At 56.5% G+C, this 69,157-nt stretch overlaps 2 protein-coding genes across 2 annotated transcripts; both read right to left on the bottom strand.

Moving 5' to 3' along the window:
* Positions 1-15,983: 15,983 nt before the first annotated feature.
* On the bottom strand, positions 15,984-23,215 carry LOC146358682 (uncharacterized). The gene is made up of 6 exons (XM_084807185.1): positions 22,542-23,215; positions 21,797-21,932; positions 20,819-21,063; positions 20,136-20,288; positions 19,922-20,018; positions 15,984-18,721 (listed from the first exon to the last, which is right to left on the bottom strand). Exons 1-6 carry the CDS (start codon positions 22,950-22,952, stop codon positions 18,687-18,689), a joined length of 1,077 nt encoding a protein of 358 aa, XP_084663311.1. The 5' UTR covers positions 22,953-23,215; the 3' UTR covers positions 15,984-18,686.
* Positions 23,216-37,792: 14,577 nt separating this feature from the next.
* Positions 37,793-42,817, bottom strand: LOC146358681 (uncharacterized). Its single transcript, XM_084807073.1, has 6 exons — positions 42,144-42,817; positions 41,399-41,534; positions 40,421-40,665; positions 39,738-39,890; positions 39,524-39,620; positions 37,793-38,327 (listed from the first exon to the last, which is right to left on the bottom strand). Exons 1-6 carry the CDS (start codon positions 42,552-42,554, stop codon positions 38,293-38,295), a joined length of 1,077 nt encoding a protein of 358 aa, XP_084663199.1. The 5' UTR covers positions 42,555-42,817; the 3' UTR covers positions 37,793-38,292.
* Positions 42,818-69,157: the final 26,340 nt, after the last annotated feature.

Below are 69,157 nucleotides of genomic sequence, written 5' to 3'. Positions count from 1 at the left end.
CTGATTTCCCAGAGAGGCGTTCAGAAAATTCCTTCGAGCTCAGTATTGGATTGTCCAGGCTGGATGCCTAGGCCCTCAAAGAAGGATGAGAAGGGGGCTGGGAGGGCTGCAGCAGGGTCTGTGCCCCCCGGATGCTGCCACACATCCACGGGGTGCCCAACAAGGCTGCCAACCCTGGGAACGTATCTCCCATGGTTCCCAGGTTTCCCAGATGTGCTGCAGATGAGGGTGGGGTCAGGAAGGCACTGATCAGACGCATGAACTTGCAAAAGGTTTTCAGAACAATTGCAACACAATCACTCGGCAACAGGGATCACCTTTGCGAGCGGAGAGGCTTTGGACCATGATAGGCAATTCTCCGCAGATCCGAAATTTGTGCAGCTGGTGCCAGACTTTTTCTTGCACTTCCTTTGCCTGGATGGGTGAAAAAATCCCGCAAACATCAGAAGCCTTTTTTTTAAATCCCAGAAAAGGAGGACGCTTCAAAGTACAACCCCTCCCCGCCCTGGCAAGGGTGACCCGGTAGCTCACCTCCTTCGCCATTAGTTCTGGGCCATTCCCGAGAAGGGAATAAGTGAGGAGGATGCCAGCTTCGCTCATTCTTAGGAGGGGGTCGTAAATGGCCAGCAAAGCTGTTTGCAGGAAGGACCTCCTTTGGTGCTCGTTGAAGAGCTCCCCAAACACCTAAGAATGAACCGACAAGAATCCTCTCGGAGTCCTCTTCCCCAACAAAATAATGCCCCAGGCTGCGTAAGCGGGCCGGCAGACGTTCCTCCCATCATTCCCGCTTCCCCCATTCCTCCTCTCCCTTCCATCTCTCCCTTCCGTCTTGTGCTGGCACAGTTCAGAGCGTAAGTTCCTTGGGGCAGGGACTTGTCCCTTCTGCCCCTATTACTCTGTGAAGGGCATGCACACTGATAATACGACGTCAAGCGTGGCAATTGAGATCATCATCATCACCACCACAAGCTGCCACGCTGCTTAAGTAGCGGGAAGTGGCGTTTGCACAACCTGCCTTGCACTGCAGTTACCTCTCCCCACAGATCTGATCACAAGACTGTGCAAACACTTCTGAAGTGAATGCTTCCCAAATGGAAAGAAATGCCTCTCCGTCCCATCCCTCGCTTCCCTCCTGGAGCAGGAAATCTACTGGAGAAATTTGGTGGGCAGTGGGGCGTCTGGCACCCCAGGGTGCCACCGAGGGACATGCTTACCTCTCCAACTCTCAGGGTGTTGCGATAAGAGAGCACCTTCTGCTCCAGTTGGTATTCCCTGCACCACAGGTCTCTGGCAACGCTCCCGCGTACTCCTGAGAGGGAGACACCAGATGTTGCAGCTTCCAGTCCCAGAGGACCCCAAGCGGCCCACTGCTCCTCTTTCAGGGGGCTGCCAGGGCCCCCTCCAGATTTCCCTCTAAGAGCATTTCCCGGAGGCCTCTGCGGTCTAATCGTAGGCAAGACTAAAGAAAGCAAGGCTCACGTTAGCCTCTCAGCAGGGAACCTCAAATGCGCTTGCAGGCTTCTTTCCTAGCCCTGTGAGTGGTCCTGGGGCAGGCCTACGTACCGCACAAGTATTGCACGAGGCAGAGGCCATGACAAAAGCAATATCACATCAGAACATACAACTAACCGGAAAGCAACAAAGGAAGACGCAAAACATAAGTGCCCTGCAGTGTGGGCCCTAGGCCTCAGGACCCTCCACGCTACCCGCAAAGTTTGCTCTGATTTTCTCTGCTGAGTGCAAACATCGCTATTCTATCGGTAGCTGCTGCGACAGCCCTTTGCAGACCACGTCAGTTCCTACACCTGAAGCAAACTCATGAGTTCCACGGTCATCAGCCAGGCATGCAAGTCCGTGCAACAGGGGCCATTTCAAAAGGTGGGGCTACTGGAGGAAGGGCAGGGCCGGCCCTCCCATTAGGCAGAGCAAGGCGGTTGAGGCTCAGGTGGCCTCAGTGGTACGGAGCGCCTTCTACCAGCTTTGGCTCGTGGTCCAGACATGCCCCTATCTGGACAGGGATAACCTGGCTTCAGTCGTCTATGCAACAGTGAGTTAGATTACTGCAACATGCTGTATGTGGGGCTCCCCTCCAAGACAGTTTGGAAGCTGCAGGATGTGAAAAATAGGGCAGCGGATTGGCCGGCCCTGGCTGCGGCAAAGAGCTCCTCTTGCGTCTGCTCCCACTGACGTACCTTGCTGGCGCAGGAGTAACTGGTAGAGCCGGAAAAGGCCCTCCCTGGCATGCCGACTAGTCAGCACCTTGGGGTCCGTGATGCATATGGAGAGCTCCGCAACATGGCGCCCCACGTGCGGGATTTCACTGGTGTTCTGCAGGGAAAGAGAACAAGGGGACTGTCACCTCCACGGAGCGCCTCAGGGGCCCCCTGTACTCTGATCCATTCCCACTCCAAATACAAAATAGTTCCACACCATGTCTGTGGAAACTTCCAAAACATATCAGAGCCTTCCAAAAAATCCGTAGAGACCATGACCAAAACAGGTGATGCGTAAACAGCCCACCGTATGCTGAAAGCCGGGTTCTCCGCCTGTTGTGGTCAGGGGGAACATCTGGCTTCCCGCTCTGAACACAGCTACCACGGTGGCACGGCTGATCCCAAAGCACATGTTCCCCAGCAGCAAACTGGGTTGACTAAAAGAAAAGCAGCATGAACCTGACCACGAGGCAGAGGCGGGGTCCGAGCTCCGAAACAGAACGGTCCTCTGTGGGACCCAAACGTGGCGCTGAAGGGCAGCACTCTGTGTGGCAGCGTGCCAGCCGTCCGGCAAGGGATAGCGCAGCAAAACGTGTCTGCGGGCAGGTTGGTGCCGCACTAGAGCCCCAGAGGCTGGGAACGAGCAGTGGCAGCCTGGGCCCGCCCCCTGGCCGGAGCCCTGCAGCCCTCCGGAGCCAACCCCACCAGCTTGTGGCCGACTCACATCCAGCTCCGGCATGCCCACAGCAGAGCGCAGCAGGGCGGCGCTGCACCTGGCGGCCCGGACTCTCTCCACGGAGGCCTTGGAGGGGAGCCAGAAGTGGACGTGCTGTAAGGGGAAGCGGCACCTTGGAAACGTGGCACTGCACACCGCCCCCCTGAGCGTGGCCCCCGGCGATCCTGCTCCTCGGCTGAGGGGACGGACCCGTCTGCCCTCCAAGGAGCCCCCCGCAGCTCTGCTCTTGGTGGGCGACGGCTGCTGCCCCCAGGGGTGCTGCCATCCAGCCGGGCAGGCTGCTCCTGGCCCCCCACGCCCGGAGGCCGGCAGGGCGGGGCCCTGCTTCCGCGCACTCACGTGGAGGATCCTGGACAGATGCCGAGGCGTCGGGTCCCCCGCCAGCAGCGCCCTCAGCATGGCGTCGAGGGCTGCTGAGGAGGCCCTGCACAGCGCCTGGGCAAAAGGGAAGCCACGTCAGGTGTGCCGGACGCTCCTGGGACAGGCCAGCCAGACTCCCTGCGGAGGTGGCTGTGTGGATGCCGGACACGGAGGCCGAGCTGCTGCACTCTGCCAGGAGCCTCCCCTTCCCTCTCCCCGCTTGCGCGGGCCTGCCCACCGCCCCCAGGCCAGGAAGTGCCCACTCAGGCCAGGCCGCAAGTCCCGCGGGCTCTGGAGGCGCCTCTGCCCTGAGCTGAAAGGGATCTACCTGCTGGGCGACGCTGTGGCTCCCGACATCCATGCTGAGCACCTCGTGCAGGCTGAGGCGCAGGACGCAGGACTCCAGCTCTTCTTCAAGGGGAGGCTTGATTTTGCTGCCAGGGTGGAGAGGGAAGTCTGGGACGCTGCCCCCAGGGAGGGGCGTCATCCAGGGGGTCCCCATCACAAGTTAATTGATGTACCCCCAATCGGCTGCCTTGACCATGCAACCCCCCCGCAGGGAGGCCCCCCTTGGCCTGGAGAAGAACCAGCCCTCACGCCCCGGGCACCGAGAAGAGCGTATGCCAGGAGCGAGGGAATGCCCCACGCAGGCTGGCGGGGGAGAGGGCTGGACCCTCAGGCTCAGAGGCCGTCTTTCCCAAGGGAACATCAGGCAAATGCCCCCCAGACGTGTGGGCACTCGGGAGGGGAGTCAAAGTTCCTCCTGAGTCCTCCCAGGTCATTGCTCACATCCTTTTCCCTTCTTTCATAGCGCTGAAGGCTGTGGGGACAACCTCTTCTTTATCGTCAGGGATCCGCTGTTCTGACCCCCCGCCCAGTGCCTTTCTCCTTTCTGTTTTCCCCATTTTGTTTCCTGTCGTGTTTCGTTGGCTTTCCTGAAAATCTGAGCTTTCCTGCTGCTTATGTATCATTGCACCTCCCGATCCCAGATCGCCGGGAAGAAATATCGTGCCCTGCCCCCCAAACGCACCTCAATTTGTGGACGGCGTCCATGGCGCCAGTCAGGACCGACGTGGGCGCTGGTGTCGTTGGAAGCCTCTCCATCACCTCCTAGGGGAGCCCAAGGGGCAAGGCAGGTGAGGGCCGATGCCCGTGGACCCCGGAGGGCCGCCGCAGCCCCCGTCCGACGCTTCCCTCCCAAGCTCACCATCGAACGGGCGCGGCCTGAGCTCCCGCTCACTTCTGAGCCCTTCTCCTCTCCCTGGGAACGGGGATGGCAACTCCATCCCATCGTGGGCGTGTGCAGGTGCATTTGGCGATCCCGTCCCCAGGGCTGCAGAGTCCTCCTTTCTTGCACACCCACAGCACAGAACCACCCCCGGACCCTACCCCGGGTTTCCCACCCTCCGCTCAGCCGCTGAGAAGCCGTGAAGCGCCAGCCGCCTTAAAAGCACGCGGCACGCGGGCAAACGCGAGGGGAAGGGGCCGCTCCACGGGCCTCCTGGGGTTGCATCCACTCACCACTATCGCCTCCGCCAGCTCCGCCTTGGTGAGCGGGCGGATCCGGTGCAGGAGGTCGTCCTCGCAGGCCCTGCAGATGGCGGCGAGGAACCTCGCATCCTGCTTCCCCTGGAAATTGCAAGGGAGTCGGGCTGTCGGTCGGGGGGGAAGCGCCCTGGGATCTCTGGCTGCCTCCCCCAGAAGGGGCCATAAGTAACAGGGAGAAGCGAACTAGTGAGGAGGAATCATATCCAGTATGGCTGAGGACGTCACTCACTGCAGCCTGTGCAGGTGGAGTTACAGTGCCAGGCTGTTTGGACAGGATTCAGCTGCCCCCCTTTACTTATCCCTCTTGTTTCGTTGCTTCTTGCTTGTTTGGATGTGGATCCATTTCCTGCTCGCTCTGGTTGGCTTTCCCACTAGCCATTTAGCCTGGATTGGGCATCGTTCGTCCGCTCTGGTTTTGACGGGGAATCCAGACGTCACAGCCAACCAGTGAAAGAAGGCATGTCGTCCGTTTTCTTATTTGCCCCTTCCTTTTAAAGTTTCTCAGCAGGTGCCCCTTCAGTTCACTTCTCTCCTGTTCACTCTTATACCTCTAAAATGGTCATTTATTTATTCATTTATTTATTTCATTTCTGTACCGCCCAATAGCCGAAGCTCTCTTGTTTATGTTCCCTTCTCAGCTTATGTTCCCTGCAACATGCGGCTTTTATTACCAGTTTTCTCTTTGCAGTCAAAGCAGATGTTCAGTATTATTTTTCTGTTTTTATTCTCAGAATTCACAATTGTGATTATACAGAAAAAACAGTGAAGGAGGGATTCCATTGGCTGCAAATAGACAAGCATTAATTAAACAATTACTTCACTTCTGGGACACACGAGTGACCGGGAAGCACGTAATTGAAGCGTCAGAAGCCACCCAGCAGAGGCCACTTTTAAAAACAGAAAGAAGTCAAGAGGCCGTTGCTGAATGGGAGTTCCTACTGAGTAAACAGCGAGTAGGCTTTTATCCGTGGGGACAGGCCTTGCTGGATTTTTATGGGGAGTACCATGGTGTGATCATTGGCCCTGTCTTAATTTCACTAATTTGCCTCTGATGGTGAAAAGCAATGGCTCAGCAACTCTGAAGGCCCCTAATGTAGAAGCAAGATGTGAGGGAAGCGTCTGTGCTGAGGGTGGCTGTTGTTCTTTTACCTTCTCTCCGTCCATGTAGCGTCGTATGATGCTGGTGGGGTCCTCAGATTGGTCCACGCCCGATGCATCTGAGTGCCGTGAACAGGTGGAGGCCTCCGAGCTGGATCTTGAGTCTGGAGGTGGGGAGGCACACAGACCATGTTGGGAGAGGAATATCCCCTTCCTTCTCAGAGACAAACCCGGGGTCTTCTCAATGGCTCTCTTGGCTGTGTTGCACTGCGCTGGCTGCCCGTCTCTCTCTGCATGCAGCGCATGGTGTGGGGCGAACGTACAAAGCCCTGAAGAGCTTGGGGCCACCTCCTCCTTCCTTTTCGATGGCCTTGTGTGTGTCCCACCATCAAGAGAGGCTAGGTGGGTGGGACCACGGGATAGGGCGATTCTCTCTTAGTTTACAAGCTGACTGGCATCCAGGGAGTCCCCAAACGAGTAGAAATGGGTCCCTTCTTGGCGCATGGCCCTGTTTCACTTGTTTGCTCACCAAAGAAGCCCCCAAATCATGGAGTGCATTCAGGATTCCACCCACACAATTCCATGTCCTCTACCCTGGGTTTTCCACTTCTCCCCAACACTGACTGGAGTCCCTCAGGGTTTTCTCCCTACAGACTTGCTTTTGGACTTCTGCAAGCCACAGAATTCCCCCCAGCCTGGGAACTCCCTTCCGCGCATGCGCGATGCCATTTTGGCCACCGAACCCCTGGCACTCTCCCCCTCCCCTCGGAGATCGGCGTGAGATGAGGACGATTCCCGGACCTCCTCCTCCAACCTGGGCATCTCCTCACCTGCACAGCGGTATCTGGATGTCTCCCCATTCCGATTTCCCAGGTCCCCAATGAGTTCCCATGTGGAGACTCTCTGAGGAGAGGTGGTCCTGCTCCTCGCCTCTTCCTGGTGCGCAGATGCCGGAAGGGCATCTCCCCTGGGACACTGCTGACGCTGAACTTTCCCCACAACTGCCTTCTCCTCCACGGGGGCAGAGGTTTTTCCCCTGCAGAGGTGGTACCATTTCACCTCTCCCGGAAGAGGGAAGATCTTGTTTCGGGAAAAGAACTTGCGCAGGCAGCAGCACCTTTGGTGGCCCCCTGAAGCGCCTTCCGCTTTTACGGTGGCTTTCCTTTTCGGAAAGATGCTCCGCAGCTTTGACAGCCTAGGAGAAGATGAGAAGAGTGTCTTGCAGGGTTCTCCTCAGCCTAACCTCAGTGCCTGGACTGTGCAGAAGCCATTTCTCTTTTGAGGCTCTGGATGTGTTCCTTCCTGGGAATTTTCAAGCAGCCCAGAGTGTCACCTTTTAAAGGGAACCCTGCCTGGGCTGGGGAGGAAGGGACCCCCTCAGGCCCCAACGCAGAACAGGTTGAGACGTTCTACTCACATCCTTTCCCTCCCTCTCCTCTCCCTCAATAACAACGGAATGCAGAAACTGCTAAGAAAACGCGAGAGAGAAGCGTTCAGCTCCTTCTCTCGCTGAGCACTTCTGCCCATCTGCCCCCTGAACCAGCTGTGACGCGCATCACAGAGGAGGGCCTGTCACCATGACCTTAGCAACGGAGCAGCCCTGGGCACTGCTGCTCTTCAGTGGCGCGGTCCTTGGTGTGGCCTTGAACCCACGCCAAGCCTTTTCCTTCACATCTGCGTGTGCTTTCGATTCAGGCCGGATTTGCTCATGTGCTGGATCTGCTCATGTCACGTCCGTTTTGAAATACAATTGCTGTCCTCGTCACGCTCCACAGGATGGCACATTTCCTGTCACTTTGCCCACCGCTCCGAGAATCAGTGCATCTCAGCGCAGCCCCAATAGACCTCTCACTGCTCTCCCTAATGTTCTCCCTCATAACACAGAAACACGCACACACGTGTATCTATTAGGTTCAAAACATCTGACATCTCATCTCAGTAGGAACTTCATATAGTCCACCTTGGCAGACGTTATTTTTCACAGTCCTAACATGCCAAGAGACAGTCTCTCCGAATCCTCCTCCCGCAGAGCAGTGAAGTGTGAATCACGAAGACGACACGTGCCCCTTCTCACGATTCCGACGCGCCGACCAGTCCAACAGGCCCTCACGGCTTCGCCTCCCTCAGTGCCGAACTCAGTCCGGCCCCTCGTCTCCCCTGCTGCCCGGCGGGCTGCCCTCGAAGGGCCCCTCCCTGGCGGAAGGCGCACGCTACCCCCATCGTCGGATCTCCGGGCCTCTGGGAGCAGCAGCGGAGGCGGGGCAGGAAGACATCCCCGGTGGGGCTCTGGAGGGCCCAGCGCCCACTGCTCCCCCTTCCCTGCCACGGGGGTCCGTCTGTGGCCTTTGAGGGGAGGGGGAGCAGTGGCGGAGGTGGGGCTTGATGGGAGCCTTCGCGAGCAACGCCGCCGTGGAGCAGAGCGCTCGGGAAGGGTAGCGGGCTCAGAGCGCTGCAGCCAGACGCCCGAACGGGGCCTGCTATGAGGCACACGTGGTACCCTGGACACAGGAAGGCTGCAGTTCTCTAAGGAGGCTTTCTTCAGGAGGGCTTTCACCAGCCTGGCTGCCATGCTTGGGCCTGAGCCAGCAGGACTCTACAGGGCCCTAGGAGGGACAAACCAGAGAGCTGCAAAGCAGAAACTCCCCCGGCGAATGCTTCTACCCATGGCAACGCCCCTCCCGCCCCCCGCCCCCCACGTGAATGTTCACTAAAGCCCTGGGATCCTACGAGCCGACAGTCGCACTTTTTTCCTACTCAAAATTTTCTAATTAAACCTAAGTCGTTATTTTCTGTAGACATCTATGTACCAGATTTAATGTGTATACCTCACAATATGTTTTTCTCCTTAACTGATAAGCGAGATCATTACATTCCTCTCTCACAGAATCCTTTTCATCTCTGGTGAGGAGTCATAATTCGGCTTCTCTCATTGGTCATTATCCAAACCGCTTTGCCAATTACTTCTTGAAAAGAAGTACCTAAGGTCCATAGTGGAACTCAGTTTGGATCGGCCCTATTGGTACCAGGTAGCTTATTATGTATTTAATTCTTTGTCATCCTACTGACCTTCTGTGCAACACACCTCACTGCCTGGGGCTTGCAGCTCCGAGACACGGCAGCTTTTGCGTATGCGTGCGTGTGTGTGTGTGTGTCGGGGGACTAGTCCCTCTCTCAGCAGCCATCTTCAGCACACTGAGAACTGTGCCACCAACCTTCCGTGGCAGATCCGTGACGCTACACAGCAGGAGGCAGCAGGGACAGAATTGGGCAACGGCCCTTTCAGAAGCCAGCGGCTCCCCTGAGGGGGCGGGGCTGACTGCAGGCCTGGATCTGAAAGGTCTGAAAGGCCCTGCCTGAGCGCGCCCTGCCTTGGCCCCGGCCAGCCGAGCCGAGCCAGACTTGGCCAGGCCTGATCGACTCAGCTTGACCTGAGCAGCCAAGACGTGACTGCCGTTCCTCGCCTCTGCTTCCTCGCGCTCACCCTGCCTCATGGGCTTCGGCACCTTTGGTGCCTTGAGCTGAGCCGGACAGGACAGGACAGGACAGGACAGGGAGCGTCTTCGGAACGGAAAGTGGCTCGCGGGCTGAAAGAGGCTCCCCAGGCTTGCTCTGGGGCGAGGCTGCCCACGCCAGGGACATCCGCACGGACTGAGGACGGGACAAAGCCATCCACACTGGAGGTGCCTGACTGGTAGAAGAGGACGTGACGTCAGATGAAGAGGGTACGACGCTATCCGCGGCTGAGGCGTCTCCACGGGATGACAAGGAGACACCCTCCGTGTTGCTCGATCTTGGATCGGGGTGGGGCGCATCCAGACCATGGCGACAGAGGGATATCCCCTTCCTTCTTAAAAGACCTATTAGAGCACTTCTCAATTCAACTATTCCCATTAGTCTTCCTTTCCTGTCTTTTCTAGATTATGTATTTAAAAAAACCCCCAAACATAAAAAGTGCTGTCCTTGCCTTGTTCTTTGGCTCCCCCCTTTCTGAATTCCCGTATTCCTTCCCTTCCCATTTCAACTCTCATCTTTCTCTCTCTCTCTCTCTCTCTCTCTGTCTCTCTGTCTGTCTGAGCCAGGCAGGGCTCCTCCAAAGCCCTCTGCCCCTCAGAAGGCCAGGTCTTCAAGGGGCCGGCGGTCCCACAGATGCCCCTTCTGTTCACCACACCTTCATTGGAGAGAGCAGGGTCCAAATCCTCCTTAGCCGGGAAAACACACCAGGCAGCCTTCGGAAGCCGCTCTGACGCAGCCCAAGCTACAGCATGGGGTCCTCAGGCACGTCCAGTGAGCCCCATTCATGTTGCTCACGCGCACCGCTCTGACGTCCCTGGAAAGCACTGGGATGTATTACAAAGGCAACTCCTACTTGAGTTCATCTCGCAGGAATTCTTTCCGCCTCCTCCCAGGGCACAATCCTATGCATGTTTAAGCAGAAAGCAGGCCTACAACTGCCAGCATGACCCAGCCAGCCTGTTTTCTGTCTCGACCTGCCTAGGATGGTGCCTTTCCCAGTTAGGGTGGGAGAGCGCAGTCTGAGTCGTCTCCGCTGGGGTGTGCAGCTGGCCCTACCATTGGGCAGAGTGAGGAGGACCCTGGTGTGTCTTGTCATTTCCGTGTGTCAGCCTGAGGGCAGGGCACGCCTCACTCCCTTCCTGTTCTTGAGGGCAGCCCTTTTGGGAAACGATAATCGCCTAACATTCGGGATAAAAACCCTGTCAACGAATGCATACTTCGGAGAGGGACAGGGACAGAACTGACCGTGTGGATTTGATCTCCGCCGGACTCCAGGAACGGGGGTTGTATCCTGTGTCCTGCTGAGAGATGTCAGTGCGCAACATTCTTTTGCAGCTTGACATACTGTCCTCGCCAACATGGGGCCCTTGGTTCAAATATGAAAAGGGCATTATGTTCAGGGAGGTTTCTGTCCTGCCCCCTCTTCCAACGAGCTTGTACCGGGATCTCCCCGCCACCACCCATGACACTGGGACCCCGGGAAGGGAGCCCTCAGATAGGGGAATCTCCCTGTCGGGTTGCAGAAGCATCTTGGCCCCAGTGCACAGGCGTGGCGACGGCTGCACATGCACGCGAAGGCATCCCGCCCCTCAGAGGGGACCCACCTCACGTGCTGGCTGCTCCGGGGGGGCTGTGAACCCATCGGGGGAGATCTGCACTTTCTGTGGGAGATCTGCATCTTCAGCCAGCAGAGCCAACCCCTCCTTAGACACTGAGCTGAACGCACTCCTTAGACATGTGTGACGCTGTACAATTGTGCGGATGGTGGTTTAAATGCAAACTGCAGGGGCCCGGTCAAGGTCAGGGTACTGGCATGGGCGGCAGGCAGGCTTGAACTATTTCCCCCCCCCAAGTCCGAATCCCCTCCTGAGAAGGCCCTCTCCCGGGCTCCCACCAAACGTGCCTGTGCCAATGGTGGGACTGAGAGAAGGGCCTCCCTAGAGGCGCTCAGGACATGGGTGGGTTCATAAGGGAGAATACGGTTTTGCAGATAATACGGTTTTGCAGAGGAGGGATGGCGAGCTCCTGCTGCGCTTTCCGGGTGGGAGAAGAGGGTTTCCCCCCTCCAGCAGCCCTGGTGCTTCTTAGCTGGGTGCAGAGGAGAGACGCCACACTCCTCCCTCCCCCACAGCCTGCTCACGCGCCTGCATGGCCCCCCCGTCCTCTACGGCCATCCGGCCGTGCCGAAATCCAAGGCTCAGCTCACGGCATCTGAGGACGAATGCCAACGAAGCCTTGCTTGTCAGAGTCTTCCTCGCTGTCTCCCCCGCGTGACTGTGGCCTTCTTACGTGCAGCAGCACAAAGGGGGGTCCGGGCATGTGGCTGCCCTGCCCCCCCCGTTGCGCAGTGCCATTCAGAAGAGCAGTGCCACGCGCTGTTCCGGAGGAGAGGGCGATCAGGTGGCTGCTGCACAGGTTTCCCCTTCTTAGGCAGCAGCCCTGAGGGAATCGCAATTCCCTGCCCCGTGCAGAGTTACAGAGGAGCAACACAGGGGATGAAGGAGGGAGGAAGTGATCCTCTGATCACTTCCCCGCAACTGGAAGTAGGGCCCACGGGACAGGGAGGGTGGAAGGCGCGTGAAAGCAACAGTTTTACAACCTGTGGAGTAGGCCATCTTCCAGATCATTTGCTTGGGCTAGAAGAAAGAAGTCTGATAGAACAGCCACTAAAACGTGTCATTCAGCAATCCAGCAGTTCAGCCTCCCGCTACCTGCGGTCCGAAACACCTGGAGGACGCCCACTCCCAGCATTCCCGACCAGGGGCCGTGCTGGCTGGGGCTGATAAGAACCGAAGTCCAAAACATCCGGAGGCTCCAGGTTGAGGAAGGCCGCACTAGTTCCCCTGTCCCCCATTTTCATGATATTGAGTTGATAGCACCGGTCCCCAGCACGGGTTTGTGTAAGCGCTTCACACGCTCCCAAACGCTAAGTACACACACACACACACACACACACACACAGTTTATCAAGTTCTTCTCGTACCTTCTCTTGGAGAGAGACCGCCACACATACGTCCCAAATAGTCTGGAAATATCGTGCTACTAAAGCTGGATCCAGGCCAGCCTGATCCCCCAACTATCGATGGGACATCGAACCCATCGCCTTGTGCAGCCCGATCCTATGCATCTTTCCTCGGAAGTCAGCCCTCCTGAATTCAACGGGGATGTCTTCCAAGTATGGGTGGATACTCTTGCGATCTTCAAGTTGATACTACGCTATAAGGAAGATTTGTTTAAAAAGAACGCATTATTTCCCCCCCCCCCATCACTAGCTAGCATTTTTTTGCAGGCTTCATCTTGCCCCTACAGGGAAAAGGGGCGATCCGACCTCCCCTGCCCCCAACTAAGGACTCTTCTCTGTGCAATCCTATATGTGTCTGCTGAAGAATAAATCCCATTGATTCCAATGAGGAGTGCTCCCAGGGAAGTGTGTATAGATTTCCTCAACCAGCTGCTCTCCAGATGTTTTGAACTTTACCTCCCATCAGCCCAAGCCAACATGCCCAATGGACAGGAGTGTTGGGAGCTGTAGCTTGAAACCTCTGAAGGAGACCAGGTTGGGGAAAGCTGGTGTAGAACGCTCCCCCAAATCCTCAAAATCGTGCTGGGGAGGCAGGAAGGAGGACATAGTTCAGGGAGCATGCGGGGTTACAGGGGGGCTGCAGATGCATAGTCCCTCCTGGCACACCCATGGAACGCCCCCAATCCAGCCCCCTATTCCCTTCTCCTGATGTCAGTGCTCTGAAGTCATGAGGTCAGGACTGCTGAGGTTTCCTTGGTGACGGGAGGGGCCATCCCAAGTTGGATACGTGTGTGAATTACAACCACAAACTGCTGTGCCATCCCCCCCCCCCAATCCAGCAGATGCGCATGCTTGGCGGGGGAGTGTGAAATGTCCTGTGTCCCTGGGATGCCCACCCAGGGACCACGGGATTATGGAGCCTAAACAATTCATTGAGAAAACCTAATTGGGCTGCTGAAATTGAGATAGTTGCGGGGGAAAGAGGAACGGCTTTGGGAGGGACCGGCTTCTCAGTTCTGCTACTCAAAAGAAATTCCTGGGCGGAGCGTGCGTTCAGAGGCAGCCTGCGCTTGCCCCAGATCTGGCTGGTGGATCACGTAAGCCTGACGTCTCCCCACTGCTGCTCTGGAGCCTCCCCCAGAGCCCCTTGCAACATGCCGCAATTCCATGGAGCCAATTTGGGGTCGGGACACCTCCAGGAGGCCCGAGCACCACTGCTCTCGGCCCCTGCGTGGAAATGGACGCACAAGGACACACGACCACGGAACGCCAGTGTGCTGCGCCCCGTCCCTCCTTCCTAATCACGCTTTTGGGTGGCAAACGTACCCCAGTGATCCGATGTTCTTAATGAAAAGACCAACTGTGGCGTTTCCTGGACAAACACGCCTGCTTTGGAAGCGAGCGCGGGCAGACCGATATGGCTGAGCCCACGAGCCAGGAGACGGCACGTGGATAACGGGGCTCAGCAAGTGTGTGGCCCGGCGCTCCTGTTCCTCGGCACGCAGCCGCTCTCTTCAAGGGAGCGATCAGCATCACAAGGGTCCGAATAGCCGCCCCTGGAAACCGCCGTTTTGGTCCTGAGAGTGCCGATGGCTTTGTTTGTTTCTCTGTCACCTTCGTATCCGGCCTTGTCCTCCAGGAGCCCGAAGTGGCCCCCATGGCCCCCCTCCTCTCCATGTTATCCTCACAACAGTCCCGTGGGTAGCGCAGGCCGAGAGTCAGTGGCTGGCCTGAAGTTCCCCAGGGAGCTTCGTGGCCACCTGGGGATTTGAACCCGGGTCTCTCCAGTCCTAGTCGAACACTCTAACCCAGGGGCCCCCAACCCCCGGTTTGCAGACCGGTCCCGGTCCATGGCCTGTTAGGGATCGGGCCGCAGTAGGGGTGTGGGAACCCCCCCTTACCTTGGGTCTGCGGGGGGGGGGAGGTGATCTGTCCCTCCCCCCCCGCCCCGGAATCCTCGCTAGCCCTGGCCAGCTCTGCTCCGTGTCGAGTCCGCGGAGCTGCCGGCCAGCTCTGGTCCCGTTCTTTGCAGTAATAGCCTATTACTGCAAAATACAGGGATTTAAATGGCGTCCGCTATGCGGAGCGGAGCTGGCGAGGATTGGGGGAGGGGGGAGGGACGGATCGCCCCCCTGTGGACCTAGGGTAAGGGGGGTTCCCACACCCCTAGTGAGGCCCAGTCCCATCCCCCCCTCGTTCCATGGAAAAATTGTCTTCCATGGACAGGTCCCTGGTCCCAAAAAGGTTCGGGACCGCTGCTCTAACCGCAACATGCACTCATGTGGCCCGGGGATTTGGGGCAGGGGTGTGGGGGTTCACGGGATGCGTGAGTTTCAAGAACATTCGTCTTCCCTGAATTAGGGGCTGCCTGAGGGCATGTGTCTCCCCCCCCCCGCTTTGAAGCTATGAAAGAAGCCTTGGGCAGTGCCCCCGCTTAGCAGAACACATCGCCGGCACATCGCGGCTCCGGGGGAAACCATGGAAACGAAGGGACGACGCTCACGTCCGGAAGGGGGCAGTTTGGCAGAGGCATTCCGCAGTACAGCATAGCAGTCTGCAGCCTGCCCCTCTTGCGGCTTCGAGGGGAGCTCGGTGGCTGGAGTGATGCTCCTGGGACGGGCCGTCCGGGGGAACAATGACCCAGAGAGCGTTTTGATCCTGGAATGCGGCCAGAGCCACCACGCCACCATGTGAAGCAGCGAGGCGGCTCCTGTTGTTAAAAACCAAAGGGCGGAGGAGAGCGGGGAGAAAGCAGCACCAGCTACCACGTCCTGAAGGTAAGAAGGAAATTCCCTTCCTCTATATTCCAAGGAATCCCTCTAAAAATAAGTCCGTTGCTCTCGCTGCTCCCCCCCCCCGCTCTGCATCGGACAATCGGGGGCCTCCGAGCTCAGGGGCTTCCAGTCATCGAGCGCGCCATCGATAGGATCACGCCCGAAATTACGCCCACTTTGTGTTCCCATTGGGTACCTTCCTGGGCTGATTCTCCAATCTCGTTTCACTTCTTTGCTCAATCTTTTCTAACCCCTCATGAATTTCATTCTTCAATGTCCTCAGATCTGACTGGCTTGCTTTCCGCTAAAGTCATCTTGTTCTCTAGCCCTTTTCCGCCTTGCATTTTAGTACTCCCCCTTTCCCTTCTTGGCCCATGTTGAGGCCTTTTCTACAAGAGGCTGTTAACCCGCTACATCTAATTTCCGTTTCACCACAGAACTGAGATCAGAGCGCTGCACGAGGAGCGTTTCCTTTCCTGCTTTTCCGCTACATACCCCCTAAGTGGTGCTGTGGCAGAGCGGAATAATGCAACTCCAGATGTGGAAATAGCGTTTTCTTTCCGCCATCCTCTAAACAGACTGCCCAAAGTGGTGTTTACAAACAGAAGCGAAACTGGAGGGTCGGGTCATTGTCTGAAGAACCTGCAAACAACCGTGAGCAGGGAATGAGGAGCGCCCAAGAAATGCCTCTCGAAGAAAAGCTCTGAGTCAGACTTTTTAAAAACACGATTTCAATTGATTTTATGCATCTAAAAGCATGAAAACAAGAACAGTTCCAGTATTGGATGGCTTGTTCAGTCTGTATTACTGGGAGTAAATTATTCTGCATCATTTCAGAACGTCTTTCCCAGGGGCTCACGGAGGGCATTCCTTCGCCGCACTTTGGGATGGCGCCTCCCTCTGGAGCGTGCGGGCAGGGGAGTGTCGCCGTGCAACGACCGCTTTGTAGGCTACAAGCGCCATGGAGAACGAGAAGTCCAGGATCCCTGTCTACGCTTTCCAACAGCCCAACGTAGTCCGCCTGCCCAAAGATACACAGCATCATCCAAAAACGCAAGTCTGAACAAAACGATGGACCGGGACCCCTGGAAGAGCCAGGCTTTACCTCAGGTGCAAATGTTCCTTCACGTCTTCCCTTCAAAGCCGTAGGCCCTGTTTCCAGGACAACAGAAGGAGAAGGCAGGAGGGGCTCCCCCGCATTTTTGTAGGGCCAGCACACCCGGGCCCCTCCCTGGAAACTTGGGCCTTTCCCCTTCACGCTAGCCTTCCACGTCCGGGGGAGGGGGGCTGCGCCCCTCCGGAGCTTTTGGCAAGGCAAAGGGAAGGAGAGCCAAAGGGGTTCCCTGCGGCCTGGATTCCCACTCGGAGCCTAGTGCGAAGGCGGAGGGGCGCTTCCTGAGGAGGGCGTGGAAACAGAAGCCCCCCAGGCCCGGCGCTTCTCACCGGACCGCTTCCCTGCGCCTCTGCCGAAAGCTTCCCACAGACTCCAGCTGTCAGGGGAGGCCCCAATCCACAAGATTCACCAGAAAGGAGAGGAGGCAGCTTCCCCCCAAAGCCCGCCAAGCCCCTGGCGATTCCTCACCAGAATCTCCGGAGGAATTTTGGAGAGCGGAATGGGCTAAGCCAGGAGCTGCTCACGAGCTGGCCATAGGCTCTGTTCACTTCCCAGTGAGGCCCTGGATGTCCTGAAAGCGCCCATCGTGGCTGCACTGGTGGCCACCTTCACCTCGCTTGCCGTCATCCCAGCAGCCAGGGAAGGGGCTCCTTTGGCCCCAGCAAGAACAGAAACCGCCCTTCAGGAGGTTCAAACCTAGGTGGCATCGGTCTTCCAAGCCACCAGGAGAACGTTTCAATTGCACCTCTACTTATTCTTCCACCTCAGAAACGACGGATGGGAAGAGATATCGATCTTCCTGACGCCATGCCCCCCCCCCCATCAGATTGGGGTCAGCTAATGCGTTTCTCGGAAAGATGGCTGTCAATCAGACCTCTGGGTAAGAGAGACGGTTTCCAAGGGATGTGCCCTGTAACTGGGTTCCACACCCAGAGATCCAGGCATTCGGAGAAAGGCTTGGAAGCCATAGATCACTTGCTACACATAGCAGGTGATCCAGAGAAACACTGGGAAGCCATAGAAAGTTCTGGGAAGCCATAGATCACCTACAAACACTACAAAATAGACGGTGTAGCATCAGCTGATGCGGCATTTGGGCAAATCGCTTTGCAGACAGGGTGGTGCCTCGACATCCTGCTCCTTCGATCCCACCCTCCTGGTTACTGCCCGAGCATATCCCTGAAGTCAAGGAATGCCCTCAGTGAGGCTCTGGAAAAAAACGGAATCGGTCTTCCTGGGAATTTCTGTTCTCAGAGACTCATGGAGGGCGTTCCACTCAAAAGACTAAAGGGAGGAAGGAGCATAAGCAGGGAGGAAGCCTTGGGCATCTCTACACCAGCCTAAAATCCTGCATTTAAAATGGGGCTTTCTGCTTCCATTTTAAATGCAGGATCACAACGACTCCCTTTTTCACCTGTTTCCTTCCCCCCCTTCCCTTCCCTTCCCCCCTCCTTTCCCCATATTGGAGTCTTCCATTATTTTCCATTGATCTCGCTCCTCTTCTGGCCGCTTTTCCTTTTTTCACGGAATGAACTCGAGCTGGACACAACGGGGTAATTTGAGACCTCATTATCTGCGATCTATTTTAAAACGGAACAAAGGGCATTTAGTGCAGGAGGCGCCTTGGAGGGTCACAGCGAGCCCGCAAACGTCCGCGAAAGAGCCATCACAATCGCTGGATAAAAGCACCGTGTGAAGAAAGCCCTAGTGGGTGGAACGAGGAACTGGGACTTGCTGCTTTGCTATGCTTTTTAGATGTTAAAAAACAGTGTTCCTCTTTGTGTAACAAGAATGCTCCAACAGCGATAATAATCATCAATAGACATTAATTGAATAAGGATAAGAAAGGCTGTCAAGGACTGAGGGTTAACAAACACAATGGATATATAGCTGCTAGGGAATCTCTTCTATCTTGAAAATCTTGAAACAGCTAAGGGGAGGAAAGGACATCGGCAAGGTGTGCTGGGTTCTCTCTGAAGGGCTGAGCCCCCCGGCAGGATCCCAGTGGCAGTACAACGCTAGTGACGCCTTGACAGACGTGTCCTCCTCCCTATGGCGTCTCCAAAAATCTCTCGGAGGGATGGAGAGCAGAGCACCACGGGGGGGGGGAGGGCGGACAAAGTCATGGTCCGTCTCCTCTAGTTGGCCCACCGGATCAACAGAGGGAGCATATTGAAAGGAGAAGAAAGGTAGCGTAGAAACGTGAAAAGAAGGGGCGAAAGACAAAGCTAGGAAAGACAAACTGAATAAAAGAAAGGAGAAGGAAGAGGCAGAAAAAAGAAGAGTTGTGCCGAGATGCTTTAGTTCTTCATATATTGTCAAGGTCCTCCATCAGCACGTCACCTGGGTGGAAGAGAAGAGAAGAGGAGGCATAATTCTACCAGCTTCATTTGAGTTAAGAAAAGAAGTGAGGAGGGTGGTTACCAGGAAGAGGGCCTTTTCTGCTGTGGCACCCCGGCTGTGGAATGAGCTCCCTAGAGAGGTTCGCCTGGCGCCTACGTTGTACTCTTTCCGGCGCCAGGTGAAGACCTTTTTATTGTCCCAGCATTTTAGCATTCTAGTCCTTTAGGCCTTATTTTATATTGTTTTTATGCTCTACTTGTGGCTTTAATTTTTGTGACCTGCCCAGAGAGCTTGGGCTATTGGGCAGTACAGAAATGGCATGCATTAATTAATTAATTAATTAATTAATTAACGAATGAGAAAAGGCATGGAGAGGTCACTGGAGCAGACGCAGTAGTCATGTTTGTTATCCTCATTTCCCACCGTTCCTCCAAGGAGCTCAGAATGGTTCTCTCTACACCCCTTTTGTCTTCCCAATAACCTTGTGAGGTAGGTTAGGCTGAGAAAAGAAGACCATCCAGTGAGCTTTGTGGCCAAGTGTGGATTTGAAGCAGGGTCGTAGTCCAACAGCTAGCCAGTACTGAACACTGGATGGGCGAAAGAGTGGGAAAGTTGCTTGTGGGTAGATGCTCACAGTAGAGCTCCGAAGGTGGGAGGTGGCTCCCGCTTTCAGCCCTGTGGCTTGGCCAATGGGGCTGTCTTGGGAAGAGCTGTGTCTGCAATACGGCATGGCTTTCATTTCGTCCAGTATAACCCAGGGACAGAAAACAGCTACAGAATGCAAACAGTGCAGCTAGGAAGCAGGCAACTGGCCCAGAAACCCATCAGGGATGGGTCATCCACCCCAAAGCATCTCTGGAAACAGTTCTGCACAGCCGGTGGACTGATTTCCCAGAGAGGCGTTCAGAAAATTCCTTCGAGCTCAGTATTGGATTGTCCAGGCTGGATGCCTAGGCCCTCAAAGAAGGATGAGAAGGGGGCTGGGAGGGCTGCAGCAGGGTCTGTGCCCCCCGGATGCTGCCACACATCCACGGGGTGCCCAACAAGGCTGCCAACCCTGGGAACGTATCTCCCATGGTTCCCAGGTTTCCCAGATGTGCTGCAGATGAGGGTGGGGTCAGGAAGGCACTGATCAGACGCATGAACTTGCAAAAGGTTTTCAGAACAATTGCAACACAATCACTCGGCAACAGGGATCACCTTTGCGAGCGGAGAGGCTTTGGACCGTGATAGGCAATTCTCCGCAGATCCGAAATTTGTGCAGCTGGTGCCAGACTTTTTCTTGCACTTCCTTTGCCTGGATGGGTGAAAAAATCCCGCAAACATCAGAAGCCTTTTTTTTAAATCCCAGAAAAGGAGGACGCTTCAAAGTACAACCCCTCCCCGCCCTGGCAAGGGTGACCCGGTAGCTCACCTCCTTCGCCATTAGTTCTGGGCCATTCCCGAGAAGGGAATAAGTGAGGAGGATGCCAGCTTCGCTCACTCTTAGGAGGGGGTCGTAAATGGCCAGCAAAGCTGTTTGCAGGAAGGACCTCCTTTGGTGCTCGTTGAAGAGCTCCCCAAACACCTAAGAATGAACCGACAAGAATCCTCTCGGAGTCCTCTTCCCCAACAAAATAATGCCCCAGGCTGCGTAAGCGGGCCGGCAGACGTTCCTCCCATCATTCCCGCTTCCCCCATTCCTCCTCTCCCTTCCATCTCTCCCTTCCGTCTTGTGCTGGCACAGTTCAGAGCGTAAGTTCCTTGGGGCAGGGACTTGTCCCTTCTGCCCCTATTACTCTGTGAAGGGCATGCACACTGATAATACGACGTCAAGCGTGGCAATTGAGATCATCATCATCACCACCACAAGCTGCCACGCTGCTTAAGTAGCGGGAAGTGGCGTTTGCACAACCTGCCTTGCACTGCAGTTACCTCTCCCCACAGATCTGATCACAAGACTGTGCAAACACTTCTGAAGTGAATGCTTCCCAAATGGAAAGAAATGCCTCTCCGTCCCATCCCTCGCTTCCCTCCTGGAGCAGGAAATCTACTGGAGAAATTTGGTGGGCAGTGGGGCGTCTGGCACCCCAGGGTGCCACCGAGGGACATGCTTACCTCTCCAACTCTCAGGGTGTTGCGATAAGAGAGCACCTTCTGCTCCAGTTGGTATTCCCTGCACCACAGGTCTCTGGCAACGCTCCCGCGTACTCCTGAGAGGGAGACACCAGATGTTGCAGCTTCCAGTCCCAGAGGACCCCAAGCGGCCCACTGCTCCTCTTTCAGGGGGCTGCCAGGGCCCCCTCCAGATTTCCCTCTAAGAGCATTTCCCGGAGGCCTCTGCGGTCTAATCGTAGGCAAGACTAAAGAAAGCAAGGCTCACGTTAGCCTCTCAGCAGGGAACCTCAAATGCGCTTGCAGGCTTCTTTCCTAGCCCTGTGAGTGGTCCTGGGGCAGGCCTACGTACCGCACAAGTATTGCACGAGGCAGAGGCCATGACAAAAGCAATATCACATCAGAACATACAACTAACCGGAAAGCAACAAAGGAAGACGCAAAACATAAGTGCCCTGCAGTGTGGGCCCTAGGCCTCAGGACCCTCCACGCTACCCGCAAAGTTTGCTCTGATTTTCTCTGCTGAGTGCAAACATCGCTATTCTATCGGTAGCTGCTGCGACAGCCCTTTGCAGACCACGTCAGTTCCTACACCTGAAGCAAACTCATGAGTTCCACGGTCATCAGCCAGGCATGCAACTCCGTGCAACAGGGGCCATTTCAAAAGGTGGGGCTACTGGAGGAAGGGCAGGGCCGGCCCTCCCATTAGGCAGAGCAAGGCGGTTGAGGCTCAGGTGGCCTCAGTGGTACGGAGCGCCTTCTACCAGCTTTGGCTCGTGGTCCAGACATGCCCCTATCTGGACAGGGATAACCTGGCTTCAGTCGTCTATGCAACAGTGAGTTAGATTACTGCAACATGCTGTATGTGGGGCTCCCCTCCAAGACAGTTTGGAAGCTGCAGGATGTGAAAAATAGGGCAGCGGATTGGCCGGCCCTGGCTGCGGCAAAGAGCTCCTCTTGCGTCTGCTCCCACTGACGTACCTTGCTGGCGCAGGAGTAACTGGTAGAGCCGGAAAAGGCCCTCCCTGGCATGCCGACTAGTCAGCACCTTGGGGTCCGTGATGCATATGGAGAGCTCCGCAACATGGCGCCCCACGTGCGGGATTTCACTGGTGTTCTGCAGGGAAAGAGAACAAGGGGACTGTCACCTCCACGGAGCGCCTCAGGGGCCCCCTGTACTCTGATCCATTCCCACTCCAAATACAAAATAGTTCCACACCATGTCTGTGGAAACTTCCAAAACATATCAGAGCCTTCCAAAAAATCCGTAGAGACCATGACCAAAACAGGTGATGCGTAAACAGCCCACCGTATGCTGAAAGCCGGGTTCTCCGCCTGTTGTGGTCAGGGGGAACATCTGGCTTCCCGCTCTGAACACAGCTACCACGGTGGCACGGCTGATCCCAAAGCACATGTTCCCCAGCAGCAAACTGGGTTGACTAAAAGAAAAGCAGCATGAACCTGACCACGAGGCAGAGGCGGGGTCCGAGCTCCGAAACAGAACGGTCCTCTGTGGGACCCAAACGTGGCGCTGAAGGGCAGCACTCTGTGTGGCAGCGTGCCAGCCGTCCGGCAAGGGATAGCGCAGCAAAACGTGTCTGCGGGCAGGTTGGTGCCGCACTAGAGCCCCAGAGGCTGGGAACGAGCAGTGGCAGCCTGGGCCCGCCCCCTGGCCGGAGCCCTGCAGCCCTCCGGAGCCAACCCCACCAGCTTGTGGCCGACTCACATCCAGCTCCGGCATGCCCACAGCAGAGCGCAGCAGGGCGGCGCTGCACCTGGCGGCCCGGACTCTCTCCACGGAGGCCTTGGAGGGGAGCCAGAAGTGGACGTGCTGTAAGGGGAAGCGGCACCTTGGAAACGTGGCACTGCACACCGCCCCCCTGAGCGTGGCCCCCGGCGATCCTGCTCCTCGGCTGAGGGGACGGACCCGTCTGCCCTCCAAGGAGCCCCCCGCAGCTCTGCTCTTGGTGGGCGACGGCTGCTGCCCCCAGGGGTGCTGCCATCCAGCCGGGCAGGCTGCTCCTGGCCCCCCACGCCCGGAGGCCGGCAGGGCGGGGCCCTGCTTCCGCGCACTCACGTGGAGGATCCTGGACAGATGCCGAGGCGTCGGGTCCCCCGCCAGCAGCGCCCTCAGCATGGCGTCGAGGGCTGCTGAGGAGGCCCTGCACAGCGCCTGGGCAAAAGGGAAGCCACGTCAGGTGTGCCGGATGCTCCTGGGACAGGCCAGCCAGACTCCCTGCGGAGGTGGCTGTGTGGATGCCGGACACGGAGGCCGAGCTGCTGCACTCTGCCAGGAGCCTCCCCTTCCCTCTCCCCGCTTGCGCGGGCCTGCCCACCGCCCCCAGGCCAGGAAGTGCCCACTCAGGCCAGGCCGCAAGTCCCGCGGGCTCTGGAGGCGCCTCTGCCCTGAGCTGAAAGGGATCTACCTGCTGGGCGACGCTGTGGCTCCCGACATCCATGCTGAGCACCTCGTGCAGGCTGAGGCGCAGGACGCAGGACTCCAGCTCTTCTTCAAGGGGAGGCTTGATTTTGCTGCCAGGGTGGAGAGGGAAGTCTGGGACGCTGCCCCCAGGGAGGGGCGTCATCCAGGGGGTCCCCATCACAAGTTAATTGATGTACCCCCAATCGGCTGCCTTGACCATGCAACCCCCCCGCAGGGAGGCCCCCCTTGGCCTGGAGAAGAACCAGCCCTCACGCCCCGGGCACCGAGAAGAGCGTATGCCAGGAGCGAGGGAATGCCCCACGCAGGCTGGCGGGGGAGAGGGCTGGACCCTCAGGCTCAGAGGCCGTCTTTCCCAAGGGAACATCAGGCAAATGCCCCCCAGACGTGTGGGCACTCGGGAGGGGAGTCAAAGTTCCTCCTGAGTCCTCCCAGGTCATTGCTCACATCCTTTTCCCTTCTTTCATAGCGCTGAAGGCTGTGGGGACAACCTCTTCTTTATCGTCAGGGATCCGCTGTTCTGACCCCCCGCCCAGTGCCTTTCTCCTTTCTGTTTTCCCCATTTTGTTTCCTGTCGTGTTTCGTTGGCTTTCCTGAAAATCTGAGCTTTCCTGCTGCTTATGTATCATTGCACCTCCCGATCCCAGATCGCCGGGAAGAAATATCGTGCCCTGCCCCCCAAACGCACCTCAATTTGTGGACGGCGTCCATGGCGCCAGTCAGGACCGACGTGGGCGCTGGTGTCGTTGGAAGCCTCTCCATCACCTCCTAGGGGAGCCCAAGGGGCAAGGCAGGTGAGGGCCGATGCCCGTGGACCCCGGAGGGCCGCCGCAGCCCCCGTCCGACGCTTCCCTCCCAAGCTCACCATCGAACGGGCGCGGCCTGAGCTCCCGCTCACTTCTGAGCCCTTCTCCTCTCCCTGGGAACGGGGATGGCAACTCCATCCCATCGTGGGCGTGTGCAGGTGCATTTGGCGATCCCGTCCCCAGGGCTGCAGAGTCCTCCTTTCTTGCACACCCACAGCACAGAACCACCCCCGGACCCTACCCCGGGTTTCCCACCCTCCGCTCAGCCGCTGAGAAGCCGTGAAGCGCCAGCCGCCTTAAAAGCACGCGGCACGCGGGCAAACGCGAGGGGAAGGGGCCGCTCCACGGGCCTCCTGGGGTTGCATCCACTCACCACTATCGCCTCCGCCAGCTCCGCCTTGGTGAGCGGGCGGATCCGGTGCAGGAGGTCGTCCTCGCAGGCCCTGCAGATGGCGGCGAGGAACCTCGCATCCTGCTTCCCCTGGAAATTGCAAGGGAGTCGGGCTGTCGGTCGGGGGGGAAGCGCCCTGGGATCTCTGGCTGCCTCCCCCAGAAGGGGCCATAAGTAACAGGGAGAAGCGAACTAGTGAGGAGGAATCATATCCAGTATGGCTGAGGACGTCACTCACTGCAGCCTGTGCAGGTGGAGTTACAGTGCCAGGCTGTTTGGACAGGATTCAGCTGCCCCCCTTTACTTATCCCTCTTGTTTCGTTGCTTCTTGCTTGTTTGGATGTGGATCCATTTCCTGCTCGCTCTGGTTGGCTTTCCCACTAGCCATTTAGCCTGGATTGGGCATCGTTCGTCCGCTCTGGTTTTGACGGGGAATCCAGACGTCACAGCCAACCAGTGAAAGAAGGCATGTCGTCCGTTTTCTTATTTGCCCCTTCCTTTTAAAGTTTCTCAGCAGGTGCCCCTTCAGTTCACTTCTCTCCTGTTCACTCTTATACCTCTAAAATGGTCATTTATTTATTCATTTATTTATTTCATTTCTGTACCGCCCAATAGCCGAAGCTCTCTTGTTTATGTTCCCTTCTCAGCTTATGTTCCCTGCAACATGCGGCTTTTATTACCAGTTTTCTCTTTGCAGTCAAAGCAGATGTTCAGTATTATTTTTCTGTTTTTATTCTCAGAATTCACAATTGTGATTATACAGAAAAAACAGTGAAGGAGGGATTCCATTGGCTGCAAATAGACAAGCATTAATTAAACAATTACTTCACTTCTGGGACACACGAGTGACCGGGAAGCACGTAATTGAAGCGTCAGAAGCCACCCAGCAGAGGCCACTTTTAAAAACAGAAAGAAGTCAAGAGGCCGTTGCTGAATGGGAGTTCCTACTGAGTAAACAGCGAGTAGGCTTTTATCCGTGGGGACAGGCCTTGCTGGATTTTTATGGGGAGTACCATGGTGTGATCATTGGCCCTGTCTTAATTTCACTAATTTGCCTCTGATGGTGAAAAGCAATGGCTCAGCAACTCTGAAGGCCCCTAATGTAGAAGCAAGATGTGAGGGAAGCGTCTGTGCTGAGGGTGGCTGTTGTTCTTTTACCTTCTCTCCGTCCATGTAGCGTCGTATGATGCTGGTGGGGTCCTCAGATTGGTCCACGCCCGATGCATCTGAGTGCCGTGAACAGGTGGAGGCCTCCGAGCTGGATCTTGAGTCTGGAGGTGGGGAGGCACACAGACCATGTTGGGAGAGGAATATCCCCTTCCTTCTCAGAGACAAACCCGGGGTCTTCTCAATGGCTCTCTTGGCTGTGTTGCACTGCGCTGGCTGCCCGTCTCTCTCTGCATGCAGCGCATGGTGTGGGGCGAACGTACAAAGCCCTGAAGAGCTTGGGGCCACCTCCTCCTTCCTTTTCGATGGCCTTGTGTGTGTCCCACCATCAAGAGAGGCTAGGTGGGTGGGACCACGGGATAGGGCGATTCTCTCTTAGTTTACAAGCTGACTGGCATCCAGGGAGTCCCCAAACGAGTAGAAATGGGTCCCTTCTTGGCGCATGGCCCTGTTTCACTTGTTTGCTCACCAAAGAAGCCCCCAAATCATGGAGTGCATTCAGGATTCCACCCACACAATTCCATGTCCTCTACCCTGGGTTTTCCACTTCTCCCCAACACTGACTGGAGTCCCTCAGGGTTTTCTCCCTACAGACTTGCTTTTGGACTTCTGCAAGCCACAGAATTCCCCCCAGCCTGGGAACTCCCTTCCGCGCATGCGCGATGCCATTTTGGCCACCGAACCCCTGGCACTCTCCCCCTCCCCTCGGAGATCGGCGTGAGATGAGGACGATTCCCGGACCTCCTCCTCCAACCTGGGCATCTCCTCACCTGCACAGCGGTATCTGGATGTCTCCCCATTCCGATTTCCCAGGTCCCCAATGAGTTCCCATGTGGAGACTCTCTGAGGAGAGGTGGTCCTGCTCCTCGCCTCTTCCTGGTGCGCAGATGCCGGAAGGGCATCTCCCCTGGGACACTGCTGACGCTGAACTTTCCCCACAACTGCCTTCTCCTCCACGGGGGCAGAGGTTTTTCCCCTGCAGAGGTGGTACCATTTCACCTCTCCCGGAAGAGGGAAGATCTTGTTTCGGGAAAAGAACTTGCGCAGGCAGCAGCACCTTTGGTGGCCCCCTGAAGCGCCTTCCGCTTTTACGGTGGCTTTCCTTTTCGGAAAGATGCTCCGCAGCTTTGACAGCCTAGGAGAAGATGAGAAGAGTGTCTTGCAGGGTTCTCCTCAGCCTAACCTCAGTGCCTGGACTGTGCAGAAGCCATTTCTCTTTTGAGGCTCTGGATGTGTTCCTTCCTGGGAATTTTCAAGCAGCCCAGAGTGTCACCTTTTAAAGGGAACCCTGCCTGGGCTGGGGAGGAAGGGACCCCCTCAGGCCCCAACGCAGAACAGGTTGAGACGTTCTACTCACATCCTTTCCCTCCCTCTCCTCTCCCTCAATAACAACGGAATGCAGAAACTGCTAAGAAAACGCGAGAGAGAAGCGTTCAGCTCCTTCTCTCGCTGAGCACTTCTGCCCATCTGCCCCCTGAACCAGCTGTGACGCGCATCACAGAGGAGGGCCTGTCACCATGACCTTAGCAACGGAGCAGCCCTGGGCACTGCTGCTCTTCAGTGGCGCGGTCCTTGGTGTGGCCTTGAACCCACGCCAAGCCTTTTCCTTCACATCTGCGTGTGCTTTCGATTCAGGCCGGATTTGCTCATGTGCTGGATCTGCTCATGTCACGTCCGTTTTGAAATACAATTGCTGTCCTCGTCACGCTCCACAGGATGGCACATTTCCTGTCACTTTGCCCACCGCTCCGAGAATCAGTGCATCTCAGCGCAGCCCCAATAGACCTCTCACTGCTCTCCCTAATGTTCTCCCTCATAACACAGAAACACGCACACACGTGTATCTATTAGGTTCAAAACATCTGACATCTCATCTCAGTAGGAACTTCATATAGTCCACCTTGGCAGACGTTATTTTTCACAGTCCTAACATGCCAAGAGACAGTCTCTCCGAATCCTCCTCCCGCAGAGCAGTGAAGTGTGAATCACGAAGACGACACGTGCCCCTTCTCACGATTCCGACGCGCCAACCAGTCCAACAGGCCCTCACGGCTTCGCCTCCCTCAGTGCCGAACTCAGTCCGGCCCCTCGTCTCCCCTGCTGCCCGGCGGGCTGCCCTCGAAGGGCCCCTCCCTGGCGGAAGGCGCACGCTACCCCCATCGTCGGATCTCCGGGCCTCTGGGAGCAGCAGCGGAGGCGGGGCAGGAAGACATCCCCGGTGGGGCTCTGGAGGGCCCAGCGCCCACTGCTCCCCCTTCCCTGCCACGGGGGTCCGTCTGTGGCCTTTGAGGGGAGGGGGAGCAGTGGCGGAGGTGGGGCTTGATGGGAGCCTTCGCGAGCAACGCCGCCGTGGAGCAGAGCGCTCGGGAAGGGTAGCGGGCTCAGAGCGCTGCAGCCAGACGCCCGAACGGGGCCTGCTATGAGGCACACGTGGTACCCTGGACACAGGAAGGCTGCAGTTCTCTAAGGAGGCTTTCTTCAGGAGGGCTTTCACCAGCCTGGCTGCCATGCTTGGGCCTGAGCCAGCAGGACTCTACAGGGCCCTAGGAGGGACAAACCAGAGAGCTGCAAAGCAGAAACTCCCCCGGCGAATGCTTCTACCCATGGCAACGCCCCTCCCGCCCCCCGCCCCCCACGTGAATGTTCACTAAAGCCCTGGGATCCTACGAGCCGACAGTCGCACTTTTTTCCTACTCAAAATTTTCTAATTAAACCTAAGTCGTTATTTTCTGTAGACATCTATGTACCAGATTTAATGTGTATACCTCACAATATGTTTTTCTCCTTAACTGATAAGCGAGATCATTACATTCCTCTCTCACAGAATCCTTTTCATCTCTGGTGAGGAGTCATAATTCGGCTTCTCTCATTGGTCATTATCCAAACCGCTTTGCCAATTACTTCTTGAAAAGAAGTACCTAAGGTCCATAGTGGAACTCAGTTTGGATCGGCCCTATTGGTACCAGGTAGCTTATTATGTATTTAATTCTTTGTCATCCTACTGACCTTCTGTGCAACACACCTCACTGCCTGGGGCTTGCAGCTCCGAGACACGGCAGCTTTTGCGTATGCGTGCGTGTGTGTGTGTGTGTCGGGGGACTAGTCCCTCTCTCAGCAGCCATCTTCAGCACACTGAGAACTGTGCCACCAACCTTCCGTGGCAGATCCGTGACGCTACACAGCAGGAGGCAGCAGGGACAGAATTGGGCAACGGCCCTTTCAGAAGCCAGCGGCTCCCCTGAGGGGGCGGGGCTGACTGCAGGCCTGGATCTGAAAGGTCTGAAAGGCCCTGCCTGAGCGCGCCCTGCCTTGGCCCCGGCCAGCCGAGCCGAGCCAGACTTGGCCAGGCCTGATCGACTCAGCTTGACCTGAGCAGCCAAGACGTGACTGCCGTTCCTCGCCTCTGCTTCCTCGCGCTCACCCTGCCTCATGGGCTTCGGCACCTTTGGTGCCTTGAGCTGAGCCGGACAGGACAGGACAGGACAGGACAGGGAGCGTCTTCGGAACGGAAAGTGGCTCGCGGGCTGAAAGAGGCTCCCCAGGCTTGCTCTGGGGCGAGGCTGCCCACGCCAGGGACATCCGCACGGACTGAGGACGGGACAAAGCCATCCACACTGGAGGTGCCTGACTGGTAGAAGAGGACGTGACGTCAGATGAAGAGGGTACGACGCTATCCGCGGCTGAGGCGTCTCCACGGGATGACAAGGAGACACCCTCCGTGTTGCTCGATCTTGGATCGGGGTGGGGCGCATCCAGACCATGGCGACAGAGGGATATCCCCTTCCTTCTTAAAAGACCTATTAGAGCACTTCTCAATTCAACTATTCCCATTAGTCTTCCTTTCCTGTCTTTTCTAGATTATGTATTTAAAAAAACCCCCAAACATAAAAAGTGCTGTCCTTGCCTTGTTCTTTGGCTCCCCCCTTTCTGAATTCCCGTATTCCTTCCCTTCCCATTTCAACTCTCATCTTTCTCTCTCTCTCTCTCTCTCTCTCTGTCTCTCTGTCTGTCTGAGCCAGGCAGGGCTCCTCCAAAGCCCTCTGCCCCTCAGAAGGCCAGGTCTTCAAGGGGCCGGCGGTCCCACAGATGCCCCTTCTGTTCACCACACCTTCATTGGAGAGAGCAGGGTCCAAATCCTCCTTAGCCGGGAAAACACACCAGGCAGCCTTCGGAAGCCGCTCTGACGCAGCCCAAGCTACAGCATGGGGTCCTCAGGCGCGTCCAGTGAGCCCCATTCATGTTGCTCACGCGCACCGCTCTGACGTCCCTGGAAAGCACTGGGATGTATTACAAAGGCAACTCCTACTTGAGTTCATCTCGCAGGAATTCTTTCCGCCTCCTCCCAGGGCACAATCCTATGCATGTTTAAGCAGAAAGCAGGCCTACAACTGCCAGCATGACCCAGCCAGCCTGTTTTCTGTCTCGACCTGCCTAGGATGGTGCCTTTCCCAGTTAGGGTGGGAGAGCGCAGTCTGAGTCGTCTCCGCTGGGGTGTGCAGCTGGCCCTACCATTGGGCAGAGTGAGGAGGACCCTGGTGTGTCTTGTCATTTCCGTGTGTCAGCCTGAGGGCAGGGCACGCCTCACTCCCTTCCTGTTCTTGAGGGCAGCCCTTTTGGGAAACGATAATCGCCTAACATTCGGGATAAAAACCCTGTCAACGAATGCATACTTCGGAGAGGGACAGGGACAGAACTGACCGTGTGGATTTGATCTCCGCCGGACTCCAGGAACGGGGGTTGTATCCTGTGTCCTGCTGAGAGATGTCAGTGCGCAACATTCTTTTGCAGCTTGACATACTGTCCTCGCCAACATGGGGCCCTTGGTTCAAATATGAAAAGGGCATTATGTTCAGGGAGGTTTCTGTCCTGCCCCCTCTTCCAACGAGCTTGTACCGGGATCTCCCCGCCACCACCCATGACACTGGGACCCCGGGAAGGGAGCCCTCAGATAGGGGAATCTCCCTGTCGGGTTGCAGAAGCATCTTGGCCCCAGTGCACAGGCGTGGCGACGGCTGCACATGCACGCGAAGGCATCCCGCCCCTCAGAGGGGACCCACCTCACGTGCTGGCTGCTCCGGGGGGGCTGTGAACCCATCGGGGGAGATCTGCACTTTCTGTGGGAGATCTGCATCTTCAGCCAGCAGAGCCAACCCCTCCTTAGACACTGAGCTGAACGCACTCCTTAGACATGTGTGACGCTGTACAATTGTGCGGATGGTGGTTTAAATGCAAACTGCAGGGGCCCGGTCAAGGTCAGGGTACTGGCATGGGCGGCAGGCAGGCTTGAACTATTTCCCCCCCCCAAGTCCGAATCCCCTCCTGAGAAGGCCCTCTCCCGGGCTCCCACCAAACGTGCCTGTGCCAATGGTGGGACTGAGAGAAGGGCCTCCCTAGAGGCGCTCAGGACATGGGTGGGTTCATAAGGGAGAATACGGTTTTGCAGATAATACGGTTTTGCAGAGGAGGGATGGCGAGCTCCTGCTGCGCTTTCCGGGTGGGAGAAGAGGGTTTCCCCCCTCCAGCAGCCCTGGTGCTTCTTAGCTGGGTGCAGAGGAGAGACGCCACACTCCTCCCTCCCCCACAGCCTGCTCACGCGCCTGCATGGCCCCCCCGTCCTCTACGGCCATCCGGCCGTGCCGAAATCCAAGGCTCAGCTCACGGCATCTGAGGACGAATGCCAACGAAGCCTTGCTTGTCAGAGTCTTCCTCGCTGTCTCCCCCGCGTGACTGTGGCCTTCTTACGTGCAGCAGCACAAAGGGGGGTCCGGGCATGTGGCTGCCCTGCCCCCCCCGTTGCGCAGTGCCATTCAGAAGAGCAGTGCCACGCGCTGTTCCGGAGGAGAGGGCGATCAGGTGGCTGCTGCACAGGTTTCCCCTTCTTAGGCAGCAGCCCTGAGGGAATCGCAATTCCCTGCCCCGTGCAGAGTTACAGAGGAGCAACACAGGGGATGAAGGAGGGAGGAAGTGATCCTCTGATCACTTCCCCGCAACTGGAAGTAGGGCCCACGGGACAGGGAGGGTGGAAGGCGCGTGAAAGCAACAGTTTTACAACCTGTGGAGTAGGCCATCTTCCAGATCATTTGCTTGGGCTAGAAGAAAGAAGTCTGATAGAACAGCCACTAAAACGTGTCATTCAGCAATCCAGCAGTTCAGCCTCCCGCTACCTGCGGTCCGAAACACCTGGAGGACGCCCACTCCCAGCATTCCCGACCAGGGGCCGTGCTGGCTGGGGCTGATAAGAACCGAAGTCCAAAACATCCGGAGGCTCCAGGTTGAGGAAGGCCGCACTAGTTCCCCTGTCCCCCATTTTCATGATATTGAGTTGATAGCACCGGTCCCCAGCACGGGTTTGTGTAAGCGCTTCACACGCTCCCAAACGCTAAGTACACACACACACACACACACACACACACAGTTTATCAAGTTCTTCTCGTACCTTCTCTTGGAGAGAGACCGCCACACATACGTCCCAAATAGTCTGGAAATATCGTGCTACTAAAGCTGGATCCAGGCCAGCCTGATCCCCCAACTATCGATGGGACATCGAACCCATCGCCTTGTGCAGCCCGATCCTATGCATCTTTCCTCGGAAGTCAGCCCTCCTGAATTCAACGGGGATGTCTTCCAAGTATGGGTGGATACTCTTGCGATCTTCAAGTTGATACTACGCTATAAGGAAGATTTGTTTAAAAAGAACGCATTATTTCCCCCCCCCCCATCACTAGCTAGCATTTTTTTGCAGGCTTCATCTTGCCCCTACAGGGAAAAGGGGCGATCCGACCTCCCCTGCCCCCAACTAAGGACTCTTCTCTGTGCAATCCTATATGTGTCTGCTGAAGAATAAATCCCATTGATTCCAATGAGGAGTGCTCCCAGGGAAGTGTGTATAGATTTCCTCAACCAGCTGCTCTCCAGATGTTTTGAACTTTACCTCCCATCAGCCCAAGCCAACATGCCCAATGGACAGGAGTGTTGGGAGCTGTAGCTTGAAACCTCTGAAGGAGACCAGGTTGGGGAAAGCTGGTGTAGAACGCTCCCCCAAATCCTCAAAATCGTGCTGGGGAGGCAGGAAGGAGGACATAGTTCAGGGAGCATGCGGGGTTACAGGGGGGCTGCAGATGCATAGTCCCTCCTGGCACACCCATGGAACGCCCCCAATCCAGCCCCCTATTCCCTTCTCCTGATGTCAGTGCTCTGAAGTCATGAGGTCAGGACTGCTGAGGTTTCCTTGGTGACGGGAGGGGCCATCCCAAGTTGGATACGTGTGTGAATTACAACCACAAACTGCTGTGCCATCCCCCCCCCCCCAATCCAGCAGATGCGCATGCTTGGCGGGGGAGTGTGAAATGTCCTGTGTCCCTGGGATGCCCACCCAGGGACCACGGGATTATGGAGCCTAAACAATTCATTGAGAAAACCTAATTGGGCTGCTGAAATTGAGATAGTTGCGGGGGAAAGAGGAACGGCTTTGGGAGGGACCGGCTTCTCAGTTCTGCTACTCAAAAGAAATTCCTGGGCGGAGCGTGCGTTCAGAGGCAGCCTGCGCTTGCCCCAGATCTGGCTGGTGGATCACGTAAGCCTGACGTCTCCCCACTGCTGCTCTGGAGCCTCCCCCAGAGCCCCTTGCAACATGCCGCAATTCCATGGAGCCAATTTGGGGTCGGGACACCTCCAGGAGGCCCGAGCACCACTGCTCTCGGCCCCTGCGTGGAAATGGACGCACAAGGACACACGACCACGGAACGCCAGTGTGCTGCGCCCCGTCCCTCCTTCCTAATCACGCTTTTGGGTGGCAAACGTACCCCAGTGATCCGATGTTCTTAATGAAAAGACCAACTGTGGCGTTTCCTGGACAAACACGCCTGCTTTGGAAGCGAGCGCGGGCAGACCGATATGGCTGAGCCCACGAGCCAGGAGACGGCACGTGGATAACGGGGCTCAGCAAGTGTGTGGCCCGGCGCTCCTGTTCCTCGGCACGCAGCCGCTCTCTTCAAGGGAGCGATCAGCATCACAAGGGTCCGAATAGCCGCCCCTGGAAACCGCCGTTTTGGTCCTGAGAGTGCCGATGGCTTTGTTTGTTTCTCTGTCACCTTCGTATCCGGCCTTGTCCTCCAGGAGCCCGAAGTGGCCCCCATGGCCCCCCTCCTCTCCATGTTATCCTCACAACAGTCCCGTGGGTAGCGCAGGCCGAGAGTCAGTGGCTGGCCTGAAGTTCCCCAGGGAGCTTCGTGGCCACCTGGGGATTTGAACCCGGGTCTCTCCAGTCCTAGTCGAACACTCTAACCCAGGGGCCCCCAACCCCCGGTTTGCAGACCGGTCCCGGTCCATGGCCTGTTAGGGATCGGGCCGCAGTAGGGGTGTGGGAACCCCCCCTTACCTTGGGTCTGCGGGGGGGGGGGAGGTGATCTGTCCCTCCCCCCCCGCCCCGGAATCCTCGCTAGCCCTGGCCAGCTCTGCTCCGTGTCGAGTCCGCGGAGCTGCCGGCCAGCTCTGGTCCCGTTCTTTGCAGTAATAGCCTATTACTGCAAAATACAGGGATTTAAATGGCGTCCGCTATGCGGAGCGGAGCTGGCGAGGATTGGGGGAGGGGGGAGGGACGGATCGCCCCCCTGTGGACCTAGGGTAAGGGGGGTTCCCACACCCCTAGTGAGGCCCAGTCCCATCCCCCCCTCGTTCCATGGAAAAATTGTCTTCCATGGACAGGTCCCTGGTCCCAAAAAGGTTCGGGACCGCTGCTCTAACCGCAACATGCACTCATGTGGCCCGGGGATTTGGGGCAGGGGTGTGGGGGTTCACGGGATGCGTGAGTTTCAAGAACATTCGTCTTCCCTGAATTAGGGGCTGCCTGAGGGCATGTGTCTCCCCCCCCCCGCTTTGAAGCTATGAAAGAAGCCTTGGGCAGTGCCCCCGCTTAGCAGAACACATCGCCGGCACATCGCGGCTCCGGGGGAAACCATGGAAACGAAGGGACGACGCTCACGTCCGGAAGGGGGCAGTTTGGCAGAGGCATTCCGCAGTACAGCATAGCAGTCTGCAGCCTGCCCCTCTTGCGGCTTCGAGGGGAGCTCGGTGGCTGGAGTGATGCTCCTGGGACGGGCCGTCCGGGGGAACAATGACCCAGAGAGCGTTTTGATCCTGGAATGCGGCCAGAGCCACCACGCCACCATGTGAAGCAGCGAGGCGGCTCCTGTTGTTAAAAACCAAAGGGCGGAGGAGAGCGGGGAGAAAGCAGCACCAGCTACCACGTCCTGAAGGTAAGAAGGAAATTCCCTTCCTCTATATTCCAAGGAATCCCTCTAAAAATAAGTCCGTTGCTCTCGCTGCTCCCCCCCCCCGCTCTGCATCGGACAATCGGGGGCCTCCGAGCTCAGGGGCTTCCAGTCATCGAGCGCGCCATCGATAGGATCACGCCCGAAATTACGCCCACTTTGTGTTCCCATTGGGTACCTTCCTGGGCTGATTCTCCAATCTCGTTTCACTTCTTTGCTCAATCTTTTCTAACCCCTCATGAATTTCATTCTTCAATGTCCTCAGATCTGACTGGCTTGCTTTCCGCTAAAGTCATCTTGTTCTCTAGCCCTTTTCCGCCTTGCATTTTAGTACTCCCCCTTTCCCTTCTTGGCCCATGTTGAGGCCTTTTCTACAAGAGGCTGTTAACCCGCTACATCTAATTTCCGTTTCACCACAGAACTGAGATCAGAGCGCTGCACGAGGAGCGTTTCCTTTCCTGCTTTTCCGCTACATACCCCCTAAGTGGTGCTGTGGCAGAGCGGAATAATGCAACTCCAGATGTGGAAATAGCGTTTTCTTTCCGCCATCCTCTAAACAGACTGCCCAAAGTGGTGTTTACAAACAGAAGCGAAACTGGAGGGTCGGGTCATTGTCTGAAGAACCTGCAAACAACCGTGAGCAGGGAATGAGGAGCGCCCAAGAAATGCCTCTCGAAGAAAAGCTCTGAGTCAGACTTTTTAAAAACACGATTTCAATTGATTTTATGCATCTAAAAGCATGAAAACAAGAACAGTTCCAGTATTGGATGGCTTGTTCAGTCTGTATTACTGGGAGTAAATTATTCTGCATCATTTCAGAACGTCTTTCCCAGGGGCTCACGGAGGGCATTCCTTCGCCGCACTTTGGGATGGCGCCTCCCTCTGGAGCGTGCGGGCAGGGGAGTGTCGCCGTGCAACGACCGCTTTGTAGGCTACAAGCGCCATGGAGAACGAGAAGTCCAGGATCCCTGTCTACGCTTTCCAACAGCCCAACGTAGTCCGCCTGCCCAAAGATACACAGCATCATCCAAAAACGCAAGTCTGAACAAAACGATGGACCGGGACCCCTGGAAGAGCCAGGCTTTACCTCAGGTGCAAATGTTCCTTCACGTCTTCCCTTCAAAGCCGTAGGCCCTGTTTCCAGGACAACAGAAGGAGAAGGCAGGAGGGGCTCCCCCGCATTTTTGTAGGGCCAGCACACCCGGGCCCCTCCCTGGAAACTTGGGCCTTTCCCCTTCACGCTAGCCTTCCACGTCCGGGGGAGGGGGGCTGCGCCCCTCCGGAGCTTTTGGCAAGGCAAAGGGAAGGAGAGCCAAAGGGGTTCCCTGCGGCCTGGATTCCCACTCGGAGCCTAGTGCGAAGGCGGAGGGGCGCTTCCTGAGGAGGGCGTGGAAACAGAAGCCCCCCAGGCCCGGCGCTTCTCACCGGACCGCTTCCCTGCGCCTCTGCCGAAAGCTTCCCACAGACTCCAGCTGTCAGGGGAGGCCCCAATCCACAAGATTCACCAGAAAGGAGAGGAGGCAGCTTCCCCCCAAAGCCCGCCAAGCCCCTGGCGATTCCTCACCAGAATCTCCGGAGGAATTTTGGAGAGCGGAATGGGCTAAGCCAGGAGCTGCTCACGAGCTGGCCATAGGCTCTGTTCACTTCCCAGTGAGGCCCTGGATGTCCTGAAAGCGCCCATCGTGGCTGCACTGGTGGCCACCTTCACCTCGCTTGCCGTCATCCCAGCAGCCAGGGAAGGGGCTCCTTTGGCCCCAGCAAGAACAGAAACCGCCCTTCAGGAGGTTCAAACCTAGGTGGCATCGGTCTTCCAAGCCACCAGGAGAACGTTTCAATTGCACCTCTACTTATTCTTCCACCTCAGAAACGACGGATGGGAAGAGATATCGATCTTCCTGACGCCATGCCCCCCCCCCCATCAGATTGGGGTCAGCTAATGCGTTTCTCGGAAAGATGGCTGTCAATCAGACCTCTGGGTAAGAGAGACGGTTTCCAAGGGATGTGCCCTGTAACTGGGTTCCACACCCAGAGATCCAGGCATTCGGAGAAAGGCTTGGAAGCCATAGATCACTTGCTACACATAGCAGGTGATCCAGAGAAACACTGGGAAGCCATAGAAAGTTCTGGGAAGCCATAGATCACCTACAAACACTACAAAATAGACGGTGTAGCATCAGCTGATGCGGCATTTGGGCAAATCGCTTTGCAGACAGGGTGGTGCCTCGACATCCTGCTCCTTCGATCCCACCCTCCTGGTTACTGCCCGAGCATATCCCTGAAGTCAAGGAATGCCCTCAGTGAGGCTCTGGAAAAAAACGGAATCGGTCTTCCTGGGAATTTCTGTTCTCAGAGACTCATGGAGGGCGTTCCACTCAAAAGACTAAAGGGAGGAAGGAGCATAAGCAGGGAGGAAGCCTTGGGCATCTCTACACCAGCCTAAAATCCTGCATTTAAAATGGGGCTTTCTGCTTCCATTTTAAATGCAGGATCACAACGACTCCCTTTTTCACCTGTTTCCTTCCCCCCCTTCCCTTCCCTTCCCCCCTCCTTTCCCCATATTGGAGTCTTCCATTATTTTCCATTGATCTCGCTCCTCTTCTGGCCGCTTTTCCTTTTTTCACGGAATGAACTCGAGCTGGACACAACGGGGTAATTTGAGACCTCATTATCTGCGATCTATTTTAAAACGGAACAAAGGGCATTTAGTGCAGGAGGCGCCTTGGAGGGTCAAAGCGAGCCCGCAAACGTCCGCGAAAGAGCCATCACAATCGCTGGATAAAAGCACCGTGTGAAGAAAGCCCTAGTGGGTGGAACGAGGAACTGGGACTTGCTGCTTTGCTATGCTTTTTAGATGTTAAAAAACAGTGTTCCTCTTTGTGTAACAAGAATGCTCCAACAGCGATAATAATCATCAATAGACATTAATTGAATAAGGATAAGAAAGGCTGTCAAGGACTGAGGGTTAACAAACACAATGGATATATAGCTGCTAGGGAATCTCTTCTATCTTGAAAATCTTGAAACAGCTAAGGGGAGGAAAGGACATCGGCAAGGTGTGCTGGGTTCTCTCTGAAGGGCTGAGCCCCCCGGCAGGATCCCAGTGGCAGTACAACGCTAGTGACGCCTTGACAGACGTGTCCTCCTCCCTATGGCGTCTCCAAAAATCTCTCGGAGGGATGGAGAGCAGAGCACCACGGGGGGGGGGAGGGCGGACAAAGTCATGGTCCGTCTCCTCTAGTTGGCCCACCGGATCAACAGAGGGAGCATATTGAAAGGAGAAGAAAGGTAGCGTAGAAACGTGAAAAGAAGGGGCGAAAGACAAAGCTAGGAAAGACAAACTGAATAAAAGAAAGGAGAAGGAAGAGGCAGAAAAAAGAAGAGTTGTGCCGAGATGCTTTAGTTCTTCATATATTGTCAAGGTCCTCCATCAGCACGTCACCTGGGTGGAAGAGAAGAGAAGAGGAGGCATAATTCTACCAGCTTCATTTGAGTTAAGAAAAGAAGTGAGGAGGGTGGTTACCAGGAAGAGGGCCTTTTCTGCTGTGGCACCCCGGCTGTGGAATGAGCTCCCTAGAGAGGTTCGCCTGGCGCCTACGTTGTACTCTTTCCGGCGCCAGGTGAAGACCTTTTTATTGTCCCAGCATTTTAGCATTCTAGTCCTTTAGGCCTTATTTTATATTGTTTTTATGCTCTACTTGTGGCTTTAATTTTTGTGACCTGCCCAGAGAGCTTGGGCTATTGGGCAGTACAGAAATGGCATGCATTAATTAATTAATTAATTAATTAACGAATGAGAAAAGGCATGGAGAGGTCACTGGAGCAGACGCAGTAGTCATGTTTGTTATCCTCATTTCCCACCGTTCCTCCAAGGAGCTCAGAATGGTTCTCTCTACACCCCTTTTGTCTTCCCAATAACCTTGTGAGGTAGGTTAGGCTGAGAAAAGAAGACCATCCAGTGAGCTTTGTGGCCAAGTGTGGATTTGAAGCAGGGTCGTAGTCCAACAGCTAGCCAGTACTGAACACTGGATGGGCGAAAGAGTGGGAAAGTTGCTTGTGGGTAGATGCTCACAGTAGAGCTCCGAAGGTGGGAGGTGGCTCCCGCTTTCAGCCCTGTGGCTTGGCCAATGGGGCTGTCTTGGGAAGAGCTGTGTCTGCAATACGGCATGGCTTTCATTTCGTCCAGTATAACCCAGGGACAGAAAACAGCTACAGAATGCAAACAGTGCAGCTAGGAAGCAGGCAACTGGCCCAGAAACCCATCAGGGATGGGTCATCCACCCCAAAGCATCTCTGGAAACAGTTCTGCACAGCCGGTGGACTGATTTCCCAGAGAGGCGTTCAGAAAATTCCTTCGAGCTCAGTATTGGATTGTCCAGGCTGGATGCCTAGGCCCTCAAAGAAGGATGAGAAGGGGGCTGGGAGGGCTGCAGCAGGGTCTGTGCCCCCCGGATGCTGCCACACATCCACGGGGTGCCCAACAAGGCTGCCAACCCTGGGAACGTATCTCCCATGGTTCCCAGGTTTCCCAGATGTGCTGCAGATGAGGGTGGGGTCAGGAAGGCACTGATCAGACGCATGAACTTGCAAAAGGTTTTCAGAACAATTGCAACACAATCACTCGGCAACAGGGATCACCTTTGCGAGCGGAGAGGCTTTGGACCGTGATAGGCAATTCTCCGCAGATCCGAAATTTGTGCAGCTGGTGCCAGACTTTTTCTTGCACTTCCTTTGCCTGGATGGGTGAAAAAATCCCGCAAACATCAGAAGCCTTTTTTTTAAATCCCAGAAAAGGAGGACGCTTCAAAGTACAACCCCTCCCCGCCCTGGCAAGGGTGACCCGGTAGCTCACCTCCTTCGCCATTAGTTCTGGGCCATTCCCGAGAAGGGAATAAGTGAGGAGGATGCCAGCTTCGCTCACTCTTAGGAGGGGGTCGTAAATGGCCAGCAAAGCTGTTTGCAGGAAGGACCTCCTTTGGTGCTCGTTGAAGAGCTCCCCAAACACCTAAGAATGAACCGACAAGAATCCTCTCGGAGTCCTCTTCCCCAACAAAATAATGCCCCAGGCTGCGTAAGCGGGCCGGCAGACGTTCCTCCCATCATTCCCGCTTCCCCCATTCCTCCTCTCCCTTCCATCTCTCCCTTCCGTCTTGTGCTGGCACAGTTCAGAGCGTAAGTTCCTTGGGGCAGGGACTTGTCCCTTCTGCCCCTATTACTCTGTGAAGGGCATGCACACTGATAATACGACGTCAAGCGTGGCAATTGAGATCATCATCATCACCACCACAAGCTGCCACGCTGCTTAAGTAGCGGGAAGTGGCGTTTGCACAACCTGCCTTGCACTGCAGTTACCTCTCCCCACAGATCTGATCACAAGACTGTGCAAACAGTTCTGAAGTGAATGCTTCCCAAATGGAAAGAAATGCCTCTCCGTCCCATCCCTCGCTTCCCTCCTGGAGCAGGAAATCTACTGGAGAAATTTGGTGGGCAGTGGGGCGTCTGGCACCCCAGGGTGCCACCGAGGGACATGCTTACCTCTCCAACTCTCAGGGTGTTGCGATAAGAGAGCACCTTCTGCTCCAGTTGGTATTCCCTGCACCACAGGTCTCTGGCAACGCTCCCGCGTACTCCTGAGAGGGAGACACCAGATGTTGCAGCTTCCAGTCCCAGAGGACCCCAAGCGGCCCACTGCTCCTCTTTCAGGGGGCTGCCAGGGCCCCCTCCAGATTTCCCTCTAAGAGCATTTCCCGGAGGCCTCTGCGGTCTAATCGTAGGCAAGACTAAAGAAAGCAAGGCTCACGTTAGCCTCTCAGCAGGGAACCTCAAATGCGCTTGCAGGCTTCTTTCCTAGCCCTGTGAGTGGTCCTGGGGCAGGCCTACGTACCGCACAAGTATTGCACGAGGCAGAGGCCATGACAAAAGCAATATCACATCAGAACATACAACTAACCGGAAAGCAACAAAGGAAGACGCAAAACATAAGTGCCCTGCAGTGTGGGCCCTAGGCCTCAGGACCCTCCACGCTACCCGCAAAGTTTGCTCTGATTTTCTCTGCTGAGTGCAAACATCGCTATTCTATCGGTAGCTGCTGCGACAGCCCTTTGCAGACCACGTCAGTTCCTACACCTGAAGCAAACTCATGAGTTCCACGGTCATCAGCCAGGCATGCAAGTCCGTGCAACAGGGGCCATTTCAAAAGGTGGGGCTACTGGAGGAAGGGCAGGGCCGGCCCTCCCATTAGGCAGAGCAAGGCGGTTGAGGCTCAGGTGGCCTCAGTGGTACGGAGCGCCTTCTACCAGCTTTGGCTCGTGGTCCAGACATGCCCCTATCTGGACAGGGATAACCTGGCTTCAGTCGTCTATGCAACAGTGAGTTAGATTACTGCAACATGCTGTATGTGGGGCTCCCCTCCAAGACAGTTTGGAAGCTGCAGGATGTGAAAAATAGGGCAGCGGATTGGCCGGCCCTGGCTGCGGCAAAGAGCTCCTCTTGCGTCTGCTCCCACTGACGTACCTTGCTGGCGCAGGAGTAACTGGTAGAGCCGGAAAAGGCCCTCCCTGGCATGCCGACTAGTCAGCACCTTGGGGTCCGTGATGCATATGGAGAGCTCCGCAACATGGCGCCCCACGTGCGGGATTTCACTGGTGTTCTGCAGGGAAAGAGAACAAGGGGACTGTCACCTCCACGGAGCGCCTCAGGGGCCCCCTGTACTCTGATCCATTCCCACTCCAAATACAAAATAGTTCCACACCATGTCTGTGGAAACTTCCAAAACATATCAGAGCCTTCCAAAAAATCCGTAGAGACCATGACCAAAACAGGTGATGCGTAAACAGCCCACCGTATGCTGAAAGCCGGGTTCTCCGCCTGTTGTGGTCAGGGGGAACATCTGGCTTCCCGCTCTGAACACAGCTACCACGGTGGCACGGCTGATCCCAAAGCACATGTTCCCCAGCAGCAAACTGGGTTGACTAAAAGAAAAGCAGCATGAACCTGACCACGAGGCAGAGGCGGGGTCCGAGCTCCGAAACAGAACGGTCCTCTGTGGGACCCAAACGTGGCGCTGAAGGGCAGCACTCTGTGTGGCAGCGTGCCAGCCGTCCGGCAAGGGATAGCGCAGCAAAACGTGTCTGCGGGCAGGTTGGTGCCGCACTAGAGCCCCAGAGGCTGGGAACGAGCAGTGGCAGCCTGGGCCCGCCCCCTGGCCGGAGCCCTGCAGCCCTCCGGAGCCAACCCCACCAGCTTGTGGCCGACTCACATCCAGCTCCGGCATGCCCACAGCAGAGCGCAGCAGGGCGGCGCTGCACCTGGCGGCCCGGACTCTCTCCACGGAGGCCTTGGAGGGGAGCCAGAAGTGGACGTGCTGTAAGGGGAAGCGGCACCTTGGAAACGTGGCACTGCACACCGCCCCCCTGAGCGTGGCCCCCGGCGATCCTGCTCCTCGGCTGAGGGGACGGACCCGTCTGCCCTCCAAGGAGCCCCCCGCAGCTCTGCTCTTGGTGGGCGACGGCTGCTGCCCCCAGGGGTGCTGCCATCCAGCCGGGCAGGCTGCTCCTGGCCCCCCACGCCCGGAGGCCGGCAGGGCGGGGCCCTGCTTCCGCGCACTCACGTGGAGGATCCTGGACAGATGCCGAGGCGTCGGGTCCCCCGCCAGCAGCGCCCTCAGCATGGCGTCGAGGGCTGCTGAGGAGGCCCTGCACAGCGCCTGGGCAAAAGGGAAGCCACGTCAGGTGTGCCGGATGCTCCTGGGACAGGCCAGCCAGACTCCCTGCGGAGGTGGCTGTGTGGATGCCGGACACGGAGGCCGAGCTGCTGCACTCTGCCAGGAGCCTCCCCTTCCCTCTCCCCGCTTGCGCGGGCCTGCCCACCGCCCCCAGGCCAGGAAGTGCCCACTCAGGCCAGGCCGCAAGTCCCGCGGGCTCTGGAGGCGCCTCTGCCCTGAGCTGAAAGGGATCTACCTGCTGGGCGACGCTGTGGCTCCCGACATCCATGCTGAGCACCTCGTGCAGGCTGAGGCGCAGGACGCAGGACTCCAGCTCTTCTTCAAGGGGAGGCTTGATTTTGCTGCCAGGGTGGAGAGGGAAGTCTGGGACGCTGCCCCCAGGGAGGGGCGTCATCCAGGGGGTCCCCATCACAAGTTAATTGATGTACCCCCAATCGGCTGCCTTGACCATGCAACCCCCCCGCAGGGAGGCCCCCCTTGGCCTGGAGAAGAACCAGCCCTCACGCCCCGGGCACCGAGAAGAGCGTATGCCAGGAGCGAGGGAATGCCCCACGCAGGCTGGCGGGGGAGAGGGCTGGACCCTCAGGCTCAGAGGCCGTCTTTCCCAAGGGAACATCAGGCAAATGCCCCCCAGACGTGTGGGCACTCGGGAGGGGAGTCAAAGTTCCTCCTGAGTCCTCCCAGGTCATTGCTCACATCCTTTTCCCTTCTTTCATAGCGCTGAAGGCTGTGGGGACAACCTCTTCTTTATCGTCAGGGATCCGCTGTTCTGACCCCCCGCCCAGTGCCTTTCTCCTTTCTGTTTTCCCCATTTTGTTTCCTGTCGTGTTTCGTTGGCTTTCCTGAAAATCTGAGCTTTCCTGCTGCTTATGTATCATTGCACCTCCCGATCCCAGATCGCCGGGAAGAAATATCGTGCCCTGCCCCCCAAACGCACCTCAATTTGTGGACGGCGTCCATGGCGCCAGTCAGGACCGACGTGGGCGCTGGTGTCGTTGGAAGCCTCTCCATCACCTCCTAGGGGAGCCCAAGGGGCAAGGCAGGTGAGGGCCGATGCCCGTGGACCCCGGAGGGCCGCCGCAGCCCCCGTCCGACGCTTCCCTCCCAAGCTCACCATCGAACGGGCGCGGCCTGAGCTCCCGCTCACTTCTGAGCCCTTCTCCTCTCCCTGGGAACGGGGATGGCAACTCCATCCCATCGTGGGCGTGTGCAGGTGCATTTGGCGATCCCGTCCCCAGGGCTGCAGAGTCCTCCTTTCTTGCACACCCACAGCACAGAACCACCCCCGGACCCTACCCCGGGTTTCCCACCCTCCGCTCAGCCGCTGAGAAGCCGTGAAGCGCCAGCCGCCTTAAAAGCACGCGGCACGCGGGCAAACGCGAGGGGAAGGGGCCGCTCCACGGGCCTCCTGGGGTTGCATCCACTCACCACTATCGCCTCCGCCAGCTCCGCCTTGGTGAGCGGGCGGATCCGGTGCAGGAGGTCGTCCTCGCAGGCCCTGCAGATGGCGGCGAGGAACCTCGCATCCTGCTTCCCCTGGAAATTGCAAGGGAGTCGGGCTGTCGGTCGGGGGGGAAGCGCCCTGGGATCTCTGGCTGCCTCCCCCAGAAGGGGCCATAAGTAACAGGGAGAAGCGAACTAGTGAGGAGGAATCATATCCAGTATGGCTGAGGACGTCACTCACTGCAGCCTGTGCAGGTGGAGTTACAGTGCCAGGCTGTTTGGACAGGATTCAGCTGCCCCCCTTTACTTATCCCTCTTGTTTCGTTGCTTCTTGCTTGTTTGGATGTGGATCCATTTCCTGCTCGCTCTGGTTGGCTTTCCCACTAGCCATTTAGCCTGGATTGGGCATCGTTCGTCCGCTCTGGTTTTGACGGGGAATCCAGACGTCACAGCCAACCAGTGAAAGAAGGCATGTCGTCCGTTTTCTTATTTGCCCCTTCCTTTTAAAGTTTCTCAGCAGGTGCCCCTTCAGTTCACTTCTCTCCTGTTCACTCTTATACCTCTAAAATGGTCATTTATTTATTCATTTATTTATTTCATTTCTGTACCGCCCAATAGCCGAAGCTCTCTTGTTTATGTTCCCTTCTCAGCTTATGTTCCCTGCAACATGCGGCTTTTATTACCAGTTTTCTCTTTGCAGTCAAAGCAGATGTTCAGTATTATTTTTCTGTTTTTATTCTCAGAATTCACAATTGTGATTATACAGAAAAAACAGTGAAGGAGGGATTCCATTGGCTGCAAATAGACAAGCATTAATTAAACAATTACTTCACTTCTGGGACACACGAGTGACCGGGAAGCACGTAATTGAAGCGTCAGAAGCCACCCAGCAGAGGCCACTTTTAAAAACAGAAAGAAGTCAAGAGGCCATTGCTGAATGGGAGTTCCTACTGAGTAAACAGCGAGTAGGCTTTTATCCGTGGGGACAGGCCTTGCTGGATTTTTATGGGGAGTACCATGGTGTGATCATTGGCCCTGTCTTAATTTCACTAATTTGCCTCTGATGGTGAAAAGCAATGGCTCAGCAACTCTGAAGGCCCCTAATGTAGAAGCAAGATGTGAGGGAAGCGTCTGTGCTGAGGGTGGCTGTTGTTCTTTTACCTTCTCTCCGTCCATGTAGCGTCGTATGATGCTGGTGGGGTCCTCAGATTGGTCCACGCCCGATGCATCTGAGTGCCGTGAACAGGTGGAGGCCTCCGAGCTGGATCTTGAGTCTGGAGGTGGGGAGGCACACAGACCATGTTGGGAGAGGAATATCCCCTTCCTTCTCAGAGACAAACCCGGGGTCTTCTCAATGGCTCTCTTGGCTGTGTTGCACTGCGCTGGCTGCCCGTCTCTCTCTGCATGCAGCGCATGGTGTGGGGCGAACGTACAAAGCCCTGAAGAGCTTGGGGCCACCTCCTCCTTCCTTTTCGATGGCCTTGTGTGTGTCCCACCATCAAGAGAGGCTAGGTGGGTGGGACCACGGGATAGGGCGAGTCTCTCTTAGTTTACAAGCTGACTGGCATCCAGGGAGTCCCCAAACGAGTAGAAATGGGTCCCTTCTTGGCGCATGGCCCTGTTTCACTTGTTTGCTCACCAAAGAAGCCCCCAAATCATGGAGTGCATTCAGGATTCCACCCACACAATTCCATGTCCTCTACCCTGGGTTTTCCACTTCTCCCCAACACTGACTGGAGTCCCTCAGGGTTTTCTCCCTACAGACTTGCTTTTGGACTTCTGCAAGCCACAGAATTCCCCCCAGCCTGGGAACTCCCTTCCGCGCATGCGCGATGCCATTTTGGCCACCGAACCCCTGGCACTCTCCCCCTCCCCTCGGAGATCGGCGTGAGATGAGGACGATTCCCGGACCTCCTCCTCCAACCTGGGCATCTCCTCACCTGCACAGCGGTATCTGGATGTCTCCCCATTCCGATTTCCCAGGTCCCCAATGAGTTCCCATGTGGAGACTCTCTGAGGAGAGGTGGTCCTGCTCCTCGCCTCTTCCTGGTGCGCAGATGCCGGAAGGGCATCTCCCCTGGGACACTGCTGACGCTGAACTTTCCCCACAACTGCCTTCTCCTCCACGGGGGCAGAGGTTTTTCCCCTGCAGAGGTGGTACCATTTCACCTCTCCCGGAAGAGGGAAGATCTTGTTTCGGGAAAAGAACTTGCGCAGGCAGCAGCACCTTTGGTGGCCCCCTGAAGCGCCTTCCGCTTTTACGGTGGCTTTCCTTTTCGGAAAGATGCTCCGCAGCTTTGACAGCCTAGGAGAAGATGAGAAGAGTGTCTTGCAGGGTTCTCCTCAGCCTAACCTCAGTGCCTGGACTGTGCAGAAGCCATTTCTCTTTTGAGGCTCTGGATGTGTTCCTTCCTGGGAATTTTCAAGCAGCCCAGAGTGTCACCTTTTAAAGGGAACCCTGCCTGGGCTGGGGAGGAAGGGACCCCCTCAGGCCCCAACGCAGAACAGGTTGAGACGTTCTACTCACATCCTTTCCCTCCCTCTCCTCTCCCTCAATAACAACGGAATGCAGAAACTGCTAAGAAAACGCGAGAGAGAAGCGTTCAGCTCCTTCTCTCGCTGAGCACTTCTGCCCATCTGCCCCCTGAACCAGCTGTGACGCGCATCACAGAGGAGGGCCTGTCACCATGACCTTAGCAACGGAGCAGCCCTGGGCACTGCTGCTCTTCAGTGGCGCGGTCCTTGGTGTGGCCTTGAACCCACGCCAAGCCTTTTCCTTCACATCTGCGTGTGCTTTCGATTCAGGCCGGATTTGCTCATGTGCTGGATCTGCTCATGTCACGTCCGTTTTGAAATACAATTGCTGTCCTCGTCACGCTCCACAGGATGGCACATTTCCTGTCACTTTGCCCACCGCTCCGAGAATCAGTGCATCTCAGCGCAGCCCCAATAGACCTCTCACTGCTCTCCCTAATGTTCTCCCTCATAACACAGAAACACGCACACACGTGTATCTATTAGGTTCAAAACATCTGACATCTCATCTCAGTAGGAACTTCATATAGTCCACCTTGGCAGACGTTATTTTTCACAGTCCTAACATGCCAAGAGACAGTCTCTCCGAATCCTCCTCCCGCAGAGCAGTGAAGTGTGAATCACGAAGACGACACGTGCCCCTTCTCACGATTCCGACGCGCCGACCAGTCCAACAGGCCCTCACGGCTTCGCCTCCCTCAGTGCCGAACTCAGTCCGGCCCCTCGTCTCCCCTGCTGCCCGGCGGGCTGCCCTCGAAGGGCCCCTCCCTGGCGGAAGGCGCACGCTACCCCCATCGTCGGATCTCCGGGCCTCTGGGAGCAGCAGCGGAGGCGGGGCAGGAAGACATCCCCGGTGGGGCTCTGGAGGGCCCAGCGCCCACTGCTCCCCCTTCCCTGCCACGGGGGTCCGTCTGTGGCCTTTGAGGGGAGGGGGAGCAGTGGCGGAGGTGGGGCTTGATGGGAGCCTTCGCGAGCAACGCCGCCGTGGAGCAGAGCGCTCGGGAAGGGTAGCGGGCTCAGAGCGCTGCAGCCAGACGCCCGAACGGGGCCTGCTATGAGGCACACGTGGTACCCTGGACACAGGAAGGCTGCAGTTCTCTAAGGAGGCTTTCTTCAGGAGGGCTTTCACCAGCCTGGCTGCCATGCTTGGGCCTGAGCCAGCAGGACTCTACAGGGCCCTAGGAGGGACAAACCAGAGAGCTGCAAAGCAGAAACTCCCCCGGCGAATGCTTCTACCCATGGCAACGCCCCTCCCGCCCCCCGCCCCCCACGTGAATGTTCACTAAAGCCCTGGGATCCTACGAGCCGACAGTCGCACTTTTTTCCTACTCAAAATTTTCTAATTAAACCTAAGTCGTTATTTTCTGTAGACATCTATGTACCAGATTTAATGTGTATACCTCACAATATGTTTTTCTCCTTAACTGATAAGCGAGATCATTACATTCCTCTCTCACAGAATCCTTTTCATCTCTGGTGAGGAGTCATAATTCGGCTTCTCTCATTGGTCATTATCCAAACCGCTTTGCCAATTACTTCTTGAAAAGAAGTACCTAAGGTCCATAGTGGAACTCAGTTTGGATCGGCCCTATTGGTACCAGGTAGCTTATTATGTATTTAATTCTTTGTCATCCTACTGACCTTCTGTGCAACACACCTCACTGCCTGGGGCTTGCAGCTCCGAGACACGGCAGCTTTTGCGTATGCGTGCGTGTGTGTGTGTGTGTCGGGGGACTAGTCCCTCTCTCAGCAGCCATCTTCAGCACACTGAGAACTGTGCCACCAACCTTCCGTGGCAGATCCGTGACGCTACACAGCAGGAGGCAGCAGGGACAGAATTGGGCAACGGCCCTTTCAGAAGCCAGCGGCTCCCCTGAGGGGGCGGGGCTGACTGCAGGCCTGGATCTGAAAGGTCTGAAAGGCCCTGCCTGAGCGCGCCCTGCCTTGGCCCCGGCCAGCCGAGCCGAGCCAGACTTGGCCAGGCCTGATCGACTCAGCTTGACCTGAGCAGCCAAGACGTGACTGCCGTTCCTCGCCTCTGCTTCCTCGCGCTCACCCTGCCTCATGGGCTTCGGCACCTTTGGTGCCTTGAGCTGAGCCGGACAGGACAGGACAGGACAGGACAGGGAGCGTCTTCGGAACGGAAAGTGGCTCGCGGGCTGAAAGAGGCTCCCCAGGCTTGCTCTGGGGCGAGGCTGCCCACGCCAGGGACATCCGCACGGACTGAGGACGGGACAAAGCCATCCACACTGGAGGTGCCTGACTGGTAGAAGAGGACGTGACGTCAGATGAAGAGGGTACGACGCTATCCGCGGCTGAGGCGTCTCCACGGGATGACAAGGAGACACCCTCCGTGTTGCTCGATCTTGGATCGGGGTGGGGCGCATCCAGACCATGGCGACAGAGGGATATCCCCTTCCTTCTTAAAAGACCTATTAGAGCACTTCTCAATTCAACTATTCCCATTAGTCTTCCTTTCCTGTCTTTTCTAGATTATGTATTTAAAAAAACCCCCAAACATAAAAAGTGCTGTCCTTGCCTTGTTCTTTGGCTCCCCCCTTTCTGAATTCCCGTATTCCTTCCCTTCCCATTTCAACTCTCATCTTTCTCTCTCTCTCTCTCTCTCTCTCTGTCTCTCTGTCTGTCTGAGCCAGGCAGGGCTCCTCCAAAGCCCTCTGCCCCTCAGAAGGCCAGGTCTTCAAGGGGCCGGCGGTCCCACAGATGCCCCTTCTGTTCACCACACCTTCATTGGAGAGAGCAGGGTCCAAATCCTCCTTAGCCGGGAAAACACACCAGGCAGCCTTCGGAAGCCGCTCTGACGCAGCCCAAGCTACAGCATGGGGTCCTCAGGCGCGTCCAGTGAGCCCCATTCATGTTGCTCACGCGCACCGCTCTGACGTCCCTGGAAAGCACTGGGATGTATTACAAAGGCAACTCCTACTTGAGTTCATCTCGCAGGAATTCTTTCCGCCTCCTCCCAGGGCACAATCCTATGCATGTTTAAGCAGAAAGCAGGCCTACAACTGCCAGCATGACCCAGCCAGCCTGTTTTCTGTCTCGACCTGCCTAGGATGGTGCCTTTCCCAGTTAGGGTGGGAGAGCGCAGTCTGAGTCGTCTCCGCTGGGGTGTGCAGCTGGCCCTACCATTGGGCAGAGTGAGGAGGACCCTGGTGTGTCTTGTCATTTCCGTGTGTCAGCCTGAGGGCAGGGCACGCCTCACTCCCTTCCTGTTCTTGAGGGCAGCCCTTTTGGGAAACGATAATCGCCTAACATTCGGGATAAAAACCCTGTCAACGAATGCATACTTCGGAGAGGGACAGGGACAGAACTGACCGTGTGGATTTGATCTCCGCCGGACTCCAGGAACGGGGGTTGTATCCTGTGTCCTGCTGAGAGATGTCAGTGCGCAACATTCTTTTGCAGCTTGACATACTGTCCTCGCCAACATGGGGCCCTTGGTTCAAATATGAAAAGGGCATTATGTTCAGGGAGGTTTCTGTCCTGCCCCCTCTTCCAACGAGCTTGTACCGGGATCTCCCCGCCACCACCCATGACACTGGGACCCCGGGAAGGGAGCCCTCGGATAGGGGAATCTCCCTGTCGGGTTGCAGAAGCATCTTGGCCCCAGTGCACAGGCGTGGCGACGGCTGCACATGCACGCGAAGGCATCCCGCCCCTCAGAGGGGACCCACCTCACGTGCTGGCTCCTCCGGGGGGGCTGTGAACCCATCGGGGGAGATCTGCACTTTCTGTGGGAGATCTGCATCTTCAGCCAGCAGAGCCAACCCCTCCTTAGACACTGAGCTGAACGCACTCCTTAGACACGTGTGACGCTGTACAATTGTGCGGATGGTGGTTTAAATGCAAACTGCAGGGGCCCGGTCAAGGTCAGGGTACTGGCATGGGCGGCAGGCAGGCTTGAACTATTTCCCCCCCCCAAGTCCGAATCCCCTCCTGAGAAGGCCCTCTCCCGGGCTCCCACCAAACGTGCCTGTGCCAATGGTGGGACTGAGAGAAGGGCCTCCCTAGAGGCGCTCAGGACATGGGTGGGTTCATAAGGGAGAATACGGTTTTGCAGATAATACGGTTTTGCAGAGGAGGGATGGCGAGCTCCTGCTGCGCTTTCCGGGTGGGAGAAGAGGGTTTCCCCCCTCCAGCAGCCCTGGTGCTTCTTAGCTGGGTGCAGAGGAGAGACGCCACACTCCTCCCTCCCCCACAGCCTGCTCACGCGCCTGCATGGCCCCCCCGTCCTCTACGGCCATCCGGCCGTGCCGAAATCCAAGGCTCAGCTCACGGCATCTGAGGACGAATGCCAACGAAGCCTTGCTTGTCAGAGTCTTCCTCGCTGTCTCCCCCGCGTGACTGTGGCCTTCTTACGTGCAGCAGCACAAAGGGGGGTCCGGGCATGTGGCTGCCCTGCCCCCCCCGTTGCGCAGTGCCATTCAGAAGAGCAGTGCCACGCGCTGTTCCGGAGGAGAGGGCGATCAGGTGGCTGCTGCACAGGTTTCCCCTTCTTAGGCAGCAGCCCTGAGGGAATCGCAATTCCCTGCCCCGTGCAGAGTTACAGAGGAGCAACACAGGGGATGAAGGAGGGAGGAAGTGATCCTCTGATCACTTCCCCGCAACTGGAAGTAGGGCCCACGGGACAGGGAGGGTGGAAGGCGCGTGAAAGCAACAGTTTTACAACCTGTGGAGTAGGCCATCTTCCAGATCATTTGCTTGGGCTAGAAGAAAGAAGTCTGATAGAACAGCCACTAAAACGTGTCATTCAGCAATCCAGCAGTTCAGCCTCCCGCTACCTGCGGTCCGAAACACCTGGAGGACGCCCACTCCCAGCATTCCCGACCAGGGGCTGTGCTGGCTGGGGCTGATAAGAACCGAAGTCCAAAACATCCGGAGGCTCCAGGTTGAGGAAGGCCGCACTAGTTCCCCTGTCCCCCATTTTCATGATATTGAGTTGATAGCACCGGTCCCCAGCACGGGTTTGTGTAAGCGCTTCACACGCTCCCAAACGCTAAGTACACACACACACACACACACACACAGTTTATCAAGTTCTTCTCGTACCTTCTCTTGGAGAGAGACCGCCACACATGCGTCCCAAATAGTCTGGAAATATCGTGCTACTAAAGCTGGATCCAGGCCAGCCTGATCCCCCAACTATCGATGGGACATCGAACCCATCGCCTTGTGCAGCCCGATCCTATGCATCTTTCCTCGGAAGTCAGCCCTCCTGAATTCAACGGGGATGTCTTCCAAGTATGGGTGGATACTCTTGCGATCTTCAAGTTGATACTACGCTATAAAGAAGATTTGTTTAAAAAGAACGCATTATTTCCCCCCCCCCCCATCACTAGCTAGCATTTTTTTGCAGGCTTCATCTTGCCCCTACAGGGAAAAGGGGCGATCCGACCTCCCCTGCCCCCAACTAAGGACTCTTCTCTGTGCAATCCTATATGTGTCTGCTGAAGAATAAATCCCATTGATTCCAATGAGGAGTGCTCCCAGGGAAGTGTGTATAGATTTCCTCAACCAGCTGCTCTCCAGATGTTTTGAACTTTACCTCCCATCAGCCCAAGCCAACATGCCCAATGGACAGGAGTGTTGGGAGCTGTAGCTTGAAACCTCTGAAGGAGACCAGGTTGGGGAAAGCTGGTGTAGAACGCTCCCCCAAATCCTCAAAATCGTGCTGGGGAGGCAGGAAGGAGGACATAGTTCAGGGAGCATGCGGGGTTACAGGGGGGCTGCAGATGCATAGTCCCTCCTGGCACACCCATGGAACGCCCCCAATCCAGCCCCCTATTCCCTTCTCCTGATGTCAGTGCTCTGAAGTCATGAGGTCAGGACTGCTGAGGTTTCCTTGGTGACGGGAGGGGCCATCCCAAGTTGGATACGTGTGTGAATTACAACCACAAACTGCTGTGCCATCCCCCCCCCCCAATCCAGCAGATGCGCATGCTTGGCGGGGGAGTGTGAAATGTCCTGTGTCCCTGGGATGCCCACCCAGGGACCACGGGATTATGGAGCCTAAACAATGTATTGAGAAAACCTAATTGGGCTGCTGAAATTGAGATAGTTGCGGGGGAAAGAGGAACGGCTTTGGGAGGGACCGGCTTCTCAGTTCTGCTACTCAAAAGAAATTCCTGGGCGGAGCGTGCGTTCAGAGGCAGCCTGCGCTTGCCCCAGATCTGGCTGGTGGATCACGTAAGCCTGATGTCTCCCCACTGCTGCTCTGGAGCCTCCCCCAGAGCCCCTTGCAACATGCCGCAATTCCATGGAGCCAATTTGGGGTCGGGACACCTCCAGGAGGCCCGAGCACCACTGCTCTCGGCCCCTGCGTGGAAATGGACGCACAAGGACACACGACCACGGAACGCCAGTGTGCTGCGCCCCGTCCCTCCTTCCTAATCACGCTTTTGGGTGGCAAACGTACCCCAGTGATCCGATGTTCTTAATGAAAAGACCAACTGTGGCGTTTCCTGGACAAACACGCCTGCTTTGGAAGCGAGCGCGGGCAGACCGATATGGCTGAGCCCACGAGCCAGGAGACGGCACGTGGATAACGGGGCTCAGCAAGTGTGTGGCCCGGCGCTCCTGTTCCTCGGCACGCAGCCGCTCTCTTCAAGGGAGCGATCAGCATCACAAGGGTCCGAATAGCCGCCCCTGGAAACCGCCGTTTTGGTCCTGAGAGTGCCGATGGCTTTGTTTGTTTCTCTGTCACCTTCGTATCCGGCCTTGTCCTCCAGGAGCCCGAAGTGGCCCCCATGGCCCCCCTCCTCTCCATGTTATCCTCACAACAGTCCCGTGGGTAGCGCAGGCCGAGAGTCAGTGGCTGGCCTGAAGTTCCCCAGGGAGCTTCGTGGCCACCTGGGGATTTGAACCCGGGTCTCTCCAGTCCTAGTCGAACACTCTAACCCAGGGGCCCCCAACCCCCGGTTTGCAGACCGGTCCCGGTCCATGGCCTGTTAGGGATCGGGCCGCAGTAGGGGTGTGGGAACCCCCCCTTACCTTGGGTCTGCGGGGGGGGGGAGGTGATCTGTCCCTCCCCCCCCGCCCCGGAATCCTCGCTAGCCCTGGCCAGCTCTGCTCCGTGTCGAGTCCGCGGAGCTGCCGGCCAGCTCTGGTCCCGTTCTTTGCAGTAATAGCCTATTACTGCAAAATACAGGGATTTAAATGGCGTCCGCTATGCGGAGCGGAGCTGGCGAGGATTGGGGGAGGGGGGAGGGACGGATCGCCCCCCTGCGGACCTAGGGTAAGGGGGGTTCCCACACCCCTAGTGAGGCCCAGTCCCATCCCCCCCTCGTTCCATGGAAAAATTGTCTTCCATGGACAGGTCCCTGGTCCCAAAAAGGTTCGGGACCGCTGCTCTAACCGCAACATGCACTCATGTGGCCCGGGGATTTGGGGCAGGGGTGTGGGGGTTCACGGGATGCGTGAGTTTCAAGAACATTCGTCTTCCCTGAATTAGGGGCTGCCTGAGGGCATGTGTCTCCCCCCCCCCGCTTTGAAGCTATGAAAGAAGCCTTGGGCAGTGCCCCCGCTTAGCAGAACACATCGCCGGCACATCGCGGCTCCGGGGGAAACCATGGAAACGAAGGGACGACGCTCACGTCCGGAAGGGGGCAGTTTGGCAGAGGCATTCCGCAGTACAGCATAGCAGTCTGCAGCCTGCCCCTCTTGCGGCTTCGAGGGGAGCTCGGTGGCTGGAGTGATGCTCCTGGGACGGGCCGTCCGGGGGAACAATGACCCAGAGAGCGTTTTGATCCTGGAATGCGGCCAGAGCCACCACGCCACCATGTGAAGCAGCGAGGCGGCTCCTGTTGTTAAAAACCAAAGGGCGGAGGAGAGCGGGGAGAAAGCAGCACCAGCTACCACGTCCTGAAGGTAAGAAGGAAATTCCCTTCCTCTATATTCCAAGGAATCCCTCTAAAAATAAGTCCGTTGCTCTCGCTGCTCCCCCCCCCCCGCTCTGCATCGGACAATCGGGGGCCTCCGAGCTCAGGGGCTTCCAGTCATCGAGCGCGCCATCGATAGGATCACGCCCGAAATTACGCCCACTTTGTGTTCCCATTGGGTACCTTCCTGGGCTGATTCTCCAATCTCGTTTCACTTCTTTGCTCAATCTTTTCTAACCCCTCATGAATTTCATTCTTCAATGTCCTCAGATCTGACTGGCTTGCTTTCCGCTAAAGTCATCTTGTTCTCTAGCCCTTTTCCGCCTTGCATTTTAGTACTCCCCCTTTCCCTTCTTGGCCCATGTTGAGGCCTTTTCTACAAGAGGCTGTTAACCCGCTACATCTAATTTCCGTTTCACCACAGAACTGAGATCAGAGCGCTGCACGAGGAGCGTTTCCTTTCCTGCTTTTCCGCTACATACCCCCTAAGTGGTGCTGTGGCAGAGCGGAATAATGCAACTCCAGATGTGGAAATAGCGTTTTCTTTCCGCCATCCTCTAAAAAAGACTGCCCAAAGTGGTGTTTACAAACAGAAGCGAAACTGGAGGGTCGGGTCATTGTCTGAAGAACCTGCAAACAACCGTGAGCAGGGAATGAGGAGCGCCCAAAAAATGCCTCTCGAAGAAAAGCTCTGAGTCAGACTTTTTAAAAACACGATTTCAATTGATTTTATGCATCTAAAAGCATGAAAACAAGAACAGTTCCAGTATTGGATGGCTTGTTCAGTCTGTATTACTGGGAGTAAATTATTCTGCATCATTTCAGAACGTCTTTCCCAGGGGCTCACGGAGGGCATTCCTTCGCCACACTTTGGGATGGCACCTCCCTCTGGAGCGTGCGGGCAGGGGAGTGTCGCCGTGCAACGACCGCTTTGTGGGCTTCAAGCGCCATGGAGAACGAGAAGTCCAGGATCCCTGTCTACGCTTTCCAACAGCCCAACGTAGTCCGCCTGCCCAAAGATACACAGCATCATCCAAAAACGCAAGTCTGAACAAAACGATGGACCGGGACCCCTGGAAGAGCCAGGCTTTACCTCAGGTGCAAATGTTCCTTCACGTCTTCCCTTCAAAGCTGTAGGCCCTGTTTCCAGGACAACAGAAGGAGAAGGCAGGAGGGGCTCCCCCGCATTTTTGTAGGGCCAGCACACCCGGGCCCCTCCCTGGAAACTTGGGCCTTTCCCCTTCACGCTAGCCTTCCACGTCCGGGGGAGGGGGGCTGCGCCCCTCCGGAGCTTTTGGCAAGGCAAAGGGAAGGAGAGCCAAAGGGGTTCCCTGCGGCCTGGATTCCCACTCGGAGCCTAGTGCGAAGGCGGAGGGGCGCTTCCTGAGGAGGGCGTGGAAACAGAAGCCCCCCAGGCCCGGCGCTTCTCACCGGACCGCTTCCCTGCGCCTCTGCTGAAAGCTTCCCACAGACTCCAGCTGTCAGGGGAGGCCCCAATCCACAAGATTCACCAGAAAGGAGAGGAGGCAGCTTCCCCCCAAAGCCCGCCAAGCCCCTGGCGATTCCTCACCAGAATCTCCGGAGGAATTTTGGAGAGCGGAATGGGCTAAGCCAGGAGCTGCTCACGAGCTGGCCATAGGCTCTGTTCACTTCCCAGTGAGGCCCTGGATGTCCTGAAAGCGCCCATCGTGGCTGCACTGGTGGCCACCTTCACCTCGCTTGCCGTCATCCCAGCAGCCAGGGAAGGGGCTCCTTTGGCCCCAGCAAGAACAGAAACCGCCCTTCAGGAGGTTCAAACCTAGGTGGCATCGGTCTTCCAAGCCACCAGGAGAACGTTTCAATTGCACCTCTACTTATTCTTCCACCTCAGAAACGACGGATGGGAAGAGATATCGATCTTCCTGACGCCATGCCCCCCCCCCCATCAGATTGGGGTCAGCTAATGCGTTTCTCGGAAAGATGGCTGTCAATCAGACCTCTGGGTAAGAGAGACGGTTTCCAAGGGATGTGCCCTGTAACTGGGTTCCACACCCAGAGATCCAGGCATTCGGAGAAAGGCTTGGAAGCCATAGATCACTTGCTACACATAGCAGGTGATCCAGAGAAACACTGGGAAGCCATAGAAAGTTCTGGGAAGCCATAGATCACCTACAAACACTACAAAATAGACGGTGTAGCATCAGCTGATGCGGCATTTGGGCAAATCGCTTTGCAGACAGGGTGGTGCCTCGACATCCTGCTCCTTCGATCCCACCCTCCTGGTTACTGCCCGAGCATATCCCTGAAGTCAAGGAATGCCCTCAGTGAGGCTCTGGAAAAAAACGGAATCGGTCTTCCTGGGAATTTCTGTTCTCAGAGACTCATGGAGGGCGTTCCACTCAAAAGACTAAAGGGAGGAAGGAGCATAAGCAGGGAGGAAGCCTTGGGCATCTCTACACCAGCCTAAAATCCTGCATTTAAAATGGGGCTTTCTGCTTCCATTTTAAATGCAGGATCACAACGACTCCCTTTTTCACGTGTTTCCTTCCCCCCCTTCCCTTCCCTTCCCTTCCCTTCCCTTCCCTTCCCTTCCCTTCCCTTCCCCCCTCCTTTCCCCATATTGGAGTCTTCCATTATTTTCCATTGATCTCGCTCCTCTTCTGGCCGCTTTTCCTTTTTTCACGGAATGAACTCGAGCTGGACACAACGGGGTAATTTGAGACCTCATTATCTGCGATCTATTTTAAAACGGAACAAAGGGCATTTAGTGCAGGAGGCGCCTTGGAGGGTCACAGCGAGCCCGCAAACGTCCGCGAAAGAGCCATCACAATCGCTGGATAAAAGCACCGTGTGAAGAAAGCCCTAGTGGGTGGAACGAGGAACTGGGACTTGCTGCTTTGCTATGCTTTTTAGATGTTAAAAAACAGTGTTCCTCTTTGTGTAACAAGAATGCTCCAACAGCGATAATAATCATCAATAGACATTAATTGAATAAGGATAAGAAAGGCTGTCAAGGACTGAGGGTTAACAAACACAATGGATATATAGCTGCTAGGGAATCTCTTCTATCTTGAAAATCTTGAAACAGCTAAGGGGAGGAAAGGACATCGGCAAGGTGTGCTGGGTTCTCTCTGAAGGGCTGAGCCCCCCGGCAGGATCCCAGTGGCAGTACAACGCTAGTGACGCCTTGACAGACGTGTCCTCCTCCCTATGGCGTCTCCAAAAATCTCTCGGAGGGATGGAGAGCAGAGCACCACGGGGGGGGGAGGGCGGACAAAGTCATGGTCCGTCTCCTCTAGTTGGCCCACCGGATCAACAGAGGGAGCATATTGAAAGGAGAAGAAAGGTAGCGTAGAAACGTGAAAAGAAGGGGCGAAAGACAAAGCTAGGAAAGACAAACTGAATAAAAGAAAGGAGAAGGAAGAGGCAGAAAAAAGAAGAGTTGTGCCGAGATGCTTTAGTTCTTCATATATTGTCAAGGTCCTCCATCAGCACGTCACCTGGGTGGAAGAGAAGAGAAGAGGAGGCATAATTCTACCAGCTTCATTTGAGTTAAGAAAAGAAGTGAGGAGGGTGGTTACCAGGAAGAGGGCCTTTTCTGCTGTGGCACCCCGGCTGTGGAATGAGCTCCCTAGAGAGGTTCGCCTGGCGCCTACGTTGTACTCTTTCCGGCGCCAGGTGAAGACCTTTTTATTGTCCCAGCATTTTAGCATTCTAGTCCTTTAGGCCTTATTTTATATTGTTTTTATGCTCTACTTGTGGCTTTAATTTTTGTGACCTGCCCAGAGAGCTTGGGCTATTGGGCAGTACAGAAATGGCATGCATTAATTAATTAATTAATTAACGAATGAGAAAAGGCATGGAGAGGTCACTGGAGCAGACGCAGTAGTCATGTTTGTTATCCTCATTTCCCACCGTTCCTCCAAGGAGCTCAGAGTGGTTCTCTCTACACCCCTTTTGTCTTCCCAATAACCTTGTGAGGTAGGTTAGGCTGAGAAAAGAAGACCATCCAGTGAGCTTTGTGGCCAAGTGTGGATTTGAAGCAGGGTCGTAGTCCAACAGCTAGCCAGTACTGAACACTGGATGGGCGAAAGAGTGGGAAAGTTGCTTGTGGGTAGATGCTCACAGTAGAGCTCCAAAGGTGGGAGGTGGCTCCCGCTTTCAGCCCTGTGGCTTGGCCAATGGGGCTGTCTTGGGAAGAGCTGTGTCTGCAATACGGCATGGCTTTCATTTCGTCCAGTATAACCCAGGGACAGAAAACAGCTACAGAATGCAAACAGTGCAGCTAGGAGGCAGGCAACTGGCCCAGAAACCCATCAGGGATGGGTCATCCACCCCAAAGCATCTCTGGAAACAGTTCTGCACAGCCGGTGGACTGATTTCCCAGAGAGGCGTTCAGAAAATTCCTTCGAGCTCAGTATTGGATTGTCCAGGCTGGATGCCTAGGCCCTCAAAGAAGGATGAGAAGGGGGCTGGGAGGGCTGCAGCAGGGTCTGTGCCCCCCGGATGCTGCCACACATCCACGGGGTGCCCAACAAGGCTGCCAACCCTGGGAACGTATCTCCCATGGTTCCCAGGTTTCCCAGATGTGCTGCAGATGAGGGTGGGGTCAGGAAGGCACTGATCAGACGCATGAACTTGCAAAAGGTTTTCAGAACAATTGCAACACAATCACTCGGCAACAGGGATCACCTTTGCGAGCGGAGAGGCTTTGGACCGTGATAGGCAATTCTCCGCAGATCCGAAATTTGTGCAGCTGGTGCCAGACTTTTTCTTGCACTTCCTTTGCCTGGATGGGTGAAAAAATCCCGCAAACATCAGAAGCCTTTTTTTTAAATCCCAGAAAAGGAGGACGCTTCAAAGTACAACCCCTCCCCGCCCTGGCAAGGGTGACCCGGTAGCTCACCTCCTTCGCCATTAGTTCTGGGCCATTCCCGAGAAGGGAATAAGTGAGGAGGATGCCAGCTTCGCTCACTCTTAGGAGGGGGTCGTAAATGGCCAGCAAAGCTGTTTGCAGGAAGGACCTCCTTTGGTGCTCGTTGAAGAGCTCCCCAAACACCTAAGAATGAACCGACAAGAATCCTCTCGGAGTCCTCTTCCCCAACAAAATAATGCCCCAGGCTGCGTAAGCGGGCCGGCAGACGTTCCTCCCATCATTCCCGCTTCCCCCATTCCTCCTCTCCCTTCCATCTCTCCCTTCCGTCTTGTGCTGGCACAGTTCAGAGCGTAAGTTCCTTGGGGCAGGGACTTGTCCCTTCTGCCCCTATTACTCTGTGAAGGGCATGCACACTGATAATACGACGTCAAGCGTGGCAATTGAGATCATCATCATCACCACCACAAGCTGCCACGCTGCTTAAGTAGCGGGAAGTGGCGTTTGCACAACCTGCCTTGCACTGCAGTTACCTCTCCCCACAGATCTGATCACAAGACTGTGCAAACAGTTCTGAAGTGAATGCTTCCCAAATGGAAAGAAATGCCTCTCCGTCCCATCCCTCGCTTCCCTCCTGGAGCAGGAAATCTACTGGAGAAATTTGGTGGGCAGTGGGGCGTCTGGCACCCCAGGGTGCCACCGAGGGACATGCTTACCTCTCCAACTCTCAGGGTGTTGCGATAAGAGAGCACCTTCTGCTCCAGTTGGTATTCCCTGCACCACAGGTCTCTGGCAACGCTCCCGCGTACTCCTGAGAGGGAGACACCAGATGTTGCAGCTTCCAGTCCCAGAGGACCCCAAGCGGCCCACTGCTCCTCTTTCAGGGGGCTGCCAGGGCCCCCTCCAGATTTCCCTCTAAGAGCATTTCCCGGAGGCCTCTGCGGTCTAATCGTAGGCAAGACTAAAGAAAGCAAGGCTCACGTTAGCCTCTCAGCAGGGAACCTCAAATGCGCTTGCAGGCTTCTTTCCTAGCCCTGTGAGTGGTCCTGGGGCAGGCCTACGTACCGCACAAGTATTGCACGAGGCAGAGGCCATGACAAAAGCAATATCACATCAGAACATACAACTAACCGGAAAGCAACAAAGGAAGACGCAAAACATAAGTGCCCTGCAGTGTGGGCCCTAGGCCTCAGGACCCTCCACGCTACCCGCAAAGTTTGCTCTGATTTTCTCTGCTGAGTGCAAACATCGCTATTCTATCGGTAGCTGCTGCGACAGCCCTTTGCAGACCACGTCAGTTCCTACACCTGAAGCAAACTCATGAGTTCCACGGTCATCAGCCAGGCATGCAAGTCCGTGCAACAGGGGCCATTTCAAAAGGTGGGGCTACTGGAGGAAGGGCAGGGCCGGCCCTCCCATTAGGCAGAGCAAGGCGGTTGAGGCTCAGGTGGCCTCAGTGGTACGGAGCGCCTTCTACCAGCTTTGGCTCGTGGTCCAGACATGCCCCTATCTGGACAGGGATAACCTGGCTTCAGTCGTCTATGCAACAGTGAGTTAGATTACTGCAACATGCTGTATGTGGGGCTCCCCTCCAAGACAGTTTGGAAGCTGCAGGATGTGAAAAATAGGGCAGCGGATTGGCCGGCCCTGGCTGCGGCAAAGAGCTCCTCTTGCGTCTGCTCCCACTGACGTACCTTGCTGGCGCAGGAGTAACTGGTAGAGCCGGAAAAGGCCCTCCCTGGCATGCCGACTAGTCAGCACCTTGGGGTCCGTGATGCATATGGAGAGCTCCGCAACATGGCGCCCCACGTGCGGGATTTCACTGGTGTTCTGCAGGGAAAGAGAACAAGGGGACTGTCACCTCCACGGAGCGCCTCAGGGGCCCCCTGTACTCTGATCCATTCCCACTCCAAATACAAAATAGTTCCACACCATGTCTGTGGAAACTTCCAAAACATATCAGAGCCTTCCAAAAAATCCGTAGAGACCATGACCAAAACAGGTGATGCGTAAACAGCCCACCGTATGCTGAAAGCCGGGTTCTCCGCCTGTTGTGGTCAGGGGGAACATCTGGCTTCCCGCTCTGAACACAGCTACCACGGTGGCACGGCTGATCCCAAAGCACATGTTCCCCAGCAGCAAACTGGGTTGACTAAAAGAAAAGCAGCATGAACCTGACCACGAGGCAGAGGCGGGGTCCGAGCTCCGAAACAGAACGGTCCTCTGTGGGACCCAAACGTGGCGCTGAAGGGCAGCACTCTGTGTGGCAGCGTGCCAGCCGTCCGGCAAGGGATAGCGCAGCAAAACGTGTCTGCGGGCAGGTTGGTGCCGCACTAGAGCCCCAGAGGCTGGGAACGAGCAGTGGCAGCCTGGGCCCGCCCCCTGGCCGGAGCCCTGCAGCCCTCCGGAGCCAACCCCACCAGCTTGTGGCCGACTCACATCCAGCTCCGGCATGCCCACAGCAGAGCGCAGCAGGGCGGCGCTGCACCTGGCGGCCCGGACTCTCTCCACGGAGGCCTTGGAGGGGAGCCAGAAGTGGACGTGCTGTAAGGGGAAGCGGCACCTTGGAAACGTGGCACTGCACACCGCCCCCCTGAGCGTGGCCCCCGGCGATCCTGCTCCTCGGCTGAGGGGACGGACCCGTCTGCCCTCCAAGGAGCCCCCCGCAGCTCTGCTCTTGGTGGGCGACGGCTGCTGCCCCCAGGGGTGCTGCCATCCAGCCGGGCAGGCTGCTCCTGGCCCCCCACGCCCGGAGGCCGGCAGGGCGGGGCCCTGCTTCCGCGCACTCACGTGGAGGATCCTGGACAGATGCCGAGGCGTCGGGTCCCCCGCCAGCAGCGCCCTCAGCATGGCGTCGAGGGCTGCTGAGGAGGCCCTGCACAGCGCCTGGGCAAAAGGGAAGCCGCGTCAGGCGTGCCGGACGCTCCTGGGACAGGCCAGCCAGACTCCCTGCGGAGGTGGCTGTGTGGATGCCAGACACGGAGGCCGAGCTGCTACACTCTGCCAGGGGCCTCCCCTTCCCTCTCCCCGCTTGCGCGGGCCTGCCCACCGCCCCCAGGCCAGGAAGTGCCCGCTCAGGCCAGGCCGCAAGTCCCGCGGGCTCTGGAGGCGCCTCTGCACCGAGCTGGAAGGGATCTACCTGCTGGGCGACGCTGTGGCTCCCGATGTCCATGCTGAGCACCTCGTGCAGGCTGAGGCGCAGGACGCAGGACTCCAGCTCTTCTTCAAGGGGAGGCTTGATTTTGCTGCCAGGGTGGAGAGGGAAGTCTGGGACGCTGCCCCCAGGGAGGGGCGTCATCCAGGGGGTCCCCATCACAAGTTAATTGATGTACCCCCGATCGGCTGCCTTGACCATGCAACCCCCCCGCAGGGAGGCCCCCCTTGGCCTGGAGAAGAACCAGCCCTCACGCCCCGGGCACCGAGAAGAGCGTATGCCAGGAGCGAGGGAATGCCCCACGCAGGCTGGCGGGGGAGAGGGCTGGACCCTCAGGCTCAGAGGCCGTCTTTCCCAAGGGAACATCAGGCAAATGCCCCCCAGACGTGTGGGCACTCGGGAGGGGAGTCAAAGTTCCTCCTGAGTCCTCCCAGGTCATTGCTCACATCCTTTTCCCTTCTTTCATAGCGCTGAAGGCTGTGGGGACAACCTCTTCTTTATCGTCAGGGATCCGCTGTTCTGACCCCCCGCCCAGTGCCTTTCTCCTTTCTGTTTTCCCCATTTTGTTTCCTGTCGTGTTTCGTTGGCTTTCCTGAAAATCTGAGCTTTCCTGCTGCTTATGTATCATTGCACCTCCCGATCCCAGATCGCCGGGAAGAAATATCGTGCCCTGCCCCCCAAACGCACCTCAATTTGTGGACGGCGTCCATGGCGCCAGTCAGGACCGACGTGGGCGCTGGTGTCGTTGGAAGCCTCTCCATCACCTCCTAGGGGAGCCCAAGGGGCAAGGCAGGTGAGGGCCGATGCCCGTGGACCCCGGAGGGCCGCCGCAGCCCCCGTCCGACGCTTCCCTCCCAAGCTCACCATCGAACGGGCGCGGCCTGAGCTCCCGCTCACTTCTGAGCCCTTCTCCTCTCCCTGGGAACGGGGATGGCAACTCCATCCCATCGTGGGCGTGTGCAGGTGCATTTGGCGATCCCGTCCCCAGGGCTGCAGAGTCCTCCTTTCTTGCACACCCACAGCACAGAACCACCCCCGGACCCTACCCCGGGTTTCCCACCCTCCGCTCAGCCGCTGAGAAGCCGTGAAGCGCCAGCCGCCTTAAAAGCACGCGGCACGCGGGCAAACGCGAGGGGAAGGGGCCGCTCCACGGGCCTCCTGGGGTTGCATCCACTCACCACTATCGCCTCCGCCAGCTCCGCCTTGGTGAGCGGGCGGATCCGGTGCAGGAGGTCGTCCTCGCAGGCCCTGCAGATGGCGGCGAGGAACCTCGCATCCTGCTTCCCCTGGAAATTGCAAGGGAGTCGGGCTGTCGGTCGGGGGGGAAGCGCCCTGGGATCTCTGGCTGCCTCCCCCAGAAGGGGCCATAAGTAACAGGGAGAAGCGAACTAGTGAGGAGGAATCATATCCAGTATGGCTGAGGACGTCACTCACTGCAGCCTGTGCAGGTGGAGTTACAGTGCCAGGCTGTTTGGACAGGATTCAGCTGCCCCCCTTTACTTATCCCTCTTGTTTCGTTGCTTCTTGCTTGTTTGGATGTGGATCCATTTCCTGCTCGCTCTGGTTGGCTTTCCCACTAGCCATTTAGCCTGGATTGGGCATCGTTCGTCCGCTCTGGTTTTGACGGGGAATCCAGACGTCACAGCCAACCAGTGAAAGAAGGCATGTCGTCCGTTTTCTTATTTGCCCCTTCCTTTTAAAGTTTCTCAGCAGGTGCCCCTTCAGTTCACTTCTCTCCTGTTCACTCTTATACCTCTAAAATGGTCATTTATTTATTCATTTATTTATTTCATTTCTGTACCGCCCAATAGCCGAAGCTCTCTTGTTTATGTTCCCTTCTCAGCTTATGTTCCCTGCAACATGCGGCTTTTATTACCAGTTTTCTCTTTGCAGTCAAAGCAGATGTTCAGTATTATTTTTCTGTTTTTATTCTCAGAATTCACAATTGTGATTATACAGAAAAAACAGTGAAGGAGGGATTCCATTGGCTGCAAATAGACAAGCATTAATTAAACAATTACTTCACTTCTGGGACACACGAGTGACCGGGAAGCACGTAATTGAAGCGTCAGAAGCCACCCAGCAGAGGCCACTTTTAAAAACAGAAAGAAGTCAAGAGGCCGTTGCTGAATGGGAGTTCCTACTGAGTAAACAGCGAGTAGGCTTTTATCCGTGGGGACAGGCCTTGCTGGATTTTTATGGGGAGTACCATGGTGTGATCATTGGCCCTGTCTTAATTTCACTAATTTGCCTCTGATGGTGAAAAGCAATGGCTCAGCAACTCTGAAGGCCCCTAATGTAGAAGCAAGATGTGAGGGAAGCGTCTGTGCTGAGGGTGGCTGTTGTTCTTTTACCTTCTCTCCGTCCATGTAGCGTCGTATGATGCTGGTGGGGTCCTCAGATTGGTCCACGCCCGATGCATCTGAGTGCCGTGAACAGGTGGAGGCCTCCGAGCTGGATCTTGAGTCTGGAGGCGGGGAGGCACACAGACCATGTTGGGAGAGGAATATCCCCTTCCTTCTCAGAGACAAACCCGGGGTCTTCTCAGTGGCTCTCTTGGCTGTGTTGCACTGCGCTGGCTGCCCGTCTCTCTCTGCATGCAGCGCATGGTGTGGGGCGAACGTACAAAGCCCTGAAGAGCTTGGGGCCACCTCCTCCTTCCTTTTCGATGGCCTTGTGTGTGTCCCACCATCAAGAGAGGCTAGGTGGGTGGGACCACGGGATAGGGCGATTCTCTCTTAGTTTACAAGCTGACTGGCATCCAGGGAGTCCCCAAACGAGTAGAAATGGGTCCCTTCTTGGCGCATGGCCCTGTTTCACTTGTTTGCTCACCAAAGAAGCCCCCAAATCATGGAGTGCATTCAGGATTCCACCCACACAATTCCATGTCCTCTACCCTGGGTTTTCCACTTCTCCCCAACACTGACTGGAGTCCCTCAGGGTTTTCTCCCTACAGACTTGCTTTTGGACTTCTGCAAGCCACAGAATTCCCCCCAGCCTGGGAACTCCCTTCCGCGCATGCGCGATGCCATTTTGGCCACCGAACCCCTGGCACTCTCCCCCTCCCCTCGGAGATCGGCGTGAGATGAGGACGATTCCCGGACCTCCTCCTCCAACCTGGGCATCTCCTCACCTGCACAGCGGTATCTGGATGTCTCCCCATTCCGATTTCCCAGGTCCCCAATGAGTTCCCATGTGGAGACTCTCTGAGGAGAGGTGGTCCTGCTCCTCGCCTCTTCCTGGTGCGCAGATGCCGGAAGGGCATCTCCCCTGGGACACTGCTGACGCTGAACTTTCCCCACAACTGCCTTCTCCTCCACGGGGGCAGAGGTTTTTCCCCTGCAGAGGTGGTACCATTTCACCTCTCCCGGAAGAGGGAAGATCTTGTTTCGGGAAAAGAACTTGCGCAGGCAGCAGCACCTTTGGTGGCCCCCTGAAGCGCCTTCCGCTTTTACGGTGGCTTTCCTTTTCGGAAAGATGCTCCGCAGCTTTGACAGCCTAGGAGAAGATGAGAAGAGTGTCTTGCAGGGTTCTCCTCAGCCTAACCTCAGTGCCTGGACTGTGCAGAAGCCATTTCTCTTTTGAGGCTCTGGATGTGTTCCTTCCTGGGAATTTTCAAGCAGCCCAGAGTGTCACCTTTTAAAGGGAACCCTGCCTGGGCTGGGGAGGAAGGGACCCCCTCAGGCCCCAACGCAGAACAGGTTGAGACGTTCTACTCACATCCTTTCCCTCCCTCTCCTCTCCCTCAATAACAACGGAATGCAGAAACTGCTAAGAAAACGCGCGAGAGAAGCGTTCAGCTCCTTCTCTCGCTGAGCACTTCTGCCCATCTGCCCCCTGAACCAGCTGTGTCGCGCATCACAGAGGAGGGCCTGTCACCATGACCTTAGCAACGGAGCAGCCCTGGGCACTGCTGCTCTTCAATGGCGCGGTCCTTGGTGTGGCCTTGAACCCACGCCAAGCCTTTTCCTTCACATCTGCGTGTGCTTTCGATTCAGGCCGGATTTGCTCATGTGCTGGATCTGCTCATGTCACGTCCGTTTTGAAATACAATTGCTGTCCTCGTCACGCTCCACAGGATGGCACATTTCCTGTCACTTTGCCCACCGCTCCGAGAATCAGTGCATCTCAGCGCAGCCCCAATAGACCTCTCACTGCTCTCCCTAATGTTCTCCCTCATAACACAGAAACACGCACACACGTGTATCTATTAGGTTCAAAACATCTGACATCTCATCTCAGTAGGAACTTCATATAGTCCACCTTGGCAGACGTTATTTTTCACAGTCCTAACATGCCAAGAGACAGTCTCTCCGAATCCTCCTCCCGCAGAGCAGTGAAGTGTGAATCACGAAGACGACACGTGCCCCTTCTCACGATTCCGACGCGCCGACCAGTCCAACAGGCCCTCACGGCTTCGCCTCCCTCAGTGCCGAACTCAGTCCGGCCCCTCGTCTCCCCTGCTGCCCGGCGGGCTGCCCTCGAAGGGCCCCTCCCTGGCGGAAGGCGCACGCTACCCCCATCGTCGGATCTCCGGGCCTCTGGGAGCAGCAGCGGAGGCGGGGCAGGAAGACATCCCCGGTGGGGCTCTGGAGGGCCCAGCGCCCACTGCTCCCCCTTCCCTGCCACGGGGGTCCGTCTGTGGCCTTTGAGGGGAGGGGGAGCAGTGGCGGAGGTGGGGCTTGATGGGAGCCTTCGCGAGCAACGCCGCCGTGGAGCAGAGCGCTCGGGAAGGGTAGCGGGCTCAGAGCGCTGCAGCCAGACGCCCGAACGGGGCCTGCTATGAGGCACACGTGGTACCCTGGACACAGGAAGGCTGCAGTTCTCTAAGGAGGCTTTCTTCAGGAGGGCTTTCACCAGCCTGGCTGCCATGCTTGGGCCTGAGCCAGCAGGACTCTACAGGGCCCTAGGAGGGACAAACCAGAGAGCTGCAAAGCAGAAACTCCCCCGGCGAATGCTTCTACCCATGGCAACGCCCCTCCCGCCCCCCGCCCCCCACGTGAATGTTCACTAAAGCCCTGGGATCCTACGAGCCGACAGTCGCACTTTTTTCCTACTCAAAATTTTCTAATTAAACCTAAGTCGTTATTTTCTGTAGACATCTATGTACCAGATTTAATGTGTATACCTCACAATATGTTTTTCTCCTTAACTGATAAGCGAGATCATTACATTCCTCTCTCACAGAATCCTTTTCATCTCTGGTGAGGAGTCATAATTCGGCTTCTCTCATTGGTCATTATCCAAACCGCTTTGCCAATTACTTCTTGAAAAGAAGTACCTAAGGTCCATAGTGGAACTCAGTTTGGATCGGCCCTATTGGTACCAGGTAGCTTATTATGTATTTAATTCTTTGTCATCCTACTGACCTTCTGTGCAACACACCTCACTGCCTGGGGCTTGCAGCTCCGAGACACGGCAGCTTTTGCGTATGCGTGCGTGTGTGTGTGTGTGTCGGGGGACTAGTCCCTCTCTCAGCAGCCATCTTCAGCACACTGAGAACTGTGCCACCAACCTTCCGTGGCAGATCCGTGACGCTACACAGCAGGAGGCAGCAGGGACAGAATTGGGCAACGGCCCTTTCAGAAGCCAGCGGCTCCCCTGAGGGGGCGGGGCTGACTGCAGGCCTGGATCTGAAAGGTCTGAAAGGCCCTGCCTGAGCGCGCCCTGCCTTGGCCCCGGCCAGCCGAGCCGAGCCAGACTTGGCCAGGCCTGATCGACTCAGCTTGACCTGAGCAGCCAAGACGTGACTGCCGTTCCTCGCCTCTGCTTCCTCGCGCTCACCCTGCCTCATGGGCTTCGGCACCTTTGGTGCCTTGAGCTGAGCCGGACAGGACAGGACAGGACAGGACAGGGAGCGTCTTCGGAACGGAAAGTGGCTCGCGGGCTGAAAGAGGCTCCCCAGGCTTGCTCTGGGGCGAGGCTGCCCACGCCAGGGACATCCGCACGGACTGAGGACGGGACAAAGCCATCCACACTGGAGGTGCCTGACTGGTAGAAGAGGACGTGACGTCAGATGAAGAGGGTACGACGCTATCCGCGGCTGAGGCGTCTCCACGGGATGACAAGGAGACACCCTCCGTGTTGCTCGATCTTGGATCGGGGTGGGGCGCATCCAGACCATGGCGACAGAGGGATATCCCCTTCCTTCTTAAAAGACCTATTAGAGCACTTCTCAATTCAACTATTCCCATTAGTCTTCCTTTCCTGTCTTTTCTAGATTATGTATTTAAAAAAACCCCCAAACATAAAAAGTGCTGTCCTTGCCTTGTTCTTTGGCTCCCCCCTTTCTGAATTCCCGTATTCCTTCCCTTCCCATTTCAACTCTCATCTTTCTCTCTCTCTCTCTCTCTCTCTCTGTCTCTCTGTCTGTCTGAGCCAGGCAGGGCTCCTCCAAAGCCCTCTGCCCCTCAGAAGGCCAGGTCTTCAAGGGGCCGGCGGTCCCACAGATGCCCCTTCTGTTCACCACACCTTCATTGGAGAGAGCAGGGTCCAAATCCTCCTTAGCCGGGAAAACACACCAGGCAGCCTTCGGAAGCCGCTCTGACGCAGCCCAAGCTACAGCATGGGGTCCTCAGGCGCGTCCAGTGAGCCCCATTCATGTTGCTCACGCGCACCGCTCTGACGTCCCTGGAAAGCACTGGGATGTATTACAAAGGCAACTCCTACT

The sequence above is a fragment of the Heloderma suspectum genome, chromosome 1 (genome assembly GCF_057233095.1).
Source record: "Heloderma suspectum isolate Gila_16-S chromosome 1, 16-S_ref, whole genome shotgun sequence".
Classification (NCBI taxonomy): Eukaryota; Metazoa; Chordata; class Lepidosauria; order Squamata; family Helodermatidae; genus Heloderma; species Heloderma suspectum.
The sequence above is the reverse complement of the archived record's forward strand: the minus strand, read 5'-3'. Positions and strand labels throughout refer to the sequence as shown.

What these genes read in the sequence shown, in the direction of transcription:
- LOC146358682 (XM_084807185.1), bottom strand. Translation starts at nt 22,952, where the DNA reads ATGCTGAGGGCGCTGCTGGCGGGGGACCCGACGCCTCGGCATCTGTCC. An exon ending in GTTACTCCTGCGCCAGCAAG is followed by an intron (nt 21,064 to 21,796) that starts GTACGTCAGTGG and finishes TGCTTTCTTTAG; the next exon opens with TCTTGCCTACGATTAGACCG. An exon ending in AAGCCTCTCCGCTCGCAAAG is followed by an intron (nt 18,722 to 19,921) that starts GTGATCCCTGTT and finishes TCTTCCACCCAG; the next exon opens with GTGACGTGCTGATGGAGGAC.
- LOC146358681 (XM_084807073.1), bottom strand. Translation starts at nt 42,554, where the DNA reads ATGCTGAGGGCGCTGCTGGCGGGGGACCCGACGCCTCGGCATCTGTCC. An exon ending in GTTACTCCTGCGCCAGCAAG is followed by an intron (nt 40,666 to 41,398) that starts GTACGTCAGTGG and finishes TGCTTTCTTTAG; the next exon opens with TCTTGCCTACGATTAGACCG. An exon ending in ACACCCTGAGAGTTGGAGAG is followed by an intron (nt 39,891 to 40,420) that starts GTAAGCATGTCC and finishes GTTCATTCTTAG; the next exon opens with GTGTTTGGGGAGCTCTTCAA.